This window comes from Amblyraja radiata, chromosome 19 (genome assembly GCF_010909765.2).
Source record: "Amblyraja radiata isolate CabotCenter1 chromosome 19, sAmbRad1.1.pri, whole genome shotgun sequence".
In the NCBI taxonomy this organism is placed as follows: domain Eukaryota; kingdom Metazoa; phylum Chordata; class Chondrichthyes; order Rajiformes; family Rajidae; genus Amblyraja; species Amblyraja radiata.
In genome coordinates, this window is record NC_045974.1 from 1,282,989 (window position 1) to 1,353,054 (window position 70,066).

The 70,066-nt window shown below is 44.9% G+C and overlaps 4 protein-coding genes across 6 annotated transcripts; 2 read left to right on the forward strand and 2 right to left on the reverse strand.

The window, feature by feature from the left end:
* The first annotated feature begins 848 nt into the window (after positions 1-848).
* Positions 849-3,580, forward strand: pthlh (parathyroid hormone like hormone). Of its 2 annotated transcripts, XM_033038349.1 has the most exons (3): positions 849-994; positions 1,756-1,874; positions 2,923-3,580. In XM_033038349.1, the coding sequence occupies exons 2-3, from the start codon at positions 1,771-1,773 to the stop codon at positions 3,362-3,364; spliced, it is 546 nt and encodes a 181-aa protein (XP_032894240.1). In that variant the 5' UTR covers positions 849-994; positions 1,756-1,770; the 3' UTR covers positions 3,365-3,580. The 2 variants fall into 2 exon arrangements, with proteins under 2 accessions (XP_032894240.1, XP_032894239.1); XM_033038348.1 differs by lacking the exon at positions 849-994 and having other exon boundaries at positions 1,722-1,874.
* Positions 3,581-19,338: 15,758 nt separating this feature from the next.
* On the reverse strand, positions 19,339-25,596 carry klhl42 (kelch like family member 42). Its single transcript, XM_033037414.1, has 3 exons — positions 24,733-25,596; positions 22,726-22,919; positions 19,339-19,914 (listed from the first exon to the last, which is right to left on the reverse strand). Exons 1-3 carry the CDS (start codon positions 25,491-25,493, stop codon positions 19,469-19,471), a joined length of 1,401 nt encoding a protein of 466 aa, XP_032893305.1. The 5' UTR covers positions 25,494-25,596; the 3' UTR covers positions 19,339-19,468.
* A 6,417-nt stretch (positions 25,597-32,013) lies between these two features.
* Positions 32,014-39,527, forward strand: mansc4 (MANSC domain containing 4). Of its 2 annotated transcripts, none has more exons than XM_033038351.1 (3): positions 32,014-32,158; positions 36,628-36,762; positions 38,915-39,527. In XM_033038351.1, exons 1-3 carry the CDS (start codon positions 32,068-32,070, stop codon positions 39,514-39,516), a joined length of 828 nt encoding a protein of 275 aa, XP_032894242.1. In that variant the 5' UTR covers positions 32,014-32,067; the 3' UTR covers positions 39,517-39,527. The 2 variants fall into 2 exon arrangements, with proteins under 2 accessions (XP_032894242.1, XP_032894241.1); XM_033038350.1 differs by lacking the exon at positions 32,014-32,158 and adding an exon at positions 32,913-33,158.
* A 9,432-nt stretch (positions 39,528-48,959) lies between these two features.
* mrps35 (mitochondrial ribosomal protein S35) lies at positions 48,960-63,785 on the reverse strand. Its single transcript, XM_033037415.1, has 8 exons — positions 63,547-63,785; positions 61,766-61,815; positions 60,498-60,665; positions 59,564-59,624; positions 56,354-56,493; positions 55,046-55,155; positions 54,216-54,285; positions 48,960-49,604 (listed from the first exon to the last, which is right to left on the reverse strand). Exons 1-8 carry the CDS (start codon positions 63,677-63,679, stop codon positions 49,326-49,328), a joined length of 1,011 nt encoding a protein of 336 aa, XP_032893306.1. The 5' UTR covers positions 63,680-63,785; the 3' UTR covers positions 48,960-49,325.
* Between the last annotated feature and the right edge of the window lie 6,281 nt (positions 63,786-70,066).

Below are 70,066 nucleotides of genomic sequence, written 5' to 3' on the forward strand. Positions count from 1 at the left end.
TCGAGCCAGCACCACCATTCAATATGATCATGGCTGATCATCCACAATCAGTACCCTGTTCCTGTTTCCCCCCCGTGTCCCCTGATTCCGTTAGCCCGAAGAGCTAAATCTAACTCTCTCTTGAATACAAAGTTCATATTTCTGCACTGTACCGGAAATGCATTGCTCCCGCACCGTTTAATACAGTACCCGTCTAAGTCAGATTGTAATGACCAACCAGGGGTAATAACCGAGGAATCGCGGCTGTTTATAAAGCCATATTTATGCAAGAATATATACTGTAGACACGCGCCTGAAGAAGGGTCTCGACCCGAAACGTCACCCATTCCTTCTCTCCACAGATGCTGCCTGTCCCGTTGAGTTACTCCAGCTTTTTGTGTCTATCTTCCTGAAACTTATACCAGCTATGAACTGATTCAGGAGTCACCGGTAAATCTATTTCCAGGTAAGGCCAGCAAATTCCGGGCAGGTGGGCGGATAGAGAGCCAATGCCTTCGGTCAACAGGTTTAGAGGGTGAGGGTGAGGGTGATCTCCGGTTTCCTGCGCCCTGTGTTTTGAGAGCCGGACACAGAGTGGTGCTGCCAATGTGATAACTACCTGCCCGCGGCTGCCTAAAGACTATAATGACGTTGGTTTTATTTTTAACCTTCCTGGGTTCATTGCCATTTCCCCCTCCTCCTTTAAGGATTGGCCAATTTGTTCCAACACAATGGTTTACAATATGTATGTCCAACCTCAGACGGGCAGTGACTGATCCAACGCAAATTAACGCGGTGTGATGTCAGAGGGAAGGTGTTTATCAGGCTGGGGTCTGTCGCTGGCTGGAGCAGTAGTGGCAAGTTCGGCGCCGGAGATCGCATAACCCAGGCTGGGACTCAACCTACGCCGCGCTTCTATTAACAACCAACTTGTTCGCCGAAGACCCCTCTCTCAGTTTCACAGACAGCCGTGAACTCAGTAATCCGCCGCGCTGCTGCCTCCAGCCCTGCTGTGGTAGGTTAAATGTCAATGCACTACTGTGGTGGGGTGATGCTGGTGATCAGGTTGGATGTCCCGGTGTCAAAACTTCCAGGAATTTGTGTAGCGCGTAAGATGCGCGAGTGGCGTAATTAGTGAACCATTGGCAGATATTCTCCTGGATGGAGTGAGTGTTAACTATGATATCAGAACTTGGTGTTCCTATAAACTTTCAGCGATCAGCTTGCCATGTCGAGTATCAGGAGGTTAGAGAATGGATACACTCGGGTTGTGCATTTGCGACAGAGATCGCACCTTTTAAAACAAGCTGGGATGTTTTTGTTTTATGAAAGATGAGCTATATATAAATATAAATATATAAAACTGACTTTCGCCGCGAGTGGTTTGGGTGCAACAGTGTGATTCGTGGATTTGAATTCTGGCCGCTGTTCCGCGCGTCTCTGGCATAAGAGAGGCTCGGCTAGATCCAGCCACACAGCGCGCAGCTGGCAGTGGGACTGGGAGCCAACTAGTAGCGCTGGCATGTTCTTTAAAATACTCTGGGAACTCGTTTACCTCCAGGCGGCTCGCGTTCAATAAAGCCTCAACGTTGAGTCCGACGCGGCGAGAGGCGGACCCCCCCCCCCCCCCTGAAGTAAGTGCGCGGAGCGGAGGCGCTTCACATGTGGGGAGTTTTACAAGCCGCGTACATCTCTTTGCGAGCAGGCTGTAGGAGTAGACGCCGGCGCGTCCCAGCCCCGCATTGAACGCTAACCGGACGGTTCATGTGTTCACAGGTTACAAGAGGTGACATGGAGAACAGCGGGAACATCTGTCAGCATCTGGCCATCGCTATATTCCTCTTCTGTTCTTATACCGCCACACACGGCAAACCAGTGGATGGAATTAACATCAAGTAAGTTTCTCCTGCTCCGGGCGGGATGTGGTCAGTCACTCCCTGTCAAATATAGAAGATAAGACGGCGTTCTCCGTCAGTTGATTTTTTTCCCATCGTTTGAGTATTGCACTTGATTTAAACACAGAATGCTGGAGTAACTCAGCGGGTCAGGCAGCATGTTCTGTGGACTTTAAACGGGTCATGACCCGAACTGTCTCCTGTCCATACCCTCCACAGACGCTGCCCGACCCGCTGAGTTCCTCCAGCACTTTGTGTGTTTTTTTTCTTCTCTCTCTCTGTTGTTATGTTTTAGACAATACTTGCAGGAGTAGGCCATTCGGCCCTTCGAGCCAGCACCACCATTTAATGTGATCATGGCTGATCATCCTCAATCAGTACCCCGTTCCTGCCTTCTCCCCATGTCCCCTGACTCCGCTATCTTTAAGAGCCCTATCTAGCTCTCTCTAGAAAGTATCCAGAGAACCTGCCTCCACCGCCCTCTGAGGCAGAGAATTCCACAGATTCACCACTCTCTGTGAGAAAAGTGTTTCCTCGTCTCCGTTCTAAATGGCTTACCCCTTATTCTTAAACTGTGCCCCTGGTTTTACTCTGGCAACTTGCTGGGCTGTTCTGGGCTAGTCTGGGCTAGTCTGGTCTGGGCGGGGCTGGGCTGTTCTGGGCTGGGCTAGTCTGGGCTGGGTTGTTCTGGTCTGTTCTGGGCTAGTCTGTTCTGGGCTGGGCTAGTCTGGGCTGGGCTAGTCTGGGCTGGGCTAGTCTGTTCTGGGCTAGTCTGGGCTGGGCTAGTCTGTTCTGGGCTAGTCTGTTCTGGGCGGGGCTGGGCTGTTCTGGGCTGGGCTGTTCTGGGCTGGGCTGTTCTGGGCTGGGCTAGTCTGGGCTGGGCTAGTCTGGGCTGGTCTGGGCCGGTCTGAGCTGCAGTTGACAGACGCGCTCGCTGTGGCTGCGCTCGGCTGGCGAGGTTCTGCCGCCGTTTCCAGGGGGTTGGAGCAAGTTGGAACTGAGCTTGAGCGTGATGTGAAACAAGACGTGTGGTGTCTGTGTTTTGTAGGAAGAGGTCAGTCACGGAGCACCAGTTCATGAACGACAAGGCCAGGTCAATCCACGACTTGCGGCGACGGATCTGGCTCAACAACGTAATGGGAGAGATACACACAGCTGTGAGCCGCGAGGTGGCCGAGCGGCCGCCGCCACGTTCCGCCAGAGTGCCCGTGCTTCTCATCAACGTGGGGCCCAAGAACAGCACCAACGCGGTCACCAGGACGGCGGGAAGAGAGGAGGACAAGCCGGGCGCAAACAGGCACCAGAACGCCAGGAAGAACGGGAGGAGGAAGAAACAGGGCAATAACAGCAGGCGCAAGGCGCAGAGAGGCCGGGAGGAGAACCGCAGGCGCGCCCGCTCCCCCGTGACCCAGCCCGGCACCGGAGTCGTCCCAAGCCTCTCCCCACCGGCCAACTCCCGCTCTATCGCCCCGGTAACTACCGCCGCTTGAATGATTGAAAGATACAGTATGGAAACAGGCCCTTCGACCCACCGAGTCCACGCCGACCCCCTTCACACTAGTTCTATGTTATCCCACTTTCTCATCAACCCACCCCTTGCCCGTTTCACAGCTAAATTAACCGACAAACTGCATGACTTTGGAGTGTGGGGGGGAGCCGGAGAAAACCCACGCGGTCACAGGGAGAACATGCAAACTCCACACACAGACAGCGCCCGAGGTCAGGATCGAACCCGGGTCTCTGGCGCTGTGGGGCAGCAGCTCTACCCGCTGCGCCACTGTCCTCTCCCTCTCACGGTTTTTGCTTTGAAGTTTATAGACTTTGCCCGAGATGGGTCTCGCATTCGCCGGTTAACAATCGCCCAGACACCAGGCGGAGGCGTGACATCCGCTCAGTCACCTCCAGACAATAGTCTGGCAGCAATGAAACTAATCCATTCACACCTGCACCTTGCATTAAAACGCCCTGTACAACACATGGCTTCAGAGAGCATCGTACAGAGCGTAGATAAACAAGGAACTGCAGGTGCTGGTTTACAAAATAAGACACAAAGTGCTGATGCTGCCTGACCCGCCGTTACTTCCGCACTATGTGTCTTATCGAGATGCTTTGTCCCGCCCCTACCACCCCCCCCCCCCCCCACACACAGTCAGTCTGAAGAAGGGCCTCGACCCGAAACGTCACCTATCCATGTTCTCCACAGATGCTGCCTGACCCTCTGAGTTACTCCAGCACTCTGTGAAACGTCACCTATCCATGTTCTCCACAGATGCTGCCTGACCCGCTGAGTTACTCCAGCATTTTGTGAAACGTCACCTATCCATGTTCTCCATAGATGCTGCCTGACCCGCTGAGTTACAACAGCACTTTGTGAAACGTCACCTATCCATGTTCTCCACAGATGCTGCCTGACCCGCAGTTCCACTGCACAGAACTGTAGTGTTTCATCAGCCTCTCCCGTTGATCCACGTCCAACCCTCCGCTCAGTGCACAAGTCCAACACGTACACAGTGCAGGTAGACAAAAGTGCTGGAGAAACTCAGAGCAGAAGATTCAAACAAGGGGACATGACTTGAGAATTAAGGGACTGAAGTTTAGGGGTAACATGAGGGGGAACTTCTTTACTCAGAGAGTGGTAGCTGTGTGGAATGAGCTTCCAGTGAAGGTGGTGGAGGCAGGTTCGTTTTTATCATTTAAAAATAAATTGGATAGTTATATGGATGGGAAAGGAATGGAGGGTTATGGTCTGAGCGCAGGTATATGGGACTAGGGGAGATTATGTGTTCGGCACGGACTAGAGGGGTCGAGATGGCCTGTTTCCGTGCTGTAATTGTTATATGGTTATATATTAGATATACCATATGGGCAGTAAACACTATCGTCAAACTCCAATCCAACAGTTGGAGCAAGGTGGAAGATACTGGATATAGTTCTCAGCATTGTAGCGCATCAGTTCCACAGACAAAGTCCAATGTCCGTAATGGGGTAGAGGTGAATCGGACAGTACCCTAGCTTATGGAAGGGCCGTTCAGAAGCCTGATAACAGAGAGGAAGAAGCTGTTCCTGAGTCTGGTGGTGCGAGCTTTCAAGCTTCTGTACCTTCTGCCGGACGGGAGCGGGGAGAAGAAGGAATGGCCGGTGTGGGACAGGGACAAGTCTTTGATTATGTTGGCTGCTTTTCCGAGGCAGCGGGAAGTGTAGATGGAGTCAATGGTGGGGAGTGTGGTGTGTGTGATGGACTGGGCTACATCTACAATGGTGGGGAGTGTGGTGTGTGTGATGGACTGGGCTACATCTCCAATGGTGGGGAGTGTGGTGTGTGTGATGGACTGGGCTACATCTACATCTACAACTCTGCAGTTTCTTGCAGAGATTCCTGGATGTTTGCTGAATCCAGTACAAGTTCATTTGGTCAGGGTCATTCTCCAAGAAACACCTCCAGTCTAACCACTGGCAGAGCGATCCTCACATATAATCACAGTGTGCGGGTTACTTTTCTGGGCAAGAGCATTTTTAATACCAGTGAGGTTTCTAACCACAAATCCACCAAGTCAGCCGATTTCATTCGCTGTAACATGACTTATCCCTGGCTCAGGCTCAGCCCATCAACCACACAAACCATCACTTCTGAACAAGTTACTTCCAGCCACGACTTTACAGTCATTTCTTCCAGCTCTCAACTTTCTAAGTTGGCAGCAATCCAAAACTGTGCTGCCAGGTTCTATCTTGCACCGAGTCTGTTCACCCATCACTCCCGTGCTAACCCACATCACCGAGTGGAATCCCGGTTAATCAACAGCTTGACTTCAAAGTTCTCATCGTTTTGTGCCGTTCCCTCCACGACATCTACCGCCCCTCCCTGGCTAAATATCTAACAATTAGCCAGCCCTACAACTGCCTTAGATATTTGCAGTCCCCCCCAATTCTGGCCCCCAGCACATGTCTAATCACACTGCCCCCCCCCCCCCCCAATCATAGTAAAACCACCCTTTCACCTTCCAAAGCCCAAAATAATTACATTCTGTTCCCACTCTAATGACTCTGGATTAAGTTGCATTGACAAGTATTTACATTGGCACACACGTATATCCAAGTGGAATCATTGTTGTTTTAATCTTTCAGTATAGTTATGTACAATGAGGCTGAGGGGAGATCTGGTCACAATATATAAAATCACCACAGGCATAGATAGGGTAGACAGTCGGAAGCTTTTTTCCGGGGTTTAAATGTCAGACAAGAGGACATAGCCCTGAGAACAAAACAGAGGGTGGGTGGGGGCCTGGAACACGCTGCCAGGGGTGGTGGTGAAGGCAGATTTGATAGTGGTGTTTAAGAGGCTTCAGGTTTAAGAGGCATGTGGATATGGAGGGATATGGATCATGTGCAGGCTGAGGAGCTTGGTTTAACTTGGCATCATGTTCAGCACTGACATTGTGGGCCGAAGGGCCTGTTCCTGTGCTGTTCTGTTTTACGAGATCATTCAGTGCATGTCCTTTCAAGTCCAACCTTTTCAATGGGTGAAATACCCATCATTATTGATCAACATATTTGTTAAAAATGGCCAGCCCACCAATCTAAACCCCTAGTCACAAAAAGCTGGAGTAACAGCGGGACAGGCAGCATCTCTGGAGAGAAGGAATGGGTGACGTTTCAGGTCGAGACCCTTCTTCTAAACTCATAATTAGCTTCAGGGAAAGAAGAAGCTGTTGCTGGATCCTTTCCCAAAGCATCTTCAGGACGTCCTGTGAAGCTCAGACGCTTCTAGTTTAGAATGTTACAACTTGCACCTACATTGTCTCTGAAACAACTCATTTTATAGAAAACGTGATTCATCGCTTGTTTTCTAGAGAGAGAAAAAGAAAATGTCCGGTTTAGAAAGTTTTCTTGAAGTTTCAGGTGTGCACTTGTTAATGATGCAATCCTCTGTGAAGATGCCAAATATATAATTCTGTAGACTAAAATTCAAAATGAAACTACAAAACATTCAACACATCTTGCAGTAATCACTAGTAATACAAAAATGCTAAAATGTTCCGTGTCTTTGGACTTCTGTTGCATTTTGCTTGATTTTAGAAATGTGCTTTCCATGGTGAGGGATGTAATGATGAAAGGTCTCCACCTGGCAACCTCGGCTTTATACCCTGGACTATTCCAACGTGAGGATGCATGTTTAAAGGGATTTCTCCATCTGAATCATTTCACTGGTAATTGTGTAATAAGTAGCCCACTCCACTCTCCCACTGATCCATCTATCAATTTATGGATCATTAGAACAAACAGCATTGAGAGGAAAGTCCTAGATACAAGTTCAGCTACTGTACCTGCTAGAGCAGTCATTAGATAGAGGATTCTACTTCCTTTGACCATATAGAGTGGGAACTATCAGCTCGAAGATGTTGATTCTCATCCAGTGAGTATGGGATCGCAAATATCTATGGCAGAATCCATATACATTACAAATAGACTGTTGAAAAATTGGTCCAAACCCGAAATGTCTCCTGTCCATTCCCTCCACAGACACTGCCTGCCCCACTGAGTCCTCCACCACTTTGTGTCCGCCATCCACAGCCTCTTGTCTCTCTATTAAAACCCAGTGAGTCGTTTTTGTTCCAAGATGCCCAATTAAGTTTCTACTATCGACAAAGTTATCAGTCACTGTTCATAGACTATATTTTTATGACGTTGCTTGTTTAAAATACCCAGCAACCATTGAGTACTTCTTTATTCCTGCAGGTCTGCTCTGTAGGTGAAGATAGAAAAATATATTTTGCAATATTCTGTCCCTGTGATCATAACTAAACTATTAAACATATTTATTGATTGTAAATATAAAACACACAAGAGAATAAAAACGTGAGTGTACACTATGGAACTATACGTTGGTCATTGTGAATATCTGACAATTTATGATTCATGTCACATACCGTAATTTATTTGTTAAATCATCTATTTATTTGAACTGTGTATCATGGTGCTGCTAACTTCTGATATATTGTAAAGATATGCACTTTAGAGTTCAAGTAATGTTGATACATGGCCAATAATAAAGTGATGTTGTGGTTTGTTGAATTGGAAATTGGAGTAATGGTCTTTATTGATATGATCAAACACCTGTGGTCACACAGTCACCCAACTTGCACCAATTCAGAAACGGGCGCTTCAGCCCAACTCGTCCACGATGAACAAGATTCATTCATTCATCATTGTTGACAACATTAGCGATAGAGTGGCGCTGGGCTCCAACGGGAACGGTGACGGACGCTCCACACATCTCTGTCCTCCAGTTCCTGCCGACTTCCACCGCTGGAAGTATAGGGTTTTGGTGTGTGTGTGTTTTATCATCGTTCCTTCCAATGCCGTGTTCGACAGTGATCGCAGCTTCTACTGAAGTGTGGATGGCCGTTGGCTCGCTAGGAGCTCATCCGCCCTTTGCCAGGTCTTGTTTTTGGTCCTGCTGGGGGTCCACAGCCCCCTCCTCACCTGGCAAACCAGGTGGGGGAGACGGTTTAGTCGCCGACTATCCGACCATGGAGCAGGTAGCTGTGCCCCCCCCGCCTGACCTGATCAAGATGCCACCTCTAAACTAGTTCCATTTGCCTGGCTGTGTTTGGCCAATAGCCCTCCAAACCTTTCCTTTCCATATGCCAGTCCAAATGTCTTCTAAATGCTGTTATAGTACCTGTCTCAACTACCTCCTCTGGAAGCTCGTTCTATATACCCACCACCCTCTGAATGACAAAGTTGCCCCTCAGGTTCTTATTAAATATTTCCTCTCAACCTACGTCTATGTTCAATGGTTCTTGATTCCCCTGGGTTAAAAAACCCGATCTATGATAAACCAATCTATGAAACCCCCCCTATCTCTCCCCTCGTGGTTTTATACACCCCTTTAAGATCACCCCCAACCTCCTGTGTTGCAAAAAAGAAAGTCCTAGTCTGCTCAACCTCTCCACAGACCAGGCCTTCAAGTCCTGGCAACATCCTAGTAAATCATCTCTGCCCTCTTTCCAGTTTAATGGAATCCTTCCTATAGCAGGGATGGCCAAAACGGAACAGAATACGCCAATTGCGGCCTCACCAAGGTCTTGTGCAACTTCAATGGGGGGTTTTTCGAAGTAATTTATATAGCAGAAACATAATTTTAAGTCTTCCTGCAGCCTTTACCCAAATGGTTCACAGAGACACGGGAGCCTGGATAATCGTTCAGAGATGCTGGCACATGTGTTGGGTTGAGAACCGCTGGCATATGTGTTGGGTTGAGGACGCCCAGTGTACTCGAGGATGTGCTTTCACCACGATGCCCAACACAGGCAGGCTAACCGCAGAAGCAGATCCACTCCGACAGCAACAATCCTTACATTAACTCCGTACACTGTGGACGGCTCGATTGTCATCATGTATTGTCTTTCCGCTGACTGGTTAGCATGCAACAAAAGCTTTTCACTGTCCCTCGGTACATGTGACAATAAACTAGACTAAACTGAACTAGATATCCCGCTGATGAAATGCTGACTATTGGACTTGTATTTTCGATTTGAAGGAAGAGGGAATTACTTTTGAATATGAATATGAATATTACTGAAGGAGAAACTTTTAAAGAAGATATGGGAGGCGAGTTGTTTTTACACAGAGAGTGGGTGGGTGGGTGGGTGCCGGGGGTGGTGGTGGAGGAGGCAGATACCACAGCGGTGGTTTAAGCGCCTTGATCGGCACATGGACACGCGCCCTCATGTAGCTTATTGCCGGCAGAAGAGATGTTCGGCACAGACATTGTGGGCCGAAGGGCCTGTTCCTGTGCTGTACTCTTCTATGTTCTATCTTTGCCCGGATTCATAAATCCTGTCCCAAAAATGGCGCTATTTTTAGAAAGGTAGACAAAAATGCTGGAGAAACTCAGCGGGTGCAGCAGCATCTATGGAGCGAAGGAAATAGGCAACGTTTCGGGTCGAGACCCTTCTTCAGTTTTTTTAGAAAACCGAGTAGAGTTGAATCCAGGACAAGGGGTCACAGTTTAAGGATAAAGGGGAAATCTTTTAGGACCGAGATGAGAAAAACATTTTTCACACAGAGAGTGGTGAATCTCTGGAATTATCTGCCACAGAAGGTAGTTGATGCCAGTTCATTGGCTATATTTAAGAGGGAGTTAGATGTGGCCCTTGTGGCTAAAGGGATCAGGGCGTATGGAGAGAAGGCAGGTACAGGATACTGAGTTGGATGATCAGCCATGATCATATTGAATGGCGGTGCAGGCTCGAAGGGCCGAATGGCCTACTCCTGCACCTATTTTCTATGTTTCTATGTAATCATTTTTTTTTCATTTCGGATTATTTTATGAAACTTTAACTTGCCGCCAGGCATTTTCCATGAGGATGAATCGCGCCAACTACAGTATTACTTTCATTCCCAGACAATAGACATCGCAGTTTGTGGATGGATACGAGGCGTTGGGATGGATACGAGGCTGCTGCAGAAACAGACATGAATTCATTTCCTCGGCAGCCGCTGGAGGGCACAACGCGCTGAAACTAAACGCGGCGGACACAACAAAGGCTCATTTCGTCCGGCAAAACTCACCACAAGCTTCGAGTTCTTCTGCATATTAAATCACCTCATATTACCCTTGGTCCAAAAATGCATCTAGCCAAAGAAAATAGCAAATCCACCGCTCACCGAATGCAATGTAGTTACCTGAAATTAGGTTTTTATATTTAATTATAATTAAGAAACCGTACTTCCTGACTTTCTTTCTGACAGAAAAAAGCAACGAAGTAGAGTTGAGAGTTGAGAATAATCCAGACAGGGTAAGCAACAAGGTGTGTGTGTGGGTGGATGGGTGGGGAATAGTCTGGCCCCTTGCAGGGGCAATACCCAATGGCCATGGGGTGAAGTTGTGTCTGCTGTACACTGGGTTCCCATCCCACAACATTGCCCAACCAGGCTGGCCACCCACTCTACATCACTGACCAACGCCACCACTCTGCTAGCTTGCAACACAATGGCACGAACATTGACCTTGCAATTCCAGGTGGACCACACGCCCGGGGCCTCCTCCCCCCCCCACCTGTCCACCTTTCATTGCTCACCTGTCCCATCCCGTCGCCCTCCCCCTCCCACCTGCCCCTCATCAACTCCCCAACTTTAGGAGGGGTTAAGAGGGAGAGATAGATCAGCTGTGATTGAATGGCGAGTAGACCTGATGGGCCAAATGGCCTAATTCCTATTCCCTATGACCTGTTTCTACCAATCAGCTAGCAGCCTCTATCCCCCCCCCTCCCCCCTGTACACTGGGATCTTCCCCCCTTCACCCGCGTGGAACAAGAGACAATATCTCTACTGTTGTCCCAAACATCAGCGTTTTGCCTCCACAGAGGCTGTTTTACACGCTGAGTTCTTCCAACTTTCTGATTTTATTGCAGGGTGCGGTCTCCTCCCTCACCTCCCCTTGACCGACCTATCACTTGCTCAGCTTTGTCGCATCCACCTCTCTTTTCCAGCTTTCTCCCCATTACTATCATCAGTCTGAAGAAGAGTCTTGCCCCAAGACGTCATCTGTCCATTCCCTCCTAAGATGCTGCCTGAGCCCTGACATCCTCCACTCTTTGTGTTTGACTCCATTATCTGCAGTCTCTTTTGGCTTCATTTCCCAAATAATTTGTTCTGAGCTACTTCCCAACTTATCCGTGTTGTCTCGCGAGATTATCTTCCGAGTTGAGCTTGTTCACAATCTTCATTCCTGACAACGAAGTCTTCTTCCACTCACTGTTCTCTAGTGGAATATCCCAGCCACAGGTATCTTCTCAGGGACACTCAAGTTCAAGTTCAAGTGAGTTTATTGTCATGTGTCCCTGTATAAGACAATGAAACTCTTGCTTTGCTTAAGCACACAGAAAATAGTAAGGCATTTACTACAAAACAGATAAATGTGTCCATATACCATGATATAAATATATACACACATGAATAAATAAACTGGTAAAGTGCAAATAACAGAAAGTGGTTATTAATAATCAGAGTTTTGTCTGAGCCAGGTTTAATAGCCTGATGGCTGTGGGGAAGTAACTATTCCTGAACCTGGTTGTTGCAGTCTTCAGGCTCCTGTACCTTCTACCTGAAGGTAGCAGGGAGATGAGTGTGTGGCCAGGATGGTGTGGGTCTTTGATGATACTGCCAGCCTTTTTGAGGCAGCGACTGCGATAAATCCCCTCGATGGAAGGAAGGTCAGAGCCGATGATGGGCTGGGCAGTGTTTACTACTTTTTGTAGTCTTTTCCTCTCCAGGGCGCTCAAATTGCCGAACCAAGCCACGATGCAACCGGTCAGTATGCTCTCGACTGTGCACCTGTAGAAGTTAGAGAGAGTCTTCCTTGACAATCCGACTCTCCGTAATCTTCTCAGGAAGTAGAGGCGCTGATGAGCTTTTTTGATAATTGCGTTAGTGTTCTCGGACCAGGAAAGATCTTCAGAGATGTGCACGCCCAGGAATTTGAAGCTCTTGACCCTTTCAACCATCGACCCGTTGATATAAATGGGGCTGTGGGTCCCCCTCCTACTCCTTCCAAAGTCCACAATCAGTTCCTTGATTTTGCTGGTGTTGAGGGCCAGGTTATTGCGCTGGCACCATATGGACAGTTGCTCGATCTCTCTTCTATATTCTGACTCATCCCCATCAGTGATACGCCCCCACAATAGTGGTGTCGTCAGCGAACTTGATGATGGAGTTCGCATTGTGGTTGGCTACGCAGTCATGGGTTTAGAGTGAGTACAGCAGGGGGCTGAGCACGCAGCCTTGAGGTGCTCCCGTGCTGATTGTTATCGAGGCTGACACATGTCCACCAATACGAACAGACTGTGGTCTGTGAATGAGGAAGTCGAGGATCCAGTTGCAGAGGGATGCGCAGAGACCCAGTTCTGCGAGTTTGGTAACCAGTTTGGAGGGGATGATTGTGTTAAATGCCGAGCTGTAATCAATGAATAACAGCCTGACATATGAGTTTCTCTCCTAATGACACTCTCCTAATGACCAAGGCATCAGCTAGGAGTCATCATAGTGAGAGGGTTGGTCTAGATCTTTGATCTTTCATTGAGTACACAACACTGTTGCCGTAACGAACGGTATTATTCAGGTACGTTTTTGTATCATACTTGACATTATCTAGACAGTCCAATGAGTGAATCACAAGATTTTATCCCCAAATTATTTTTCCCCGTTACCAAACATCCACTCCAAATCACTAAACATATTTTTAAATCTGAGGATGAAAGTTTCTCAGTTGTCCCTGACAAGGAAGCTCTGCTGGCATAAATATTTGTGTTTCTATCAACATTCCCTGTTGCAAATACTGCCACTGCAAGATACAAACTACACATGGAAACGAAGTGTTTACAGTGAGTTCTCTTCCAAATGTCATTTGTGTGTGTTTGTGTGTGTGTTTGTGTGTGTGTGTGTGTGTATGTGTGTGTGTGTGTGTGTGTGTGTGTGTGTGTGTGTGTATGTGTGTGTGTGTGTGTGTGTGTGTGTGTGTGTGTGTGTGTGTGTGTGTGTGTGTACGTGTGTGTGTGTGTGTGTGTGTATGTGTGTGTGTGTGTGTGTGTATGTGTGTGTGTGTGTGTGTGTATGTGTGTGTGTGTGTGTGTGTGTGTGTGTGTGTGTGTGTGTGTGTGTGTGTGTGTGTGTGTGTGTGTGTGTGTGTGTGTGCGTGTAAGTAAAGGGTTACAGGTAATTTGCGGCACAGAAATTATGTATTCCAATGTGATGTACATAGAAACATAGACAATAGGTGCAGGAGGAGGCCATTCAGCCCTTCGAGCCAGCACTGCCATTCAATGTGATCATGGCTACTCATCCAAAATCAGTACCCCGTTCCTGCCTTCTCCCCATATCCCCTGATTCCGTTATCCCTAAGAGATATATATTACTCTGTTTAAAACATCCAGTGAACTGGCCTCCACTGCCTTCTGTGGCAGAGAACTCCACAGATCCACAACTCTCTGGGTGAAAACGTTTCTCCTCATCTCAGTCCTGGATGGCCAACCCATTATTCTTAATGATGTAATGGTTTGTAAATGATAAGATAGTAAATTAGTGATGAAGAACAGCAGGTTCACACGGTGCTTCACACAGAGAGAGAGAGCGACATCCTCCACCTTACATTTCCATGGCAGGAGTTGTGCGTGCAATTGTGAACATGTGTGTGTGAGATTGAGGCAAGCTGAGGTCAATCAAACATTTGCAAATCTGCCATTAATTAACATTTTCACTTAAGTTTCCAAAATAACCATAAAACACGTAAAATAAATCATTTTCAGATGTTCTTTGCTTATTTGTTTTCTTCCAAGAGTTAACTACGCCCATTACCCCAGAGATAGTCCCACACGGATCAAAGAGTACATCTAACGCACGTGGTCTTTGCTCAATTAAATAAAAGGAAAAGATCAACAATAGAAATGTTAGCTCTTGTTCCTTCAACTCTCAACCTAATTCCTGCAGTCGCATAATTATATTGTGAAAGCCAGGCCTGGTGATGATCGTGTAAATTTACATCCATCATCGTAAATCAACACTTTAGAGTTGATATAAACCAATAAAACCTGCTTCTTGAATTACTCGAGGCACGTGTTCCATGTAGAATATCACAAGGAAAACATTCAAACATTCCACGTCTTTGCCCCTGGTAAGACTTCAAGCTGAAGATGGATGCTCCCTAATCTTAAAGGGAAAGTTCTGCGTAGTTGACAGCTCGTCCACATTGACAAGAGCAAGGCTGGAGCTGTGGGAGGGGCTGCAGGAGTTTGCACAGGTCAGGTGAATGAGATCACGCAGAGATTCTGAAATAATTCACTCGCCTGATTTTCCTCAAGGGTACCGCACAGAACGAGAGATTTGTGTTCATCTTCAGTGTAGTATTTGGTTTGTATTGCAGCTGTGCACTGAATGCAATAATAGACAATAGACAATAGGTGCAGGAGTAGGCCATTCGGCCCTTTGAGCCAGCACCGCCATTCAATGTGATCATGGCTGATCATCCCCAATCAGTACCCCGTTCCTGCCTTCTCCCCATATCCTCTGACTGCTATTTTTAAGAGCCCTATCTAGCTCTCTCTTGAAAACTCAACAATTAGGAGGGAGGGTTAGGAGGGGGAGATACTGTAGATCAACCATGATTGAATGGCGGAGTTGACTTGATGGGCCTAATTCTACTCCGATAACCTATGACCTTATGACTTTTGAACTGCTCCTGCTTGTTTATGAACAGAAATAACTCTTTTTTTTAAAAACATTTTTTATTTATTTATTTATTAGAAGTAGACATATTATAAAATGTAGTTACATATTATAGTAAAAAAACTTTTCATATACATCAGTCATACATTATTAAAATTTTCCATTATCAATTACTTCTGCTTCTAGTGTTTTTATTTTTTATAGAAAGAGGGAGAAAGAGAGGGTAGAAAGTTACAAATAAAAAAGAAAGAAAAAAAAACACAACAGAAAAACAAGGGAGGTGGAATGGGTTACCTGTAATACATCAATGGAGATAGGTTCGTAGGTTATAAAGTATAGCTTTTCATCTGGTCCTGAGTTCAAGTTTCAGTTGGGTCCTCGTGCTGTGCCAATCTATCCCTTCAGATAGTTAATGAATGGAGCCCAAATTTTATGGAAAATATCTTGTTTGTCCATTAAGACAAGTCTAATTCTTTCTAAGTATAGGGTCTCCGACATTTCCGTAATCCACATTTTAATTGTGGGGATTGTAGGGCCTTTCCAAAATTTTAATATTAATTTTTTCCCGGTTATTATACTGTAGTTGAGGAAATTTCTTTGGTTTGTTGTGAGTGTTAAGCTTTGTTCTGATATTCCAAGTATTATTAATTTTGTGTCTGGGTCCAGTTTTGTATTAATAACTTCTGAAGTTATTTCAAAAATATCAGTCCAGAAATGTTATGGTTTTATACAGTTTGCAAACGTATGTGTTAAATTAGCCTCTAGATGTAGACATTTATCACAAATAGGAGAGATTTGTGGGAAGATTCTATTTAGTTTTATTTTAGAGTAGTGTAGTCTATGTAAGACCTTGAATTGTATTAAAGTATGTCTGGCATTTAATGAACATTGATGTATTTGTTGTAAACTTTCGTCCCACATATCTTTCGTGATAGGGTGACCTATTTCATTTTCCCATTTGTATCTATATGGTTCGGTCGGTGGTACCTCGTTATTTAGTAGGGTGTTATAAATATAAGCTATTAGTTTTTCAGTATTAGGATGCTTGTTCAGACATTCATCAAGAATTTCTGATTCCCTATTCCTGTAAACTTGTGTATTAGATTTAACATAATCTCTAATTTGTAGATATCTGAAGAAATTATTTAAGTGCAGTCCATAATTCAGTTGTAACTCTTGAAATGAAAGAAAAGTACCTTTCCCATAAAGATGTCCTATATTTTTGATTCCATGATTTTTCCATTGTGTGAAACCTTTGTCCATAAAGGATGATTTGAATAAAGGATTATTTACAATGGGAAGGCAGAGTGGTATATTATTCAATTTTAAATCTTTTTTTATTTGTTTCCAAATTCGTATTCCACTATGTATTATGGGGTTTTCTTTATAGGTTATAGAAAGAACTCTGTCTATCAAAATTCAACTTTGAATTCCATCCCGGTCACAACCATATTTCATCCATTCAATACAAAACACCGTATCCAACTTGCATGTAAACCTATCCTTCCTGTGACTCTGTATCTACGTTATACAAGAGTATCTAATTGTTATATGTACCAACCATGGAACCATGAAATTCTTATTTGCTGAAGCTTAATAGGCCTGTGAACACAATAACACTGCACAGCACTAACCTTGCCCATGCATGTCTATGCACTTTCTTTGGTTGCACTAAAGACTTGGGGATTTTTTGTGGTTATTAATTTATTGAACATATAATCAAAAGTTTGATAGATTAATAACCACAAGACATCCCCAAGTCTTTAGTCCAACCAAAGACAGTCCGGAGACATTCATGGTCAAGGTTGTGCTGTGTTAGTGTTGTGCAGTGTTATAGACCAGGGGGTTCCCAACCTTGTTCGTCCCGTTTACCCCCAGCAACTTTAATAGCACATAACAATGTTATTTCACTTCTTTATGAACAACTAATGATGAACAGATATCGGTATACCAGAACCAAATACAGTCAGTCAATGAGAACAAATATGTACACATCCAGAATCAACAAACGTATCCCCTGGGTCAGTGAGATTTACCCCCTTGGGGTATATTTACCCCAGGTTGGGAACCCTTGTTCTAGAGCCTAATGGTTTGGGAAAAAGCTGGTGATCAGTTTCCTGACTTGCCTCTATCACTCACATCTCTAGATCGCAAAATAAACTGAGCAGAGAAAGAGACTTAGCTCAGAAATCCAGAGAAATCCTTTATCACAGGGTCCACCTTTTCTTAAGACAGTCCAAGGCTTCATTGTGACTTATCTCCTGGAGATCCAGTCCTTAGCTGCTCACTGTGCCAAACAGAACTTCCCGAACTTGGTCTGAAGAAGGGTCTCCAGCGCTGCTGCCTGTCCCGCTGAGTTACTCCACCTTTTTGTGTCTCTCTTCCCGAAATCAGTCCTCAATTGCTTCTTCAGTTGCGTGAACATTTAGCCCTTCATCGCGCTTGGTCTCAATGAGTTTGAAGGAGAGGAGAAAGGTCCAACATCAATAGTCTACACTGAAATAGTCTTATTTCCTGCCTCTCTCTTCCCAACCTCGACCCGAAACGTCACCTATTCCTTCGCTCCATAGATGCTGCCTCACCCGCTGAGTTTCTCCAGCATTTTTGTCTACCTTCCCAACAATATGTAATTTTGCTCAGCCCGCATCAACTGGTCTCCCTTTATACCAAAGGCAATGAGGACTGGTCAGGTGAGGAACTGGTGCAAGATATTTTCTTGAGACACTAGCCTCCAACTAGGAATTGTCCAACAGCTGGTGATCTCAGGGCGACACGTTCCCATGCATAAGTTCCACTGTCTGCGGGCATAAGCATTTACACAGAAATTGACCCAAGCTAAGTGACAAATACATAACAGCAGCAATGTTTTTTTTTAATATATTAGAGATTTATAACATTACAAATATTAAGTAACTTGTCCGGCAGAAACTCATTGTTAATTTAGCACCTTCATGCCATCAGAACCACTTGGTCACACTAATATTCAACATAATAAATTAAAAGTTACAAAGACAGAAGCAAATATTGAATTAAGACTTTACAATGGATTCAATTTAAATGTGAAGTTGATGGAGCTCACAAGTTTGCCTTGTTTTGATGTAAAACTGCATGTGGGAAAGCTGGTGAAATGCTGGCGAACTTGGTATAAATTAAACTGGAAACGACTGTGTTGTGGAGTGGCCACCCACGGTGCTTTTAAAGTGACTTGTAGTTACAATGGATACTGCATTAAAGGCACATGGTAGGTTCACGGGGATGGGGGTAGGGGGGGTGAGGTTGCAACCTCCGCCCTGTGTCGACGAATGCGATCAACCCGGCGTGCACAATCAAATAAGATCAAATAGAACAAGTTGTCCGACAGCTTTAGGCTGTGCACGCCATACGCAAGAAGAAGAAGAAGAAGAAGAGGTTTCACTCACGGGTTGAACATCATGCTTCACTGCAAGAGAGGTTTGCCATCAGTTTTCAAGGACGAGATTGCAGCCTTCTTGCCAATGGGTGTTGTCTAGCACTGCATTGTATCCATGCAGGTAAGTACCTGGTAGAATTTAAAGAAACCGAATTAACCTACAAACCGGCTGTTTAAGAAGGAACTGCAGATGCTGGAAAATCGAAGGTAGACAAAAGCGCTGGAGAAACTCAGCGGGTGCAACAGCATCTATGGAGCGAAGGAAATAGGCAACGTCTCGGGCCGAAACCCTTCCGGGTTTCGGCCTGAAACGTTGCCTAATTTCCTTCGCTCCATAGATGCTGCTGCACCCGCTGAGTTTCTCCAGCATTTTTGTCTACCTTCGATTTTCCAGCATCTGCAGTTCCTTCTTAAACAGGTAGGTACCTGACAGCTTGTGGTTTGTTTCACAATAAACATAATGCATTATGTATCTGTAATTCCAAAAACAATCGTTACTCTTTGCCTTTTATCAATGACGCTGACTTTGTCCCCCAGTGCAACATGACTAAGGTGCTAGTGTGTAGCAGCCAACTACTGTTTGTGCAACAATTACTTCTTTAATGCCCCTGTCCCACTTAGGAAGCCTGAACGGAAACCTCTGGAGACTTTGCGCCCCACCCAAGGTTTCCGTGCGGTTCCCGGAGGTTTTTGTCAGTCTCCCTACCTGCTTCCACTACCTGCAACCTCCGGCAACCACCTGCAACCTCCGGGAACCACACGGAAACCTTGGGTGGGGCGCAAAGTCTCCAGAGGTTTCCGTTCAGGTTTCCTATGTGGGACAGGGGCATTACACACTACCTGACAGTCTGAATCTCTTTTACACCTGCAATTTAGCATAAAAATAAAACAACCTCTAAATGTCCTGCCTTGTGTGGTCTGGCTGCAGCCATGTTAAGTGTATTTCACACCAAGCGATGCCTTATTACAGCATGTTAGTGTAATAGAGAGAGCAAAGTAATATGTTCTGGCCATATGGCGGAAAACCTCGAAATGCTTCCCACTTGTCTGAGAATATATTGTATTTGAGGAACACACGGTGCTCCTGGCTGGTTGACAGCGTGATATCTTTGCTCACGATGTAGATCCCATCATTGTGGAGTGTAGACGTTAGGTTTAGACCAGACTTTGATGTGTTTTCCTTCAGGCAAAGCCACTGTTTGGTGTCGACATTATAGGACTGCACAGTGAGCATGTCTTCAGTGTGACTGGCCTGTCTACCCGCACCTTTCTCATGGAGGCAGCCTCCCACCAGGTAAATAGTATCTTCCACAGAAACCATTTGCTGTTTGCGGATATGAACCTCGCAGGATTCTAACACAGTCCAGGCGTCGGATGCTGGGCAGTAGCACAATATGTCCAGGTTCCTATCTGGAATTACAAGTGATTTTAAGGATGAACAGAGTAACTGTGAACAAGCATGTCGTACTGTAACAATCTCAACGCGCCTTTATCGTCTAAACCCTTTCATTTCCCACCGATTATAACGGAAAACAACACATGGGGTGACACAAACCATTGGCAGCTTTGAGAACCGCATCTGAATGAGTTCAGGTCTTGTGGGGACTCTCATAACAAAGCATCCATCATTGAAACATATAAGATTGTTAAGGGCTTGGACACACTAGAGGCAGGAAACATGTTCCCGATGTTGGGGGAGTCCAGGACCAGGGGCCACAGTTTAAGAATAAGGGGTAAGCCATTTAGAACGGAGACAAGGAAACACTTTTTCTCACAGAGAGTGGTGAGTGTGGAATTCTCTGCCTCAGAGGGTGGTGGAGGCAGGTTCTCTGGATGCTTTCAAGAGAGAGCTAGATAGGGCTCTTAAAGATAGCAGAGTCAGGGGATATGGGGAGAAGGCAGGAACGGGGTACTGATTGTGGATAATCAGCCATGATCACATTGAATGGCGGTGCTGGCTCGAAGGGCCAAATGGCCTACTCCTCATAGAAACATACAAAATTCTTAAGGGGTTGGATAGATGCAGGAAGATTGTTCTCGATGTTGGGGAAGTCCAGAACAAGGGGTCACAGTTTAAGGATAAGGGGGAAATCGTTTAGGACCGAGAGGATAATTTTTTTTTTCACACAAAGGGTGGTGAATCTGTGGAATTCTCTGCCACAGAAAGTAGTTGAGGCCAGTTCATTGGCTATATTTAAGAGGGAGTTAGATGTGGCCCTTGTGGCTAAAGGTATCAGGGGGTATGGAGAGAAGGCAGGTATGGGATACTGAGTTGGATGATCAGCCATGATCATATTGAATGGCGGTGCAGGCTCGAAGGGCCGAATGGCCTACTCCTGCACCTATTTTCTATGTTTCTATAAATGTATTGATAATTCTGCTATAATAATCTGAGTTTACAAATCATTTCATTTTGGCTTTGTCGCATATTAAAATTAAAGTCATCGAGTCCCATGTACACTTGTCCCACCTGCCTGCATTGGGCCCACATCCCTCGAAACCTTTCCTACCCAAGTGCCTGACACAATATAGACAATTGTGGTCTCGAGAGTCAGATCCATACAGCGCGGAAACAGGCCCTTCGACCCAACTTGCCCACACCGACCAACGTGCCCCATCTACACTAGTCCCACATGTCCGCATTTGGCCGATATCCCTCTAAACCTGTCCTATCCATGTACCTATCTGCCCGACTCTCTTCCCCAGACCCTGTCTCTATCCCAGCTAAAGTTTTTGCAAAGGGATATAATTCTGTCCGTGGACTTAGAAAGAACTGAATGGAATCGGGTGAGTTACTCACCGACACACAGCGAATATTAACATAGAAACATAGAAAATAGGTGCAGGAGTAGGCCATTCGGCCCTTCGAGCCTGCACCGCCATTCAATATGATCATGGCTGATCATCCAAATCAGTATCCTGTACCTGCCTTCTCTCCATACCCCCGATCCCTTTAGCCACAAGGGCCACATCTAACTCCCTCTTAAATATAGCCAATGAACTGGCCTCAACTACCTTCTGCGGGAGAGAATTCCACAGATTTACCACTCTCTGTGTGAAAAAAGTTTTCCTCATCTCGGTCCTAAAAGATTTCCCCTTTATCCTTAAACTGTGACCCTTTGTTCTGGACTTCCCCAACATCGGGAACAATCCTACCTGCCTGCCCCTTGCCCGCTGAAACTTACACAACAGCTGCACGGCCTGGTGTCCAATATATCAACAACTTTCACTAGAATTTTCTATAACTATTAAACAAACATATGGACCTCTGACGGTGCAGTTTCAACCTCTCATTGCACAATGCCGGACCACCACAGGAGACCTAGAACCAGCGATTTACAGCATACACATAGCAGGAACCATGTCACTCTGAAACGTCACCTATCCATGTTCTCCACAGATGCTGCCTGACCCACTGAGTTACTCCAGCACTCTGTGAAACGTCACCTATCCATGTTCTCCACAGATGCTGCCTGACCCGCTGAGTTACTCCAGCACTCTGTGAAACGTCACCTATCCATGTTCTCTGCTTTAAAAATATCCATTGACTTGGCCTCCACAGCCTTCTGTGGCAAAGAATTCCACCTAGAGATGAACCTCTTGCAATTGGATGATGAATCTGTGGAATTCTTTGCCACAGAAGGCTGTGGAGGCCAAGTCAATGGATATTTTTAAAGCAGAGATAGATTCTTGATTAGTAAGGGTGTCAGAGGTTACGGGGAGAAGGCAGGAGAATGGGGTTAGGAGGCAATATAGATCATCCGTGATTGAATGTCGGAGTGGACATTATGGGCCAAATGGCCTAATTCTAGACAGGCTAGATGCAGGAAGATTGTTCCCGATGTTGGGGAAGTCCAGAACAAAGGGTCACAGTTTAAGGATAAGGGGGAAATCTTTTAGGATCGAGATGAGAAAAACATTTTTCACACAGAGAGTGGTGAATCTCTGGAATTCTCTGCCACAGAAGGTAGTTGAGCCCAGTTCATTGGCTATATTTAAGAGGGAGTTACATGTGGCCCTTGTGGCTAAGGGGATCAGGGGATATGGAGAGAAGGCAGGTACAGGATACTAAGTTGGATGATCAGCCATGATCATATTGAATGGCGACACAGGCTCGAAGGGCCGAATGGCCTACTCCTGCACCCATTTTCTATGTTTCTATGTAATTCTGCTCCCATCGCATGACCTTGAAAGCAATGCTGAGTACAGCTGAGGACTCACCGCGTGCCGTGTATCCACCTATGACGTAGATCATTCCTCTGCATTCACAAGCTGAGAACTCCACCAGAGGATGTGGCATTGAGGCTACAAAACTCCACCAATCCATCTCAGGATTGTAGCACTCGACATTGCAAAGGGACTGGCCACCCACGGCGTACAGCCTTCCACTGACGGCCACAAGCTTAAAATTTGATCTGAAAGAAACAGCAAAATGATATAAATGCTGAGCATTTCATTTTTTTCCGTGAACTCTGCTTCATCGAGAACATAGAACGCAGCAGTGAAATGTAACATGATGTGTGGTGTGGTCAAAAATGCAGGAGAAACTCAGCGGGTGAGGCAGCATCTATGGAGCGAAGGAAATAGGCGACGTTTCGGGTCTCACCCGCTGAGTTTCTCCAGCATTTTTGTCTACCTTCGATTGTTCCAGCATCTGCAGTTCCTTCTTAAACATGATGTGTGGTGTGGTGGGCATGTGTAGGACAAGAGAATATTTTTGCCCGCCCATAATTAGGATGGCACAGTGGCGCAGCAGCAGGTAGAGCTGCTGCTTTACAGAGCCAGAGAACCATGTCCAACCTCTCCATGTAGTTAATATCCCCCTAATCCAGGCATCATTCTGGTAACCCTCCGCTGCACCCTCTCTTGACCTCGGGTGCTGTCTGTGTGGAGTTTGTACGTTCACCATGTAACCACGTGGCTTTCCTCTGGATGCTCCAGCTTTCCTCCCACATTTGTGTTTTAGTTACTTTGTTTGTTTATCACGATCGTACCTGCCTCTACTACCCCCTGCTGCGCAATCCAGGCCCTGGGCAATCACCACCCTAATTTAGAACAGAGACGAGGAAACACTTTTTCTCACACAGAGCTGTGAGTCTGTGGAATTCTCTGCCTCAGAGGGCGGTGGAGGCCGGTTCTGTGGATGCTTTCAAGAGAGAGCTAGATAGGGCTCTTAAAAATAGCGGAGTCAGGGGATATGGGGAGAAGGCAGGAACGGGGTACTGATTGGGGATGATCAGCCATGATCACATTGAATGGCGGTGCTGGCTCGAAGGGCCAAATGGCCTACTCCTGCACCTATTGTCTGTTGGCTATTGTCACCCTCTGGGCATCAAACCCTGCCCCGCACATCTCCTTTAAGCTTTGCCCCTCTCACCTAATTGCTGTGCTCTCTAGAATTTGTGGGGAAAGGTTCTGACTGTCTACCCTATCTACGCCTCTCATTTCATACCCTTCTATCAGGTCTCCGGCATTCCAGAGAAAACAATCAAAGTCTGTCCAAAGCATCCGTGTGTTTCCTGTCATGGGACGATCAGAACTTCACACAATACTCCAAGTCCCATGGAGCTGCATCATCACTTCCTGACTCTTATACTCAGTGCCCTGACTGATGATGGCAAGGATACCATACACAATAGACAATAGGTGCAGGAGTAGGCCCTTCGGCCCTTCGAGCCAGCACCGCCATTCAATGTAATCATGGCTGATCATCCCCAATCAGTACCCCGTTCCTGCCTTCTCCCCATATCCGCTGACTCCGCTATCTTTAAGAACCCTATCTAGCTCTCTCTTGAAAGTATCCAGAGAACCGGCCACCACCGCCCTCTGAGGCAGAGATCTCCACAGACTCACAACTCTCTGTGAGAAAATGGATTACCTCTGTTCCAAATGGCTTACCCCTTATTGTGACCCTTAGTTCTGGACTCAACCAACATCGGGAACATGTTTCCTGCCTCTAGCGTGTCGAAACCCTTAATAATCTTATATGTTTCAATGAGATACCCTCTCATCCTTCTAATTCCAGAGTATACAAGCCCAGCCGCTCCATTCTCTCAGCATATGACAGTCCCGCCATCCCGGGAATTAAACTGGTGAACCTACACTGCACTCCCTCAATAGCAAGGATGTCCTTCCACAAATTTGGAGACTAAAACTGTACACAATACTCCAGGTGTGGTCTCACTAGGGCTCTGTACAACTGCAGAAGGACCTCGTTTAATCTGGTACCTTTTTTGATTCATTGATGAAATCTGATTCCATTGGTTGAGGCAGGGATTGTAGCAATGAGCCGCAGAGATCTCCTGGCAAGTCATCCTGTATCCACCCACGATGAAGAGATAATTGTTCAACACCGTGGAGCCATAGCCTCTGACGTTGACCATGTCGGGGGGGAGTCCACTGTCCAGGGGCACCCACCTCAGGGCCATCTCATCATACTTCAGCATGGACCAGGGCTCATCTGGAGTCAGGTTCAGGGAGGTACTGAAGAAATCTCCAAACACAACCAACACGGCGGTCCCTTGGAAACGCATGTCCATCACCTGCCGACGCAGGGCGTTGGGCAGATGCCTGAACTCTGGCCTCCTCACCATGGGATGGTAGTGGCAAGACATGAATCGGAGGGTGGCACTCATCAGATCATCAATGCCATAAGTGTCCGACAGTCTGTACAACTCCACACAATTGTCCACCTTAACCTCGGACAGAAGCAGCTTCAATATGGAAGTCACTTGGAGAAAAGATGCGGTCTCCACCAGATCTTCCAATGCATCGTTGTCAAAGTCCACTTTGGCCGTGTTGATGTATTCAATGACCAACTCCAGCCCTTGCACACTCAACCCGTGTAGATGGATGGAAGCCTCTTCGGATTCCTTCATCCCAGACTGATACAGGGCCCGGAAATAGTCGCTCTTCTCAATCAGCTTGATCTTGCTGACATTGTAAGTCTTGTCCTCTATGGAGATGGCGATGGTATCGTCGGAGGACATGATGGTCCCGCCGTGTATCAGGTCCCCGAAGTGGCCAGCGCTAGCGGGTGTGTGTGTGTGTGTGGGTCTATCCAGAGCGACGCATGTGTCCTCACCGCCCACACACACAGATCACACACATAGCCCACAGCGCACACACACACAGGCACAGACACACAGAGCCCACTGCAAGTCGTGACACCTTCGCCTCTGCCGCTTCCACATGCACTCACTGCATCCATCCACAAACTCACTGCATGAATCCAGCTTCCTTCTCAATGCAGGCTCGTCACTTCTCGTTCCGCCTCCAGCCACCAATCGCCACCGTAAAAGGCACCAACCAGCCCAGCCCAGCTCAGCCCGCCTCACCATCTAAAGACATCTGGACTGTCAGCATCGAACATGGACCTAAACGGGAAAGTCTGCGCCGAGCATCATGCTGCCGAGTTCAACTCATCTCCTTCCCCGCACATCACTGTTTTTATTGATGTATTGAATTGTGTTTATTGTGTTATTGTGTTTCTACACTTGTTATGCTGATTTGTGTAAGAATTGGCTCAGCGGTAGAGTTGCTGCCTTACAGTGAATGCAGCGCCAGAAAGACCCGGGTTCGATCCTGACTACGGGTGCTGTCTGTACGGAGTCTGTACGTTCTCCCCGTGACCTGCGTGGGTTTTCTCCGGGTGCTCGGGTTTCCTCCCACACTCCTGTTCCTGCCTTCTCCCAATATCCCCTGACTCCACTATTTTTAAAAGTTCTATCTAACTCTCTCTTGAAGATTGAGGGGGGATCTTATAGAAACTTACAAAATTCTTAAGGGGTTGGACAGGCTAGATGCAGGAAGATTGTTCCCGATGTTGGGGAAGTCCAGGACAAGGCGTCACAGTTTAAGGATAAGGGGGAAATCCTTTAGGACCGTGATGAGAAAAACATGTTTCATACAAAGAGTGGTGAATCTGTGGAATTCTCTGCCATAGAAGGTAGGTGAGGCCAGTTCATTGGCTATATTTAAGAGGGGGTTAGATGTGGCCCTTGTGGCTAAAGAGATCAGGGGGTATGGATAGAAGGCAGGTATAGGATACTGAGTTGGATGATCAGCCATGATCATATTGAATGGCGGTGCAGGCTCGAAGGGCCGAATGGCCTACTCCTGCACCTATTTTCTGTGTTTCTATGAAAGCATCCAGAGAATTGGCCTCCACTGCCCTCTGAGGCAGAAATTCCATAGATTCACAACTTCGTTCTAAATGGCCGACCCCTTATTCTTAAACTGTGGCCCCTGGTTCTGGACTCCTCCAACATCGGGAACATGTTTCCTGCCTCTAGCGTGTCCAAACCATTAATAATCTTATATGTTTCAATAAGATCCCCTCTCATCCTTCTTAACTCCAGAGTGTACAAGCCCAGCTGCTCCATTCTATCAACATATGACAGTCCCGCCATCCAGGGCATTAACCTGGTGAACCTACGCTGCACTCCCTCAATAGCAAGAATGTCGTTCCTCAAATTAGGGGACCAAAACTTCACACAACACTCCAGGTGTGGTCTCACTAGGGCCCTGTACAACTGCAGAAAGACCTCTTTGCTCCTATACTCAACTCCCCTTGTTATGATGGCCAATGTGCCATTAGCTTTCTTCACTGCTGGAGTAACTCAGCAGGCCAGGCAACATTGCTGGAGAACATGGGTAGACGAGGATTTGGGTTGGGACCCTTCCTCAGACTGAATTAATGTCCCGACCCGAATCGTTACCTATCAGTCTGAAGAAGTGTCTCGACCCGAAATGTCACCTATCCATGTTCTCCAGAGATGCTGCCTGACCTGCTGAGTTATTTGTGTGCTTTTTTTTGTAAACCAGCATCTGCAGTTCCTTGTCTATAGTTTATGCAGCATGTAGTTGAGGGTTCACCATTATAAATCCAATGGACTGCCATGTATACTAGATTCACCATTCACATGCTGTACATGTCTGAAGTGTGCAGAGATCAGGAGGTTACTGGTGAATCCAAGTCAAGATCATTAGTGTGGTACTGATGTACCTGTGAGGAGGCAGCGTTGTATGACTTGGGGAGTCAACCATGGGAGGGTATCACATTTAATGGCAATATGGGCAGAGAAACGGCAGGTGCAGATGAATCCAAACTAGGATTTATTTTATTGATTAGTACAGGTGTCAGAGGTTATGGGGAGAAAGCAGGAGAATTAGGTTAGGAGGGAGAGATAGATCAGCCATCATTGAATGGCAGAGTAGACTTGATGGGCCGAATGGCTTAATTCTGTTCCTATCACCTATGACCTTATGAATTGGTGTGAGGTGTTGCACTTTGGTAGTTTGATTGTAAGGGGAAAGTCTACCGTTTGTCAGGTCTCGCGTTTGATCTAGTTTCTGTTTCTTATTGGTTTTTAGTATTAGAGTTTGCATTCTTGTTTTATTTTGGTGTCTCACATCGCCTCTTGTTTCAGGTCCCATTTCCTGTCAGGTCGTTTACCCTCATGTGATTGTTGGCCACGCCCTGATGTGTTTCACCTGTGTCTCGTTATCCCCTGCTAGTCTGTATTTAAGCCTTTTGTGTTTTAGTTCCCATTGCCAGTTCGTGGTGTATGCTACTTGGTATCACCTTGTTCCAGCTCTCGAAATCTTGTGACCTTGTGATCTCGACCTTTGCCTGTATTTTCGACCACTGGTTCTTGCCTGCTCCTATATGGTACTGTTGCCTCTGTTTTGCCTACCTGTGTACTGACTTGGACCGATTAAACGCCGAAGACTGATCTGCCCTGTGTCTGAGCCTGCATTTGTGTCCTCCTCCTCGTTCAGTTCTGACACCGTTAAAGGAAGAATCTTAACTGCATTGGTATCCCTTGAGGGATGTTGGGACCAAGTCCATAACTGCCTGAGAGTTGCAACACAAGTAAACAGAGTGGTTAGGAAGCTGTATGGTTTGCTTGCCTTCATTAGTCAGATGATTGGTTCTGCCACAGTTGTAGCTTTGCGTGTAGTTCTGATTGCCACATTCCAGGAAGGATGCTGAGGCTTTGGTGTGGATTAGAGGTTATTGGCTCCAAGGTGAGTTTGGACAGACTTGCATTGTTCTTATGCTGGCACAGCCCCTACACAGGGTTGTGAAGTAGAGGTGGGAAGAAGCAGAAGATGAAAACAAGGAGGAACAGGAGAGCAGGTGTTGATATCAGCCCCTTTCTGCTGTGTCGTGACGGCCTAACATTGTCTTACAATTCCAATGAAGAGCTTGATATGAATGATAGAGCCAGCAGGGAAACTAAATGGTCCACAAGTCCTCTGCCATGGTGGATGAGCCTGAAGTTGGCCCTGAACATTTCTGGTTCTATGTGGCCCAGACGTGGACCTCTTGACCCTGTTGTGAGCAACAGCAGTATGTCGCAATATGAAAAGCAACATGCAAGCTTGAAGCAGGACATTCTCTGTGATAGTTTGTACAGAGCGGGATTCCAACCCGAAACGTCACCTATTCCTTTTCTCCAGAGATCCTGCCTGGCCTGCTGAGTTACTCCAGCACTTTGTGTCTGCCTTCAGTTTAAACCAGCATCTGCAGTTCCTCCCTACACATGGGAGGATATATTGGTTGGCAATGTGGGCTGAGAAATGGCAGATGAAGTTTAACCCGAGCAAGTGTGAGGTGTAGCAGTCAGGTTAATGCTGGTTGGCTATTGAAGCCTAGATAATGAAATGGAGTCATAAAACTTGTCATAAGGAATAGTAGCAGAATTAGGCCATTCGGCCCATCAAGTCTACTCCGCCATTCAACCACGGCTGATCTATCTCTGCCTCCTAACCCCATTCTCCTGCCTTCTCCCCATAACCCCTGACACCTGTATTAATCAAACATCTATCTCTCTCAGTCTGAAGAAGGGTTTTGGCCCGAAACGTCACCTATTTCCTTCGCTCCATAGATGCTGCTGCACCCGCTGAGTTTCTCCAGCATTTTTGTCTACCATCTATCTCTCTCTGCTTGTTTGTCCACCTCCAACCCGAAAAGATGCAGATTAATTTCACATCGGTGATCACTAAATGCATTTTCAGGAACTATCCAGTTTTTCCCACTGTGAGTTTAGAGAGAAGCTGAGATGCCTCTGGTGGTTCAACGGGTCACATGTTGAATTCTGGAAATATCAGTGCCTCAGTTCTGAAAACATGACAGTTCTGAAAAAATTCCCTCTACAGATGCTGCCTGGTCCACTGGGTTCCTCCAGCACTGAGTGTTTTGCTCAAGATTCCAGCATCTCATCGTATTTAGTCACAAATAAATTAATTAGAAGAGAGGTCAAGGCAAGAATCGGAATAGGTTCCAACAATATTTCTTGTTATGGAGTCACTGGCCTCTGGAGTGGACTGTGAGAATATTTGTTTTTAAATGTGGATTCATTCCTGATCAGCAAAAGGGAGTTAGATGAGTTTAAGTGAAGCATACTTGTGGCACAGCAGGTAGAGCTGCTGCATCACAGTGCCAGAGACCTGGGTTCAATCCAGACCTCTGGTGCTGTCTGTGTGGAGTTTGCATGATCTCCCTGTGGCCATGTGGGTTTCCTCCCACATCCCCAACACATGTGGATTTATTTGTAGGTTAATTGCCCCTCATGTGTCAGAAAGTGGGATAAGGTAGAACTAATGTGTGCGGGGATCGCTGGTCGGCATGGACTCGGTGGGCTGAAGGGCCTGTTTTCATGCTATATCTCTAAACTAAACTAAACAATCTCAAGTTATGAATAATAGCAAATTAAAATTCCCAATAAGATGTGGTTGGACCAGAAATCACACGAATTATCACTTTTTCTTGAGAATGTCCCTTGGAACCAGCTCTACTTACTGCCTTTTGGGGAGATTTTTTTAATATTACAATAGACAATAGGTGCAGGAGTAGAGGCCATTCGGCCCTTACAGCCAGCACCGCCATTCAATGTGATCATCCCCAATCAGTACCCCGTTCCTGCCGTCTCCCCATATCCCCTGGCTCCGCTATTACTTAGACCTGTGTAAGGATTTCCTCTTATTTTTATATACTAGGGAATTTGTTTCTTGGGAAGTAAGTAGATGGTACAAATAGGCTCCGCTATTGGTGAATGGGTCAGGCTGGGAGGAATAAGAAAAGTCTTTGTTTATCCCTCAAAAACAACGTGCTGGAGTAACTCAGCGGGTCAGGCAGCATCTGTGGAGAACATGGATAGGTGACGTTTCACAGAGTGCTGGAGTAACTCAGCGGGTCAGGCAGCATCTGTGGAGAACATGGATAGGTGACGTTTCACAGAGTGCTGGAGTAACTCAGCGGGTCAGGCAGCATCTGGGGAGAACATGGCATCTGTCTGAAGGGTCCCCAGCCAGAAACGTCTGTCCATTTCCCCCACAGTTTCGCTCAGGATTCCAGCATCTGCAGTTCCTTGTATCTCTCCTTCTTTGTCCCTGCTGCACCGTTAACATTTGCTGTGAAATAAAATGTCAGCACACGGGACTGTGTAAGCGTTAAAACTGTTCCCAACTTAACACAAGTTATCATTGCATTGAGAAAAACAGCACTGCTGGCCGGCCCGATGCCCCTCGAGGCCGTCTTGGTGAATCCGTCAGCTGCCCCAGATTTGGTTTAAATAAAGTAATGACATTTAATTCATACAAAGTGTTGAAATAAAGCGGCAGGTCCGGCAGCACAGACACAACATGCTGGAGGAACTCAGCCGGACAGGCAGCATCTCTGGGGAGAAGGAATGGGTGACGTTTCTTCAAGCGAGACCCTTCTTCAACGTTCGCAACAGGTCTGGTGAACATGGAGGGGTGATGTTTCGGGAATGGACCCTTCTTCAGAGTCTGAAACATCTTCACAGATGCTGCCTGACCCGCTGAGTAACTCCAGCATTTTGTCTTTTTATTTTGTAAATCAGAATCTGCAGTTCCTTGTGTCTACGTTTAATCTGCACCTGGTTTCTCTCTCACCTTGACTGAATATTCTTTAATGACCGTGGGAACCAAAGATTATAGGGATTTCGGAGGAGTGGTCTATCTTGCTCCTCCAGGATCTATGGTGGGAACTGGGTGTCAGGAAGTCATCTCCCCCCCCCCTTCCCTTGTGAAGCACAGTGCCAGAATGACACTACACCGGCATCAGCTGCAGCGATGAATTATTTGCTATTTCTGAATTATACCAGACGCTCTATTTCTATTGCATCCAAATGCAATTAATTCGTACATTCCACCTCCAGCCAGATCTAAATGTAACATAGTGAATAGACACTGCCTCAACTCCAACGCTGCAGATGGCTGCGACTTCTTAAAACACACACGAAAGGTGTTGATGTTACATCGAAGTCGCCAGAAATCAATTGTAAGGGGAATCTTTGTTACAATCCCCCGATACTGAACCCGCAGCAGAAACATATCCCTGGGGGTGATAAAAATCCTGTTCTAATTACAGATCGAATTTAGAATTTAGTGTTGGATGGTCCCGGAGTTTGTTTTGTGAAGTTAAGCCGCGGGAACTCTTTATACCCTGATTAGAATGGAAATACACCTGACACAGCTTGTGATTCTTCTGGGAAACAAGGCTTCCATTCAGCTGTGCCAAGCGTGTTGCGAATGGTGTATCTGATTAACAGGTGTAAGACAAGGCTCACTAGACGTGTCCTTCCTTCGCCGAGATCACAGGTGGTGCGGGAGGAGTCCATCGGTGAGCTGATGTTTGTCCATTTGTAACTTGTAGGCTGATCTGGCGTGCAGCATGCGGCACTAACTAATCTCTGTAATTTATGTATGAAGGCTTGTCCAGATTTGTGGATCAACGCTCACGTTCACTGCCGCCCAACTCTGTGGAGTAGAGAGCGTTTTAATGTCGGTGACATTATCACCAGCGTCGCTTTGTGTAAATAACCTTGAGGGGAATGTCGAGGCTGATGTGAAATAATTCATCGATTGATCAATACATTTCCTTCGCGTTTGGTTCTAATTGTAAAGTTGTGAAGTGTTACAAAAACAATCGACAGGCTTTAGATTCATTGTCAATGTAACCACGAGTTTTTATACATCCGATGTCCATTCGATTTTATAATCTCGATGTGACTTGTAACTAACTGACAGCGCAGGTTTCTGCTGGAATAGAACCAGAGCGACGGGGAACAGATTCACCTGGCACAACCCCTGAGTTAGTTCTTGCAACAGAACAAGTATTGGCAATCGCATCCACTCCCACTTTCTTTGTTGCAATTAAAATCTTGAAGCGGCGCCACGGGGAACATGCTGGTTTCTGGCGCTGAAGTGGCACTTCACCCGGACAGAGACTTGTCACAGGACGCGCTGACACTCAACACAGCCTGAAGAACGGTCACGACCCGAAACGTCACCTATCCATGTTCTCCACAGATGCTGCCTGGCCCGCTGAGTTACTCCAGCACTCTGTGTGTTTTTTTGTAAACCAGCGCCTGCCGTTCCCTGTCACTGGGCAGCGTTCGCCATGATTCCCACCTTGATGCTGTTGATGTTCTTCCCGGTCCTGCAGAGGTCGATGCCTCGCTGTTCGCCCGCCGTGTTGTACAGAGACTGTTGGCTGAGCCATTTACCTGGTGTTCTAGTTGACCTACCGCTGTCCAGGAGCAGGGGTGCTCAGTTGCTCAACGACTACCGCGCCCAGAGCGCCGGACACTGCACAAGGACCTGTTGCCGGCTTCCGAACGGTGAGTGTGTGACCGGTAGCTGGAGGAAAGCGCTCGACCCGCCTTCCACGTCCAAACCTCTGGGATCATCGCTGTAGAGAATTGCTGTCTCCCCCAAACCTCATTCCACAATCTGCCTGATTCACTCGCGTGTGTGTGTGTGTGTGTGGGCGCCACGTGGAGACTTTTCATAGAAACATAGAAAATAGGTGCAGGAGTAGGCCATTCGGCCCTTCGAGCCTGCACCGCAATTCAATATGATCATGGCTGATCATCCAACTCAGTATCCTGTACCTGCCTTCTCTCCATACCCCCTGATCCCTTTAGCCACAAGGGCCACATCTAACTCCCTCTTAAATATAGCCATTGAACTGGCCTCAACTACCTTCTGTGGCAGGGAGTTCCAGAGATTCACCACTCTCTGTGTAAAAAATGTTTTTCTCTTCTCGGTCCTAAAAGATTTCCCCTTATCCTTAAACTGTGACCCCTTTTTCTGGACTTCCCCAACATCGGGAACAATCTTCCTGCATCTAGCCTGTCCAACCCCATGAGAATTTTGTACGTTTCTATGAGATCCCCCCCTCAATCTTCTAAATTCTAGCGAGTACAAGGCGAGTATATCCAGTCCAGAATGATGTGTGATCATCGGGCGGCAATAGACAATAGACAACAGGTGCAGGAGTAGGCCATTCGGCCCTTCCAGCCAGCACCGCCATTCAATGTGATCATGGCTGATCATCCCCAAACGAGTTTTGACTCTCTGGTGAAACAGTGACAACTTTGGACAATTCGTTGCCCACCAGGTCTCATGTTTCCAAAACAATCCAAGTTTTGTTTAGTTGTAGTTTAGAGATCCAAGATGGGAACAGGCCCTTCGGCCCATCGAGCCCGTGCCGCCCATCGATCTCCCGTTCACACTAGTTCTATGTTATCCCACTTTCTCATCCACTCCCGACACACTGGGTGGGGGGGGGGGGGGGGGGGGGGGGCAAGAAACCGAATTAACCTACAAACCGGCTGTTTAAGAAGGAATTGCAGATGCTGGAAAATCGAAGGTAGACAAAAATGCTGGAGAAACTCAGCGGGTGCGGCAGCATCTATGGCGCGAAGGAAATAGGCAACTTTTCGGGCCGAAACCGGAAGGGTTTCGGCCCGAAAAGTTGCCTATTTCCTTCGCTCCATAGATGCTGCCGCACCCGCTGAGTTTCTCCAGCATTTTTGTCTACCTACAAACCCGCACGTCTTTGAGATGTGGGAGGAAACCGGAGCAAAAGCCACGCGGTCACAGAAGAACGAGCAAACTCCACACCGACAGCACCCGGGGTTGGTTAGGATCGAAGATAGATAGACACAAAATGCCGGAGTAACTCAGCGGGACGGGCAGCATCTCTGGAGAGAAGACATGGGTGACGTTTCGGGTCGAGACCCTTCTTCAGGATCGAACCCGTGTCTCTGGCGCAGCTCCACCTGTGCAGATTAAGGACGAGGCGTAAACAGGGGCTGGGTGTGTAAATCCAAGAAGCAGGGTTGACTCGAGGAAGAAGGAAAGTTGCTGATCGATGAAACGGACATTTTAGCTGAAGCTTAAGTTTCTTGAAACTGAATCCAGAGGCGCTGAGGACAATGAGTTTGTTGTGTTCGCCCGGCCCGGGAGGGGGAGGGGGGGTGTACGACCCACCCATCTCCTCACACTCCATACCTCATACATCGACAACAATCAGCGCAGCGCCTTTCATCCTTTCAACGGGACCCTGCTCCTGCTCGCCATCACGTACACTACTCCATTCATTCACACTCTCCAATTGAAACCACTCTCTTGCCCGTCTGATGTGCCGCTCGATAACTGAATGCTGGCGCGCTCTCCCTGAAGCAAAGAGTTGTCAGGAAACAACTCGCCGACCCATTGCACACGAGGTTGACCTGATTGTGTTTATGTCGAGTATAAGTGGTCACATTGGATAGCAGGGAAAACAAAGCTTTTCACTGTACCTCGCACACGTGACAATAATACATCTCTATTAACCTGTCTCCACGCATTGAATAAATATCCAGATTAATTTGTGACTAAATTATCACGTCTGATGTCTAATCTAAATTTGGGCGCATGAATAGATAATAGGTGCAGGAGTAGGCCATTTGGCCCTTCGAGCCAGCACCGCCATTCAATGTGATCATGGCTGATCATCCCCAATCAGTACCCCGTTCCTGCCTTCTCCCCATGTCCTCTGACTCCGCTATTTTTAAGAGCCCTATCTAGCTCTCTCTTGAAATTCTCTCTCTGTGGAATTCTCTGCCACAGAAGGTAGTTGAGGCCAGTTCATTGGCTATATTTAAGAGGGAGTTAGATGTGGCCCTTGTGGCTAAAGGGATCAGGGGGTATGGAGAGAAGGCAGGTACAGGATACTGAGTTGGATGATCAGCCATGATCATATTGAATGGCGGTGCTGGCTCGAAGGGCCGAATGGCCTACTCCTGCACCTATTTTCTATGTTTCTATGAAAGCATCCAGAGAACCTGCCTCCACCGCCCTCTGAGGCAGAGAATTCCACAGATTCAGATTCAGATTCAACTTTAATTGTCATTGTCCGTGTGCAGTACAGAGACAACGAAATGCAGACTCACCACTCTCTGTGAGAAAAAGTGTTTCCTCGTCTCCGTTCTAAATAACAAATGTAAAGCACTTTGGCCAACGAGAGTTGTTTTTTAAATGTGCTATATAAATAAATGTGACTTGACTTGACTAAATGGCTTACTCCTTATTCATAAACTGTGGCCCCTGGTTCTGGACTCCCCCAACATCGGGAACATGTTTCCTGCCTCTAGCGTGTCCAAGCCCTTAACAATCTTATATGTTTCAATGAGATACCCTGGAAAATGTTTCAATGAGATAACATGGAAAATGTAATTGTAAAATAAAAACTGTGAATTGTAACAGCATTTAAAAAAAAAAGGACACAATAGATGGTTAAATGCAGGTTTAAACCGAAGATAGACACAAAGTGCTGGAGTAACTCAGCGGGATAGGCAGCATCTCTGGTGAGAAGGAATGGGTGACGTTTCGGATCGAGATTGAATAGACAATGGGCGCAGGAGTAGGCCATTCGGCCCTCGAGCCATTCAGTGTGATCATCCACAAGTCAGAAGTCCCGAAACGTCACCCATTCCTTCTCTCCAGAAGTGCTGCCTGTCCGGCTGAATTACACCAGCTTTTTTTTTTATTGGTCTTACCCTTCGGTATAAACCAGCATTCCTTTCTACCAATGCAATTACTTCCTGCACAAAGGTAGACAAAAGTGCTGGAGAAACTCAGCGGGTGCAGCAGCATCTATGGAGCGAAGGAAATAGGCAACGTTTCGGGCCGAAACCCAGAAGGGTTTCGGCCCGAAACGTTGCCTATTTCCTTCAGTGTTTCGGCCCGAAACGTTGCCTATTTCCTTCGCTCCATTCTCCACTCAGTGAATAACTTGTGCTGATTTCTCGTTGTTTGCAGACACCTGTAACGTGGCTGTGTTCAGCTCAGTCCCCGCTCGGGGCGCCTCCAACTGCCTCCACCTCCACTGCCCAAGTCAGCAAAGCTGCATCATGAGGAGAACGCTTGACTTTACACTGTTTAACGTGACCAGAGGTAATGGCTAATGGTAATTGTATTCACTGGAGTTTACAAGGATGAATGGGGGGGTCTTATAGAAACATATAAAACTATAAAAGGATTGGACAAGCTAGATGCAGGAAAAATGTTCCCAATGTTGGGCGAGTCCAGAACCAGGGGCCAGTCTTAGAATAATGGGGAGGCCATTTAAGACTGAGGTGAGAAAACACGTTTTCACCCAGAGAGTTGTGTGAATCTGTGGCCATTTGGGACTGAGATGAGGAGAGACTTTTCCACCCAGAGAGTTGTGAATTTATGGAATTCCCTGCCACAGAGAGCAGTGGAGGCCAAGTCACAGGATGGATTTAAGAGAGAGTTAGATAGAGCTCTAGGGGCTAGTGGAGTCAAGGGATATGGGGAGAAGGCAGACACGGGTTATTGATAGGGGATGATCAGCCATGATCACAATGAATGGCGGTGCTGGCTCGAAGGGCCGAATGGCCTCCTCCTGCACCTAGTTTCTATGTTTCTATGTAATGGCACCGCTGTTTCCAACGTTCAAGTGAGCGAATACTAAATGTGGAAATAATGTATATTCAGGTTTCAATGTGAAAATAAACAGAGCAGCTGGTTAATTGAGTGTGGGTCGGCTGCACCTGATGTAGCGAGGGTCTGAAGAAGGGTCTCGACCCGAAACGTCACCTATTCCTTCTCTCCAGAGATGCTGCCTGTCCCGCTGAGTTACTCTAGCATTTTGTGTCTATCTTCGGTGTAAGCCAGCATCTGCAGTTCCTGCCTACACAGGACATACCGAGTAGGTCAGACAGCATCTGTGGAAAGAGGAACAACCAACGTGTCGGGCCAGTGACTGTGCGCGGAGTAAACGCTCCATTGTAAGCCGGTGCTGTCAATTCACTGGATGTTTCCTGGGGAGAGTTGGATTTCGCTCTTGGGGCTAAAGGAATCAAGGGATATGGAGAAAAAGTAGGAACGGGGCACTGATATTAGATGATCAGTCATTATCATATAGAGTGGCGATGCTGGCTCGAAGGGCCGAATGGCCTTCTCCTGCACCCATTTTTCAATTTTCCTACGTCTACAATGGTTCCCAACCTGGGGTGAACATGAGCCCCTCCAGATAGATGAGTCACAATGAAGCCTTGGACTGTCTTAAGAAAAGGTGGACCCTGTGATAAAGGATTCCTCTGGATTTCTGAGCTAAGTGTCCTTCCCTGATCTAGAGATGTGAGTGATAGAGGCAGTCTGGAAACGGATCACCAGCTTTTCCCCAAACCATTAGGCTCTAGAACAAAGGTTCCCAACCTGGGGCAAATAAACCCCCAGGGGTAAATTCCACCTATCCAGGGGGCACATTTGTTGATTCTGGCTTCAGGGGACGATCAGTCATGATCACAATGAATGGCGGTGCTGGCTCGAAGGGCCGAATGTCCTCCTCCTGCACCTATTTTCTATAGTTCTATGGATGTGTACATATTTGTTTTCATTGACTGACTGTGTTTGATATCTGTTCATCAGTAGTTGTTCATAAATAAGTGAAATAATATTGTTGCTATGTGCTATTAAAGTTGCCAGAGATAAACGGGACAAAAAGGTTGGGAACCCCTGGTCAACAATGTAAAGACACAAGTGCTGGAGTCCGTCTATTGGTGTAACTCAGCACCTGCGGTTCTTTGTTTCAACTCTTTGGTCAGGGTATGTAAGTAGGTTTATTGGCCAAGTATTCACATACAAGGAATTTGCCTTGGTGCTCCGCCCACAAGTAACAACATGACATACAGTGACAGTTACGAATGACTCAGAAAACACTACACATTAATAATAATAAAACATTAATGATAAAACACCATTGATCAAGCATGTGAACCAACAAAATACCAGATCAAAGGGAGGCTACAGATTTTTGGCTGTTGAGTAGAGCAACTACTCGTGGATAAAAACTGTTTTTATGTCTGGCTGTGGCAGCTTTGACAGTCCGGAGTCGCCTTCCAGAGGGAAGTGATTCAAAGAGTTTGTGGCCAGGGTGAGAGGGGTCAGAGATGATCTTACCCGCTCGCTTCCTGGCCCTTGCAGCGTACAGTTCATCGTTAGTTTGCTACTTCCGCATGGCAGAGAGAGACCGTCGATGGTTGAATCAGTTCCCATTATTTTCCCTGAACTTGGTTTGCAGGAGAGGACGCAGACTCGCTTGTGTTTGGAGGCCGGCCTGACAAAGCAGGAGGACCCGGGCCGAGACTCCCCGCCGGCGTGCCACACTCTGTGGACAAGCCGCGCTCCTACCACAGGTATGTTGTCCCACCTTCACCCCAATCAACTCTCTCCACCTCCAACTGGGTCAGGACCGGCTCGCTCGCACTCGCAGTGAGGACCCCGCTCCCATCTCCAGCCAAGCCGGCGCCCGTCACCGGCTCTGTGGACATTGGCAGAGGGGCAAGCAGTAGCTCAGGTCGACCAGCAAGTGAGCTGGACCCGGAGGTTGGGACAACCCGGGAAGATTCGGCTCATCTCAAGTCGACTGTCGCTACACTCGCTTTGGGAGAAGCCAGCAGCTCTGGAGGGGCCGCGGGCAGGAACCAGACCGCCATGGCATCGTGGCATGTGGACCTGAAGGTGCTTCTGGTGCCGCTACTCATGCTGAGTGTGATGGTCGTGGCTTCCGTGTGCGCTGTGGTTTGGGGGGTTACACGTTGCAAGAAAAAGCGAGGCTCTTATAAACCTCACCAGCTTCGCGCTGCTGGGAAATACAAACATAGAAACAGATATTTCAAATAGGGTGACTTGACAACAACAGGAACAGGCCCTTCGGCCCACAATGTCTGTGCCGTCACAATGCTAAAAAAACAAGCAATTCTCCACTGCCTGCAGGCGACCATGTCCCTCCAATCCCTGCATATCCATGTATCTAGCTAAAAGCCTCTTAAACACCACTATTGTATCTGCCGTGGCCATCATCCCTGGCAGCACGTTCCAGGCACCCACCACCCTGTGTAATAGAAACATAGCGAATAGGTACAGTAGGCCATTCAGCCCTTCGAGCCAGCACCGCTATTCAATATGATCATGGCTGATCATCCAAAATCATTGGTATCATTGCATAAATCTTTGAACCTTGTGCTAAATTCAAATTACAAATGAACCATTTCTCTGGGCTACACTAACTGACTTCGTGGAGTGTTAGTCTTTCCCTTTTGTGATAAGAACATAATTAATAATAAAGTAAGAATTGATTGATTGATGGGAAGCAGACCCTTCGGCCTGCTAAATTCATGCTGACCACTGATCACCCGCTCACAGTAGTTCTATGTTATCCCACTTTCTCATCCACTCCCTACACACCAGGGGAGGGGCCAATTACTCTCCAAACTCACATGTCTGGGATGTGGGAGAAAACCCACATGGTCACAGGGAGAACGTGCAAACTCCACACAGACAGCAGCCGAGGTCAGGATTGAACCCGGGCCTCTGGCGCTGTAAGGCAGCAGCTCTATCAGCTACAGCACTATGCTGCCGTTAATCCTCGAAAAATAAACAAAAAACAAACATTAAGTTATCTATTTTTTGCACATGGATGTCACAACCTTTATGGGACAATTCTGGACAGAGCAGCCCATGAAAAGTTACTAATTTATCCTTACAAGGATGTCTATCTACATGTAACCAACTATGGACATTTTGCTTGTGCTCTATATACAATGGGTTTATTTATACAATATTTCTTGGCTAAATATTTTAACGATGGGTTTAGTGAATTTCAGGAGAACTCTCAACGTTTCTCATTATTTTTGGTAACTGAATTAGATGCAGATTTTTGTTCTAATGTATGTATATTGCTTCTGTATATTTAGTTGTGATAAGAAAAAATGCTTTGAAAGGAACATTTATGAATTTTTGTCTGGACTTATATACACTATAATCCCAAACTGAAGTGAATTCTAGACTCGATTCCACAATTATCGATTTGGAAAAAGTGGGAAATGGTGGCACCAAGAAAATGTGCATATGTTGAGACCATAAATAAAAATAAGTTAGAAATAACAGGAACATTTTAAAGTGAATAATGCATTGCATGTGAGTGTTTAAAAATATTTCAGAAATTATTGATAGTGAAACTGGGGGAAGCTAGATTTTGCTTCCTTGTGTCTGATTTGTGGGAATAGATAATAGCCTTTGATTCGATCAATTAGATAATTGAATTTTAGAACACAAAATGTCCAAGTAACTCAGTGGGCCAGGCAGCATCTCTGGAGAACATGGATAGGTGATGTTTCGCATCAAGACCCTTCTGGCTCAAAGAAGTGTCCCAACCTAAAACGTCATCTATCCATGTTCTCCAGAGATGCTGCCTGACCCGCTGTTACTCCAGCGCTTTGTGTTTTATGCAAGATTCCAGCATATGCAGCCTTTTGTGTCTCCATTGAATGTTACATTATTTTCCATTATGACTTTGTGTGAAACTTAAATTGCATAGGATGCCGTTGTCAGTTACTTTATGGCAAAAATGTAGTGAAATGTAAACACTACAGCACTTTATCAGAAAATAAAGCTCAGAATATTGAATACTTTGTCAACATCCTTTGTACAACAAACAAAAATAACTGAATGACGGATTTAATTAAGGGTAGGGTTTTCTCAGATTTTTTTTTCCATAGGTCTAAAATCAGTTTGATAATAGAAATATTGAAATTTGTTACTTTTCCACTGTGGCCATTCAACTAAGTAGCATTTAGAAATGAATTACAAGCACCGGACCATAACAAGCGCACATACTCCCCCAGCTATCTCAATTATATTCCCCCATCTCCTTTAAGGACCCATTGCATTATCCAAGTTCCTTCATCTCCCTTGTATCTGTCCTCATGAAGACAAGAACCATGCAGGTGACTCTGAAATCTCTTTCCCTTTTTATTAACAACGGCTTTCCTCCACAATCATTGACAGAATTTCAACTCTATCACAGGGGGTGGTGCCAGAAAGATCTCAGTAAATGCATTTTGCAGATGACTCCATCCTCAGTCTGAAGAAGGGTCTCAACCAGAAACGTCACCCCTTCCTTCTCTCCAGAGATGCTGCCTGTCCCGCTGAGTTACTCCAGCGTTTTGTGTCTATCTTCCACCCACCATGTGTTGGCAACAGAGTGAATGAATGTTTACGATTGTAAAAGATGCACCAATCGAGCAGGCTGCTAAGTCCAGATGTTGCAGAATAAGGTTCATTTAGAACTCATGCAGACAAATGTGAAGTCATCAATTACACTTCTAATTTAATATTAAATGATGCACTCCATTCAAATCACAGTAGTGCAGCGGGTAGAGCTGCTGCCACACAACGCCAGAGACCTGGTCTCAGGCGCTGTCTGTGTGGAGTTTGCACATTCTCCCTGTGACCACGTAGGTGTGCTCCAGTTTCTTCTCACTTCCCAAAGATATGCGGGTTTGTAGATTAATGGGCCTTCTGTAAATTGCCCCTAGTGTGCAGGGAGTGGGTGTTCAATATAGAACTAGTGTGATGGGGCGATAGATGGTCGGAATGGACTCGGTGGGCCGAAAGGCCAGTCTCTGTGATTTAATGAGAAAATAATTACACATAAATTGGAGGAGTAGGGCGTGGGCTGCTGGAGAGAGAGAGATGGGACATACACAACTATTCTTGTAGGAACTGGCATGGACTCTATTGGAGAAAATGGCTTCAGTCAGTGCAATGTTATGTTTCCACTCAAACGATCGCACAATTGAGATCATTCTCAGCCTTTTCCTGGGAACAACTTTAATTTATTGTCACGTGTACCGAGGTACAGTGAAAAGCTTTTGTTGCATATTAACCAGTCAGTGGAAAGACAATACATGATGACAACTGAGCTATCCAGTGTACAGATACATGATAAAAGGAATAACGTTGTGTGCAAGATGTAGGAGCGGCACAGTGGCGCAGCGGTATAGTTGCTGCCTTACAACGCTTGCAGCACCAGAGACACTGGTTCGATCCTGACTACGGGTGCTGTCTGTACGGAGTTTGTACGTTCTCCCTGTGACTGCATGGGCTTTATCCCAAGATCTTCGGTTTACTCCCACACTCCAAAGACTTGTAGGTTTGGTATAAAAATGTACAATTGTCCCTAGTGTGTGTGTGTGTGTGTGTGTGTAGGGTAGTGTTAATGTGCAGGGATCGCTGGTCGGTACAGATTTGGTGGGCCGAAGGGCCTGTTTCCTTGCTGTGTCTCTAAACGAAACGAAACGAATATATAGTCCAGTAAACCCGGTTGTTGTGTTGATTGTTACATGTGCCATTACTGTGTAGTGCTTCATATGAACAAGACATTTCATTGCACCCTGGTGTATGTGACAATAAATTAATCTGAATGAGGCCTAGTGGTGAATGATTGGGCCAGAGGCTGAACTGTTCAATGTGAATAGATCGTTAGCATCTTGCTGATTTATGGACAGAATTTATACATTTACGGCACATACAAAAACAGGGGTGTAATGCTGAGGCTCTATAAGGCGCTGGTCAGGCCACATTTGGAATATTGTGAGCAATTTTGGGCACCATATCTGAGGAAGGATGTGCTGGCTCTGGGTCCAGAGCAGGTTTACAAGAATGATCTCATGAATGAGTAGGAAACACTGGGCCTATATTTGTTGGAGTTTAGAAGATTGAAACAAACAGAATAGTGAAAGGCTTCGATAGAGAGGATGTTTCCACTAGTGGGAGAGTCTAGGACTAGAGGTCATAAACTCAGAATTAAAGGACGTTCTTTTAGAAAGATGAGGAGGAATTTCTTTAGTCAGAGGGTGGTGAATCTGTGGAATTCTTTGCCACAGAAGGCTGTTGAGGCCAAGTCAGTGGGTATATTTAAAGCAGAGATAGATTCTTGATTAGTACAGGTGTCAGGGGTTATGGGGAGAAGGCAGGAGAATGGGGTTAGGAGGAAAAGATAGATCAGCCATGATTGAATGGTGGAGTAGACTTGATGGGCCGAATGGCCTAATTCTATTCTTATCACTTGTAATCTACCAGGGCTAATTTCCTTCCTGTCAGGCATTGAAGCGGTGCAGGAAAAAGTTGCCTACACACCAAGTTAGTTCTGGAGAACAGGTGTCAAGAATCAACAGTGTGTGATTATCATCAACAGTGTGTGATTGTACTGAGGAAAGCACAATGACATTTTTACTTGCAGGAGCATAACAGGTTTGTAAACAAAGTACTCATAGATCACACAGCCAACAAATGAAAGCTCAGTAAATTAAAAAAAATTATAGTGCAAACAAAAGCTGGAGGTCCTTAGCGCAACAAGAGAGGTCGTGGTTTAGCTGGTGTTTGCAGTATTCAAGAGGGGTGGGAGATTGCAACCTTCACGTGGTCCGCCCTGTTTTGACAAATGCAATCAATCCGACATGCACAATCAAATAAGATCAAATAGGACAAGTTGTCCTACAACTTTAGTCTGTGCACGCCATACGCAAGAAGTGTTCAATAGTTGTTGGGAAGAAGCTGCCCTGAACCTGGAGGTCAGTTTTCAAACTCCGATACGTAACTTCCTGATGGCAGGAGTGAACTGAGAGCATGGCCATGGTGGTTAGATCCTTGATGATGCTGGCTGCCTGCCTTTCTGAGGCAGCTCCACACAGCTACAATACCATTCAGCTTTGAAAAAGGAATCCAATCTGCTGAATACAGGCTGCAGTAACGGCCAGACTCAGGAAGAAGACCAAGATGGAAAATCCACTTAGCAATTCCGGTTTGATGACTACAAACCTGCAACCTTGCCTTATGTGCTGGTTAAATTGTCACTGAAGATGGTGATATTCACAGGCTTCCTCCTCCCATTCATGACTGGATATGGCGAGGACAGAAGAGGTTTTAATCTGCTGATTACACAATTGCTTGGTGTTTGTTTCTGGCACACAGTGCTGCATTGTAGCCTGATGATGATGCCATCTTAGTTTTGCTATATCTGTTGTTGCCCCTGACATACTTTGTGGTTGAGAACTTGAGGCCTCAGAGCACATTCTAGCTCTCTGAGAGATTTATACATTTGTGAGAGTAACAATTTCCTTAACTTTGAAAGGATGATTTCTGTGCCAAAAAGTAAATTATAGTTTAAGAAAAGCAGATGATAGATTTGATATTATTGGAAATGAATAAATCCTTTTTTCCACCTCATTGTTTGCGTAGCTGCTGTACAGGTACATTTTGCTACATCAAACTAAAAATTAAATAATCCTGTTTTGCTACCGAATACTTGCACTGTGATAACTTTGAAGTTAATAGCCTTGAAGCTGGGGAGATGCAGAAAGCCAAATCAACATAGCCCAAAGAATAACCAGAAAGTTATTATTCTCTTAACTTAATCAAAAAAACATTGATGTTTCTCCTGCTCTCTCTGGGATCAGAAGATTAAATCATGGTTAAAATATTACAACTTTGAAAACATGAAGCGATATTGTTATTTAAAATAAGTGTCACAGCACTTTGTGTTTCTAGTTCCCTACCATATTAGCATGTCTCCTTTCTTATTGTACAAGTCAAACAATAGGTTTCTAAAACATTTTCAATCTTTGAAACATTTGACCTACTTCAATTAGGTTGTAGAATGAATACTTTAGATGATATTCAAGGACCGACACAGTGCATTACTCTGCCAATAATATCTTCCTGTGCTGTACCGTTCAATGTTCTAACACTACAAACCTGGTTGGATATGGAATAAGCACTTTTCAAATATGTTAAACAATAATCCACACACATAGTAACATAGGTCATCTTCAACAATGATTGGAGAGTTTCTTATTTTAAGCCTCAGACATTGACTGGAGTGTTTTCTGGAGGTTTATTTTGAGAATAGAAACATAGAAACATAGAAAATAGGTGCAGGAGTAGAGGCCATTCTGCCCTTCGAGCCAGCACCGCCATTCAATATGATCATGGCTGATCATCCAACTCAGTATCCAACAGAATGGTGATATAATGTTCCACCAAAGGATTATTAGTTTAGTGAAGTTTAGTTTTATTTTAGCGATAGTGCATGGAAACAGGCCCTTCGGCTCAGTGAGTCCGCACCGACCATCGATCACCCGTTCACACCAGTTATATACTATTCCACTTTCACATCTACTCACTATACATTAGGGGCAAATTACACAGGCCAGATAACCCGCAGACCTCCACGTCTTTGGGATGTGGGAGCAAACCGGAGCACCCGGAGGAAACCCACGCGGTCACAGGGGGAATGTGCAAACTCCACACAGACAGCATGTGAGGTCAAGATTGAACCTGGGTCTCTGATGCTCAAGCTCTACCCGCTGCACCACTGTGCTGCCCTTTCAAGAAAAAATATAACTTTCGGAATGTTTTAAATGTATATGTAATGATAGAATTATTTAGACCAAAGTTAGAAGGAGAACATTATTCAGGTAGGAAAAATAAATGGCAGAATGGGACAGTGAAGTTACTGAGCATCCTGCAAGGCTAATTGACACCAGCAATATCAGAGGACTGAATCACTAACAACTGCTTGTTCACACACTTCTCTCCCAAGTACATTTAATGCTGTAAAATGTTTACCGTAACACCGATAACATTCACAAAACACATTCAAGATTTATTTGCAAGTCAGAATGCTCATGAGAAAAATGTTCCATACCTGTAAAAGTGCAGTAGAATGTCTAAATCCTTCCAGTAAGCAGATCACCTTGGGCAAGGCATGCAGACACATTCCACTAATAGAATGAGAAAAGTGCTCTTTGTACCACCACATTGCATAATCAAACAACACTGTCATTTAAACCACATTCCAATTATCTCACCTAAACTATTGAATAGCGATGATCGTTTTACTAAGTTATCACCATGACAACTCCAAAGATTTTTCCAAAGAACACATTTCGCAACTATACGTTTAATTAATTGTTAATGGGAAGTGGAATAAAGATTGGAGAATAAAAAAAACAGGGAGATTAATACGTTGGGCATTAAATCAGTTTGTTACTGCAGAAGGTTCTGAGGCGCTGACCTGTGACTGTGTTGGATTTCTGACAACATTCTTCAAAGAATTAAACCACTGTCACAAAGAAACAGTATTTTTCATTAACAGAATCCAAATTGAACAGGAAATTATCAACTTGGGTGGCATTTAGTGACAAATTGAAATGTGTTTGCAGCTTAGTTGATATACAATCCAAGTAAGTCATTACATGGGAAATATTTTATTTCTCTTATAATGTTTGTAAAGTTATCTTCTATAAAACATACATTTAATTTGCAATTAACTCGTCCATTTTCTTGGAGAGTTATAAGGCATCTATATTTCAAAACACTTTTCCTGCACACCTGATTTTGAGGCATCAATTTAATCCAAATAAACCAGGCTGTAATTTCAGAGTTTGAAGAAGTGCTCCAGACCCAAGACGTGGAGCCACATACAGCTCCAATAGTATCATTAACTTCACCAACTCTACCATTATTGTTGGACAAATAACAGGAAACAATGAGTCAGAGTAGCGGAGGGAAACTGACAAAGTGATTGAGGGTGCCAGAACAACAACCCGGCTCTCAACATTAGCAAGAGCGAGGAACTCATTATTGCCTTAAGGACGGGGAAAGGTGAAATACCAAGCACCCGTCTTCATTGGCGAGAGGGCAGTGCAAAGTCAATAGCTTCATTCTCCTGGGCATACACAACTGTGAGGACCTCTCCTGGGCCCAGCACATTGATGTAAGTACAGAAAGTCACCAACGCCTATACTTCCTCAGCAGTTTGAGAAGATTCAGCATGTTGCTTCTCCAGGTGCAGGGTGGAGAGAGAACACACTGACTGGATGATGCATCACGGCCCGGTTTGGACATTGGAATACTCGGGAACGAAGGAGGCTGCAGAAAATAGAGGACTCTGCCCAGTCCATCACAGGCACTGACCTGCCCATCGTCAATGGGATCTAACGGTAGTGTTGCCTCTAGGCAGCTAGTATCCCCCAAGCCCACACCACCCTGGCCACACACTCTTCTTGCTGCTACCATCAGGAAGGTGGTAAAGGAACACCTTTATTCTCAGCTTCAACACCAGTTTCCTCCCATCAACCACCAGGTTCTTGAACCACCCTGTACACCCCTAAACACAACCGCACCTCAGCACTGAACGACTACAGACTTTGCACACATATGATTGCTCTATGTTCTTTGTTTTTTTGCACTATAAAAGTCTAATTTAATTTGAATAACTAACAATTTATTGTATATCTACTTTAAAATGTTTTCTTTGCATTTACAGCTCTTGAGAGTTGTAATTTAGTTGGCGGCGCGACTCTGTGTTGCAGCGGCCCCTACAGCCTGTCTGTCTTTTTTTTATTTTTTTGTCTTGTTAAATGTAGTTGTTTGTGTTTTTTAATAGTGTTTTTAACTGTGTATATGTGAGGGGCGGGGGGGAAGGGGGAAACTTAAAAAAAATCTCTTCCCTGTACGTGAGACCCGACCTTTTTCCTGTCGGGTCTCCGTTGTCGTTGGGGCCTAGCACCGTGGAGCAGCCTCCAACCTGAACGACCTGGGGGCTCCAGTCAAGGAGCCTGCGGAGCTGCGGACTTACCATCGTGGGGCAAGCCGGCATCGGAGCGTGGGGAGCGGTGGTGACTCGCTGCTGTGGCCCGACCACGTAGCTCGGAAGCTCCAGCTGCAGCCGCAGGTCCGGTGGACTGGGACATCGGGAGCTCGCGGGCCCGCGTGGAGACCGCTTTCCGGAGCTCCCGCAACGTGACTTCTCCAGCCCGTGTCGCGGGGTTGGAACGACCCGGAGCGGGGCCGTACATCGCCCGGCGCGGCTTAATGGCCGTGGGACAGTCCAGTGCCCGCTGGGGCTCCAACTTTGTGACATTTAGACCGGGAGCCGTGGCCGTGGGACTTATCATCGCCTGCCTGGGGCTTCAACATCGGGAGAGAAATGGAGAACAGGGGAGAGAAAAGACTTTGCCTTCCATCACAGTGGGTTCATTGTGATGGATGTTTCTGTAAATTGAATTGTGTGTATGTCTGTAGGAAATTGTCTTTGTTTGTATGGCTGTGGAAACGGAATTTCGTTTGAGCCTCACTGAGGTTCAAATGACATGCAACAAATATTGTATTGTATTGTATTGTATTGTATTTAACATGCCTGCACACCAAGTAAGAATTTCATGGTTCTGGTTTGTATCAGGTGTATATGACAATTAAACACACTTGAAATATATTGCTTAGCATGCATCAGGGAGTTTGTTAACAGCAAGGATAACATGATGGGTTTTGAAGAGAATTTAAAAGACTGAGAGAAAATAAAGTCCGAAAATCTAGGGCAGAAGCCTTGCATGCAGCCACGCACATGGATTGTACAGTAATGGAAAATGAATGGCAACATTTTATCCACAGATTTGTAATATTCTCAACACAATCACATTTGTAAAGAAAAAATACATTAGTTTACAGAAGTTAGCATTTAACACTTTTTCCCCCAGATATGACTCTTTATATGACATTACTTCATCAAGATTGATGACATCGTCTATATCGGTAATATTCTAAATGAATATAAACTGATCATGTCATCTGTAACATGTTATTTGTTATGTTGCGGTCTGCAGTTTTAGCAGCTTTTTTACAGATTCTTTGTACTGTAAAATGCTATCTTCTGTTTCTCCGTCATTTTTAATATTCACCACTGACTCCTTGTAGCTTTTGACTTCCGGTGAGTTAACGAGTTCTTCCTTTTGGATTGATGGGAGGTTTTCTGCTTCTTTCATCCTGCAGACTGTGTCCAAGACATTTTTCTCAGACCGACTATTCTCCCAAATAAATTCATCCACGTCAGCTTCAGTCTTGTCAGATTCCCACGTCTCTATTTTCTGCAGAGGAAAAGAAAAAGCAACACATGACAACAGTTCGCATCGCATTTTGCACGTGCGGGATGACTGAAGATTTCTTCATCTGCAAAAACACACACAAATGCTGGAGTAACTCAGCAGAACAGACAGCATCTGTGGAGAACATGGATAGATGATGTTTTGGTCTGCCATATTCTCCAGAGATGCTGCCTGTCCCACTGAGATCCTGCAGTTTTATTGTAAAGCAGCATTGGCAGTTCCTCGCTTTCCTCTTGCTTCAATGCAGTTCAGCGCATCTCTCTGGGCATTGAAATTCAAAACCATAGACATAGTTTGAAGAGCATGACATTTCTCATAATCAAAATCAACCGATGTTCATTTCCATGGCCTGTCTTATACCGTTGGGAGTCAAACTGTACGGAAACAGGACCTTCCGCCCAGCTCCTCCATGCTGACCAAGATGTCCCAGCCCCACTTGCCTGCGTTTGAACCCTATCCCTCTAAACCTTTCCTATCCATGAACTTGTCCTAAAAGATCTACCTAGTCGATTGATAATCTGAACCATCACCCTGAAAATCTGGTTGCCACCTTGAAACAGACACAGGAAGCCAAGGCAGGGTGTGGACTGCAACGAGGTTTGCCTGGGTAGGCAATTCATTATAATTTAAGAACAGTGAATAATCCCCCAATTCTTCCGTCAGGCATGGAGAGAATATTTAAGACAGGAAGTTACCGTTAGACGGTGCTGCTCCCAGACACTGCCTCACACGGGTCTGCAGCTGAACCAACTGCAATTGCACAGCTCCTCGTGCACTGCCCGAGCTGCAGCCCATCCATGAGGTAGGTGCATGGCTGTGGGATCAGAGAACCTACCCATGGACCTCTGATAGATCACCAGGGTGTAGACGCACAAATCCACTATGTACTGCAGTCAGCTGTTCCCACATGCATCATGTCCACAAGTACAGCTGCCTGGCATCACCATCAACACTGTCACCACTAATGTTGAAAAGGGAAAGTGATGGGGAAACAAACTCACTGAGCCACCTGAGGGCAGTATAGATGCGATTAGGAAATACCAAGCGGTAGTTCACAACACAATAACACTGTCATTAGTATCTTGTGAATATATTCACGGCTCTATTGAAGTACTTTTCCCTTTAAAAACATATAATCTCATCGTAAAAAAATATTTTCATAACGTTACGCCAGACAAAAATGTTGACATTGTTTTAAGGTTAGTTTAGAGATACAGCATGGAAACAGGCCCTTCGGCCCATTGAGTCCATGATGAACATCAATCACCTGTTCACACTAGTTCTATGTTATCCTACTTTGGCATCAAGTCCCTCCACATTAGGAGCATCAGAGAGCAATTACACGACAAATCCACCCGTCTTTGCCATGTGTGAGGAAACCAGAGCAACTGAAGGTGACTCACGCAGTCACAGGGAGAACATGCAAACTCCACACAGACAATACCCCAGGTCAAGATCGAACCCGGGTCTTTGGTGCCGTGTGTTTGTAGGTTAACTGCCCTGGTGTGTAGGGTGTGGATGAAAAAGTGGGCTAACACTGAGCTACAGTGAATGGATAATCAATTCAGACAGCTGAAGGGACTGTTTCCACACTGTATCTCTAAACTAAACAATATGAACTCTATTAAGCAGATGCGTTTGTAATGTTTGAACAAGCGTTCAGCGTTCACTCATGTAGCTGTGGAATTTCCCATTTATATTGAAATGGCAATTTGAACACAGAGTCCGCTGATCCTGGATTTTTTTCTGACTGCTTTCTGCCAAGTTGGAGTCAAGTTGAGAAAAGGGGAAGTACAATGGGATCTGGGGGTCCTTGTTCATCAGTCAATGTAAGTAAGCATGCAGGTACAGCAGTCAGTGAAGAAAGCAAATGGCATGTTGGCCTTCATAAGAGAAATTGAGTATATGAGCAAAGAGGTCCTTCTGCAGTTGTACAGGGCCCTAGTGAGACCACAACTGGAGTATTGTGTGCAGTTTTGGTCTCCCAATTTGTGGAAGGACATTCTTGCTATTGAGAGAGTGCAGCGTAGGTTCACCAGGTTAATTCCCGGGATGGCGGGACTGTCATATGTTGATGGAATGGAGCGGCTGGGCTTGTATACTCTGGAATTTAGAAGGATGAGAGGATATCTTATTGAAACATATAAGATTATTAAGGGTTTGGACATGCTAGACGCAGGAAACATGTTCCCAATGTTGGGGGAGTGCAGACCCAGGGGTCACAGTTTAAGAATAACAGGTAAGCTATTTAGAACGGAGATGAGGAAAAACCTTTTCACCCAGAGAGTTGTGAGTCTGTGGAATTCTCTGCCTCAGAGGGTGGTGGAGGCTGGTTCTCTGGATGCTTTTAAGAGAGAGCTAGACAGGGCTCTTAAAGATAGCGGAGTCAAGGGATATGGGGAGCAGGCAGGAATGGGGTACTGATTGTGAATTATCAGCCATGATCACATTGAATGGCGGTGCTGGCTCCAAGGGCCGAATGGCCTACTCCTGCACCTATTGTCTAACACAATTTAATAAAATTTGTTTTTATTTAAAACAAATCCTCTGATATAAAACCGTCAACGTTTGGTCAAGATTAAATGAAGCCTTTAAATTGGAATCTTAAGCTGTAGTTCAAGGCACAGAATGTTATATAAATATGGACAGTGCTTTCAGCATGTTAATAGGGACGCTTTACCTCACAGAGAAAACGGGCAAGCATGTAATGCAGTAATTCATGCTATTAATCTGATCTGTTTCCCAAACCTCAACTCATTCTCAAGGGACTACTTAGGGATCCACCTTGCATAAGAATCTGGTGTAACTCAGCAGGTCAGGTAGCATCTCTGGAGGCAAAAAAAGACACAAAAAGTGCTGGAGTAACTCAGCGGGTCAGGCAGCATCTGTGGAGAACATAGAAAGGTGACGTTTCGGGTCAGGAGTCTTTTTGATGAAGTGTCCCGCACAAATCGCCGTCGAACCATGTCCTCCAGAGATGCTGCCTGACCCACTGAGTTCTTCCAGCACTTGGTGCTTTGCTCAAGATGCCAGCAGCTGCACTTCCTTGTGTCCCCGCCTGTTCGAATGTTTTCCGCTGTGCAGAGAACGTGGTGTTCCAGAAGTGACAACTTAGCTCTTTAATCATTGTTGTACAATATGCCCCTGCCCTTACATATTCCCAACTTCTCAAATAAACAGAAATATAACATGCTAGCAGACATTAACTTCAATTTAAACAAAATATTATTTCAGGAAAGGTAAGCATAAGTAACTTTTCACCATTCTGTTCCAAGACAAGCAAAATTGCAAAGTCTTAGCAGAAATAAAACCTGGACAGACACTGAGTTTGAGCCTGCAGAGTATCTTTTCAATAATTTCCCATGGAGTTCCTATTGCCTTTGGCACAATATTGGAAACTGTAGCTTAATTATATGCTTATACTTTATTGAATATCCAACTGGGGCCATGATGGTCTTTTTACATTCAGTGACAATTGTCACTAGCTTGCTGTCTTTAACCAGATTTAGTTACATTTAACACTACTGAGCACATTTAGCTTGGGATATTATCATACATTTGGAATTTACTTCTCTAGATTTCCACCATAAATGACAGAATGAGTCTGAGTATTTGTTTTATATTGATCCTGTGTCTGGAATATCACCAAAATAGTCAGTCTCCAATGGAATGATATGTGGGCCATCTCTCGTGTTTCATTCCCCCCTTACATAGTAAAGTGACACTCACCATAGCGTGTTGGTAGTTTGTTAACTAGGCAATTAATTCATGGATTATGACTGTACCAATTCTTACTGCACAGCTTACTACAATAACTAATGTCTAAATAGTGCAATTATTTAACAGTACTCATGCTCATAGAAGTGTATTAGACAGGTGTAACTGCTGAAACAATGAGCTTCACCATTCCCAAGCTGCCTGGAAAGAGTTTGTATTGGCCATGGAAAATCAAATATGTCACAGTGCTTGTTAATATTTCACTAAAATCAAATACAATTGGAAGTGATTGACATGTCTATTAACTATTGATGTTGGTTCTGAAAGGTAATAGAAAGGCAGACATTTAAGTAAAGACTTTCCTCTGTATTCTGGATATAAAATACACAACACAAAAATATCAGGTAACTTGGCCTCCCCACCTCAGTAACATTATACTCACAGGAGTGCGGCTTTACCCACCATTAATAAACAAGTCACCTCCTAATCTTTCACCATTTGTACTCTGCTGGCATTGGAAGTTTCCACCTGCCATCAGGTCAATAGCCTTCCTTATCAGTAATAAAAGATTAGCGTTTAAGCATAGGTAGTAGCAATGGAGCTTGAAAGTAGAAAGTAATGAATTTAAAGTGTATTATAAGGAGGGAAGAAAAGGGCTTCTGGCATAGATTGGGGATTGTGACCATGTAAATGCTGCTACATGTTTCAAGTTATTCGGCTTGAATGGATGTAGAATAACTCTTTTAGCCACGTTAGGACTCCAAAAATAATCTTAGATGAAAAACTAGCTTTAAAATAAAACACAGAAAAGATGATTTGAAAGTTATGATTACTACCATATATCAAATATTGCAGTTCTTAAAAAGATTCACTCACCCATGATTCGTGGTACAAAACAGTGAGCAAATAGAGGGCAAAGTCACAATTCTGCTGCCGCGATGGGCATCTGCAAAAGAAGCATTCACTTAGCACAATCCAGTTAGAAAAGATGCTTTAGATATTCTTGCCAAGCACAAGTTTGTCATTATCCAGAGAGACTGAACTAAACTGAAATATCTCAGCGTGCAGTTTCTCAACTAAATGTTCACTTGTCAAGTCAAGTCAAACTCAGCAGATTGTTCAGTCCTTGTAGCTGCTGCTGATGTCCAGTACACAGTGATGTCCAGGAAATGTTGGACAGTGTGGATAATATTGGAAAGAGGGCTTGGTTTTCTACATTCCAAGTTTGGGGAAGGGCAAAAGATCAGTAGGTGAGGATGAAGTTTTGAAAGTCAATGCTTTTGGAGACTGGAATAAATGGGAAAGATTAAGAATGAATGGGGAAGTGGTGCTTACTACAGGAGAACAACCAGATTTTGCAAATGCATTTTAGGATGATAGATTGACTGATCGATATAGTTTACCTTTCCACAGATGGCATCTGAATATTTTTAACTTTGCATTTTGCTTTAATGGATTTGATCTTTCCCAATCAATTACACGGAGTCTCATCACGGCAGCTAAAGTGATGATTGCTTCAAAGCAACAAAAACTGTGATGTTTTGACTACGTAATATCGAACAATTATACTTCATGGGGGAAAAAGACACAGGATTCGGTAACTTCACCATTGTGCACTGGTTTATTGTTTCCGACTGAAGACAGTGATTAAGTGCTGGGTGACCTTAATTCTTCTTGTAAGTGACATCTGTTTCATGTTACTGTACCTGTCTGTTGTAATGGTAAGTAGATCTGTACTTTTGTTGTATCGATTTCCAACAAGTTTAATGAGCTTCTTCTTGGCATGCTCGTCCAAGTTGAGATTCAAAAGTCTGATCTGTAAAATATGAAAAGATAATTACAATTTCCACAGATAATATATAATCAGAATTATATAGATGTATCATTATTAAATGAAAGGAGATAATCCAAAACACTCTCCCTTTCTCCCCACCCCCATCCCCAAACAGACCGATGCAACCCTCCCTATCCATGGCCCAACAATGTTTCAGCCACATTTAAAAACCGTACGTTATACTAATACAATCATTATACATGGAACAATACATGGAATGTGCCCTGCAGTCCACAAGGCCCGTGCTGCACCTGATGCCAAGACCGACTTTTATCTGCCCCCACATGAACCATATCGTCCCCACATTCCCTGCACCTCCACGTATCTACCCAAAACGCTCTTAACACTACTAACGTATCTGCCCCACACAAAGGGTGGCGGTGTATGGAACAAGCTACCAGAGGAGGTAGTTGAGGCAGGGACTATCCCAACATTTAGATAGGTACATGGATAGGACAGGTTTGGAGGGATATGGACCAGGTGGGACTAGCGTAGCTGGGATATGTTGGCCGATATGGGTAAGTTGGGCTGAAGGGCCCGTTTCCACGGTATCACTCTATGCCTACCCTTTCTAAGTCAACAAAGTTATCAATCCTCAAGTTAATCTTTGTAATGCATTTAGGATAAACAATGTGGCATATATATATATATATCATATAATCATACATATCCCTGCCATGGATGCCCTCCACCGAAAACGGTGTCTGAGACGGGCTGGGAAGATCATCAAAGACCCCTCCCACCCCAACCATGGACTGTTTGCCCTCCTCCCATCAGGGAGGCGGTACAGGAGCCTGAGGTCTCGTACTAGTAGGATGAGGAACAGCTTCTACAACAACACTATCACATTGCTGAACTCGGAGTCCCGCCGATAGATTTCTCCAGTCTCTCCGTCCACATTGTTTGCTTATTCTGTATTTTTATTTCTATATTGCACTAGTACTATGGACTGACGCTAAACTGCATTTCGTTGTACCCATACTTGTATCTGTGCAATGACAATAAAGTTGAATTGAATTGAATTGAATCATCCTCACAGAATTTAACTCTGCTCTATTCTACATTCAGCACACAAGGTCTCACCAATAAGGAGTTTTTATGAATATCATTGTGTGGAGGAACTGACACAACCTTAGATGATATTCTATCGTTCTTTTCCCATGGGCAATTCATTACTTACTGTCAAGGTGACCACTCTGGCATTCGGATTTCGGGCAGAAGGTCCTGCTGCAACATAATCCGTCGTCTTAATTTCAATTGGAAAATGCTCTTCACATTTGTCATCATTATCAAGAGCTACTGGCCATTCTGTGCAGAAATCTGACGTCACGGAAATAAGTAAGAAGCTAAATACTTTGTGCATTTAACACCAAGGAATCAATATTGCTAATTTTATTGCAATATCTACAATTTGCCATTGTTTCTGCTTCATTACTACAAATAATAATCTTGCCATTATAGATGTATACATCTGCCTTAATACAAAAAGAAAATCATTATCTAGTCTGCATTGATTTTCTCGCAGCAGCAGAGGTACAAAGATGCAAGACTTCTTTAAAACTATTTATTTCAGTACTACATCGAACAGGCAGTAGAAACAATTTAGCAGCGGGCAAGATGGAATTTGGAGATATAAGGAACTGCAGATGTTGGTTCACAAAAAAAGACAAAATGCTGGAGTAATTCGGCGGGTCAGTCAGCATTTCTGGAGAACATGTATAAGTGACATTTGGGGGTCGGGAGCCTTCTTCAGACCATTTCTGGTGTGTAGCAGAGGTGCATGGGGGAGTGGGCTTACTCTCGTGGAAGCCCTGAATTGAACCGGGATATTGTTTACTATTTTTATTATCAATATTATTATTTATTTATTATATTGTTGTTGTTATTTATTATTTATTATTGCCACATTTATTGAGAAGCAGCGAAAAGATTTTGTTTGCATGCTATCCCATCAAATTATCCTGTACATGAGTACACTCAAGCCACTGACAAGTACAACATCGTATAGAATGTAGCTTAACAGCATCAAAGCATGACAGACAAAGTCAATGCCACAATGAGACAGGTTGGAAGATTGGGACCACACCCCATCTTATGGAAGGACTGTTCAGTCGTCTGATAACAGCAGGGAAGAAGCTGTTCCTGAGTCTTGTGGTACATGCTTTCATATCTTCTGTATAAGCTTATAAAATGTTAACTGTGCCTATACATTTTTACATCATTATGTAGAAGGAGCCAAGACTGGCACAATATATTGTATTTAAGAAGAAACTGCAGATGCTGGAAAATCGAAGGTTGACAAAAGTGCTGGAGAAACTCAGCGGGTGCAGCAGCATCTATGGAGCGAAGGAAATAGGCAACGTTTCGACCCGAAACATTGCCTATTTCCTTCAGTATTTCGGCCTGAAACGTTGCCTATTTCCCTCGCTCCATAGATGCTGCTGCACCCGCTGAGTTTCTCCAGCACTTTTGTCTACAATATATTTTATTACTTTTCCATTCTCTGATAGTCAATACAAATGTGGCCATTCTTCAAGCTTGTCCACTTTCCCCTGATCCTCATATGTCAAAATTCCCCATGAGACCAAAAATCAGATCTCAGCCTCAGATTACCTGCACATCTCCATGATACCCAGCACATAAAATGATGGGATTTCACACCTAGGTAATAAATGACTGACCATTTATTGGGAGACTAATATCTCATGGTTTCAGACAGCCAGGCCTAATAAGAGCATCTACACTATCAATCTCCCACGCAATTTTGTTGATGCAGTGAGATCACCTTACGCATCTAAACACATGTTGATGAGGGTCAATGTTACTCAATGTCTTCTCAAAGAACAACCCCTCGGCTCACGAATCAATCTAATTAATGTATGACCTTCAAGGCAAATGTATCCTTCCTTGGGGTTGGAGACAAAGCCTCGGAACATTACTGCATGGCTCGGCACCATTCCAGAAAGACTGACTCACTCTTGCAGGTTATTTACAATGGGAGACAAAGATATGGTTTGCCTTTGCAATTTCTTGCTAATTATATATATATGTAGATTGTTTTAAATTCATCATGTTATTTTATTCCCCATATTATTGTTAGATTTAACAGGTATATGTAAAGAATTTAACAGGTAAATGTAAAGAAGTATATGTATATGTATATATAATATATATATATATATATATAATATATGTATATACTTCTTTACATATACCTGTTAAATCTAACACAATAATGTGGGGATTAAAATAACCTGATGAATTTAAAACAATCTACATTGGTGGTCAATCCAGAATGCTGCCTGGATTAGCGGGTGTTTCCTGCAGAACGCCAGAGGTTTGGGGAAGATTTGATAGAAGTATATAAAATTATGACAGGCATAGATAGGGTAGACAGTCGGAACCATTTTCCCCAGGGTGGAACTACCAAAGACTAGGAGGCACAGCTTTAAGTTGAGAGGGGCAAAGTTTAAAAGAGATGTGCGGGGCAAGTATTTTTTTTTTTTTTTTAATATAGAGAGGGTGGTGAGTGCCTGGAACACATTGTGAGGTTGATGGAGACAGATACAATAGTGGTAATTAAGAGGCTTTTAGACAGGTTCATGGATATGCAGGGATATGGATCACCTGCAGGCAGATGAGATTAGTCTGAAGAAGGGTCTCATCCCGAAACGTCGCCCATTCCTTCTCTCCAGTGATGCTGCCTGTTCCGCAGAGTTACTCCAGCTTTTTGTGTCTATCTTTGGTTAAAACCAGCATCTGCAGTTGCTTCCTACACGAGATTAGTTTATCTCGGCATTATGTTTGGCACAGACATTGTGGGCCGAAATGCCTGTTCCCGTGCTGTACTTTCCATTGCGACATGATTACAAAATTCACTGTAAAGAACATGAAGCACTAACAGCAATGGAAATTCATAGACAAACATTATAGTTTGATCGCAGCAGTATATTAATAAATTGACAGTCTCTGCTAACTCAATACATTCATGTAATCCAACAGACATAAACAAAGTATTTAAAATCTAAGCAACAGAACAAAGCAAATCATTAATTAGGCACCAGAGAATTATGACATATTAAAAATTACCTTTGTGACTTTATAATATTGAGGTGTAGAACTGATATGTAAATGTGGCAGTCACTATCATTGTGCAGCAACAGCAGTTCCAAATTAATTAACCTATATCTAGAGTAACTCAAATTGAAGAAGGGTCCCGACTTTAAAGGTCACCTATCCTTGCCCACCAGAGATGCTGCCTGACCCGCTAAGTTACTCCAGCGCACTGTGTCTTCTTTGGTAAACCAGCATTTGCAGTTCCTTGCGTTGACCGTATACCTAAATTAGATATTTAATTAAACACGAGATCTAAACACAATATAACACCTACCTTTTAAAGCTGTGCAGTGCATTTTTATTGCAGGGGGGGTAAGATGTAAAAAATTTGGAATCTGCAAGAAATTTAGAAACAGAAAAAACCCTTCTCTTTATTATACTTTTTAAAACTGTATATTGATATAATTTTGTGAGAAGCAAAGGTGTCTCCGCAGAAACATCAATGTCATAATGCAGTTTGGTAATCAATACACAATCATAAATATTGCTTCAACACGGCAAATTAAATTCTTGAAGCGCTATGATAAAAATAAATCAACACTATGAAAGAAGCTTTAAATTTAGTATAGGGGTCCAAATATTCTAGGAATATTTATCATCAGATTGAAATACTTTTCCCTAAGGACATCTCCAGGCAAATATAAAACATTTTGCCATTTGCTTCTTGCAATGATTTACAATGTTAACCCAGAGTGACATTCATGACTTCTATTCTGTGTTGATACCAAGAAATTTGGATTCAATTTATCACCATTTTTAGAAAATCACTTAACCTGGAAATGACTAAACAATTTGAGTCAATTTAAATCGGTTTTGAAATTTCAAAAGTTGATTTTGGAGGCTATAACTCACAATTATAGAATTTGAAACTATTAATCTGTAAAGTCTCTTGATCTTCCCAATTATCAAGGTAAATTTTATACCTTACACAACGTGAAATTACATCAAAAATACAAATATAGTTGAGTCTAATTATTTGAAAATAACTTCCACTTTCTCATTCAGTTCTGATGATGATTAAAAAGGAAATGCGTGCAACATACCAGTGTAGTTATCTACTCTGCAAACTATCGGATTAAAATTCTGAGCAATTGCATGTTTTTTTAAAATTCTTGTTAACTGGGGATAATTATTAGATGCTTCACGGCTGATTGCGGAGGAGAATTAGATGAGTTGTACGTAATTTAATTAGAGCAGGCTACACATACTTTTATAAGCTCCAGGTTCCCGGTTTTGTTTGGTGGTACACCTCTCTTTATTGGATAGCCCATGCGGACAGGAAGAGGCACGACTGAAGGTTTAAACGCTGCAGCGATTGGGTACACATTGCACCAGTCCTGGTTCACTTCCATCTTTTCAGTCCTTGGAAACGTAGGCTACAATGTAAAATATATTGTTTTAATAGCATTGTACAGTTGACTGTTCACATTCTGACAGAATAATCAAAATGCTGCATTTTTATGTTGACTAGGTGCAGTAATCATAGGACCCTTGCTTCATTCACAGTATGTGGATTTCAGTTGCCCATTCCTATAATGGAGAGGACTTGGCGCTGAGCTGTCCTGTTGAACTGCGAGAGCAAGTGTGGAAATATGCTTCCACGTTACCATGGTCAGGGCTGGATTTCCAGGACTTTGATCCAGACTATGTGAACAGCTGTGCAGACCAAAGACAGGAAGCTGAATGACTTGGAGAGGAGTTTATTCTGAATGATGGAAAAACCCAACATGGAAACAGGCTCTACAGCTCACTGAGCCCATGCCGACCATCGATCACCCGCACACATTAATTCTATGTTACCCCACTTTCTCATCCACTCCCTGCACATTAGGGGCAATTTAAAGAGGTCAATTAACTTACAAACCCGCCTGCTTTTGAGTTGTGGGAGGAAAACAGAGCACCCGGAAGAAACCCACGTGATTACAGGGAGAATGTGAAAACTCCACACAGAGAGCACCCAATATCAGGATTGAACCCAGGTCTCTGGCATTGTATGATCTTTGCCACTGTGCCACCATTTAGAAGTGTTCACAACAACCAAATTCCTACCCTGTCTGCACCTTCAGATGATAAAGCACAGCTTGAGCAGTGATACTAAAAAACTCTTGGTGAATCCCTGCAACTGAACCTGTGGACTCACACCTTGTTGCAGCCCTTGTGCTTTATTTATCTGCACTATCTCTGTAGCTGCAACTCTATATTCCGTGCTCTGTTTCCTTTCTCTTGCACTATCTGTTGTACTCATGTATGGTTTGATTTGTATTCAATTTGACGTAGGATGATTTCCCCGAATAACACGCAACACAATGTTTTGCACGGTATCTCACGACAATAATAATAAACCAATACCAGCTGGAAATGTTTTGAAAATGAAAAATAAAGATTATGAGGAAAGTACAAGTGGTTTATTTCTGTATTCTAAATCCTATGTGTTAAAAAAATAACTTAAAACTTTGTAGAACAGTGCAATGATTACCTCTCTCCTTTGTCTTTCTTTTGGTGGTGGTCTATGGTTTCTGACTGCAGCTGAAGAGATTTAATAAAATTAGAATAATATATAAAATAACTAGATCTTTCATAAGATACATTTTAACCAAATTGACATTGTCCGTATTTCCACTAGATAATGACTGTAGAAGGAGAAAAATAATGGAAGCACGAATCAATAACCAGCCATATTTTTTGGTGATGGATATTGTGATTTAATTTTTGCCAAAGAAATTCATCTCTTGCACAGAGAGTTATTTTTATAGAGATACACAAATAACCAAATCATAAAATATAGAATGTTTTCAACCCTGAGACCTGTTGTTAATCCAATTTTCTTCTGGATTCCACGTGGTTTACTTTTTTGACTCATCTCTCACATTGAATTTTGTTTAAAAAAATATTTTTCACTGTTTACTGTGCTGCGGTTGCAAATATATTTCTCATTAACATTTTACTGTATTCACATAATTCAACCAATTAACACTATTTTGCACTATACAAAGATTAATTCAGCACAGGTAATAAGAATATAGTCACATAACATCCTTGGCTTGCCAACACCAAGATTCTGTAACAATTGGCTATAGTACTGATCTGGCAGTTTCATCTTGCTAATTTTTTTCTGCATAAATTTTTTTTTTAAATAGGATAATGTCGTTCCAAATAATATTGCAAATGTGTCTTTATTTTTAACTATACAGGGAGCTCTGCCGCTGTACAGGCAGTTAACTGAGGGGGTGTAAACCACATGAAGCAAATCCTAACCAAATGGATAGGGTGAGACCGCAGAGGATATAGTTTTAAGGTTAGAGAAAGATTTAATAGGAAATTGAGGGGCAACTTCTTCACGCGGAAGTTGATAGGTATATGAAACGAGTTATCAAGTATACAGAAGTGGTTCAGGCATGTACAATAACAAAGATAGACACAAAATACTGGAGTAACTCAGCGGGTCAGGCAGCATCTCTGGAGAAAAGGAATTGGTGACGTTTCGCGTCGAGACCCTCCTTCAGTCTGAACACCCCAAAGAAGAGTCTCAACCCAAAAAGTCACCCATTCCTTTTCTCCAGAGATGCTGTCTGACCCGCTGAGTTACTCCAGCATTTTGTATCTATCTTCGGTGTAAACCAGCATCTGCAGTTTCTTCCTATATGTGTACAATAACAATATTTAAAACACATTTGGACATGTGTATTGATAAGAAACGTGTAGAGCGATATGGGCCAAACATGGGCAAATGGGGACCAGCTGAGATGGGAATGGGCAAGTTGGGCCGAAGGGCCTGTTTACCTGTTGTCTGACTCTTAAGGTCACGGTGAATAACTGATAATGAACCATAACATCAACACAATACACGGCAGAGGCTGAATTATTTACGCACGTTATTGAAAATACCAAGTTGTTAAGTTGCAAAATAAAGTTTATTGATGGAATCAATGCTGGAGTGGAGTAGCCCAGCTCAGCCCCAGCCCAGCTCAGCCCAGTCCAGCCCCAGCCCCGCCCAGCCCCAGCTCAGTCCAGCCCCAGCCCAGCTCAGCCCAGTGCCAGTCCAGCCCAGCCCAGCCCCAGCTCAGCTCAGCCCCAGCTCCGCCCAGTCCCAGCTCAGCCCCAGCCCAGCCCAGCTCAGCTCAGCTCAGCCCCATCTCAGTCCCAGTCCAGTCCAGCCCAGCCCAGCCCCAGCCCCAGCCCCAGCTCCGCCCAGTCCAGCCCAGTCCAGCCCAGCAGCCCCACACCGGGTGGCTACAACCTACTCTCCCCGCCCTTTACCTGCGGCCGGAGGCGGCGAGGAGATAGACAGCGCCGTGGAATATGAAGCGGCGCGTGTGAGACGCGGGCCTGCCCGGCACAGGGCCGCTAATGATCCCAGACGGTGCCGTGTGGCCGGGACAGCCGCCATCATCGCCGGTCCTCCAGCGTCTGGTCCTCCCACGGCTCGGTCCTCCAGCGCCTGGTCCTCCCACGGCTCGGTCCTCCCAGCGCCTGGTCCTCCCACGGCCCGGTCCTCCCGCGGCGTTCAGATCTTCAGCAATTAGTCCTCCAGCGTCCCGGGGTGCAGGTCCTCCAGGGGCCCAGACTGCAGCGGGCGATGGCGGTCTCGCCGCGGGGAAGGAGAAGCCATTTTAGGAATCAGGTGGCGGTGAGGAGACTGATACTGTGGGGGGTGGAAGGGAGCTGAGGCTGAGCTTAGAGCTGGAAGGGGGTCAGTGACTCGCTGAAAAGGCAGGAACCCTCATCACATTGACAAACTAGTACTGAACCAACATAGAACTAGTACAGCACAGGAACAGGCCCTTCGGCCCACAATGTGTGCTGAACATAATGCCAAATTAAATACATCTCATCTACCTGCACAAAATCCATTTCCCTCCATTCCCTGCATATCCATGTGCCTATCTGAAAGTCTGTCAAACACCACAATCGTATCTGCCTCCACCATCACCCCTGGTGGCATGTTCCAGGCACCCACCCACCCTCTGTGTTAAAAAAGTTGCCCTGCACATCTCCTTTAAACTTTGTCCCACTTACCTTAAAGCTATTGCCTCTAGTATTTGATTTTTCCATCCTGAGAAAAAAAAACTTCTGACTGTCTACCCTCTCTATGCCTCTCATAATTTTATGTACTTCTAATAGGTCTCGCAATATCTGCCATTCTGGATAAAACAATCCGAGTCTGTCCAACCTGTAGCTAATAGCCCCTAATCCAGACATCATTCCGCTCAACATCCTCTGCATCTTTTCCAAAACCTCTAGATCCTTTGTGTAATAAGGTGACCAAATCTGCACACAATACTCCAAATGTGGCCTGACCAAAGTCTTGCAATATCAAGTCAAGTCAAGTCGTCAAGTTTATTCGTCACATACACAAACGAGATGTGTAGTGAAATGAAAATTGGCAATGCTCGCGGATTGTACAAAAAAGCTACAAAACAGAATGGAACAGAATCACATATTCACATATTACATATTTGTGGGAGGAAAAAAACAGCAATTTTAAAAAGACACCACACACCAGTAGAGTGGTCCAGTAAAGTTAGTCCCTGGTGAGATTGGAGTTTACCGTCCTAATGGCCTCTGGGAAGAAACTTCTCATCCTTCTCATCCTCTCCGTTTTCACAGCATGGCAACGGAGGCGTTTGCCTGACCGTAGCAGCTGGAACAGTCCGTTGCTGGGGTGGAAGGGGTCTCCCATGATCTTGTTGGCTCTGGAGTTGCACCTCCTGATGTATAGTTCCTGCAGGGGGGGCGAGTGTAGTTCCCATAATGCGTTCGGCCGAACGCACTACTCTCTGCAGAGCCTTCTTGTCCTGGGCAGAACAGTTCCCAAACCAAATTGAGATGTTTCCGGACAAGATGCTTTCCACAGCCGCTGAGTAGAAGCACTGGAGGATCCTCAGAAACACTCTGAATTTCCTCAATTGCCTGAGGTGGTAAAGGCGCTGCCTTGCCTTACTCACCAGTGCTGCAGCATGTGATGTCCTTGTCAGATCCTCTGAGATGTAAGCTCCTAGGTATTTAAAGCAGCTCACCCTATCCACAGTATCCCAATTTATCTTCAATGGTGTGTACGTCCTCGGATGTTGTGCCCTCCTAAAGTCCACGATCAGCTCCTTAGTTTTTTTGACATTCAAGAGGAGGCTGTTGTCCTGACACCAGAGTGCCAGATCAGCCACCTCCTCCCGGTAGGTCTTCTCATCGTTAAAGGAGACCAGGCCCACCACCACAGATTCATCAGCAAACTTGATTATTGAGTTGGAGCTGAAACTAGCCACATGGTCATGTGTGTACAGGGAGTACAGTAGGGGGCTGAGGATGCAACCCTGGGGGGATCCTGTGCTCAGGGTGAGGGACTTTGACGTATTTCCTCCCATCTTGACTACCTGGGGCCTGGCGGTGAGAAAGTATAGGGCCCAGGCACACAGGGGGGTGTTGAGCCCCAATTCCAGTAGCTTCTCAGCAAGTCTGGTGGGGACTATCGTGTTGAAGGCTGAACTGAAGTCTATGAACAGCATCCTCACATAGCCCCCCCTTCTGGCTGTCAAGGTGAGAGAGAGCGGCGTGCAGAACCTGGGAGACCGCATCCGTGGATCTGTTCGGACGGTATGCGAACTGTAGCAGGTCCATGGTGCGAGGGAGGAAGGTGCAGATGTGTTTCTTGACCAGCCTCTCAAAGCATTTCATGACTACCGACATATGACATCCTTACTCTTATATACAATGACCAGACCATTGAATATCATACCATATGCCTTCTTTATCACCCCATCTACTGGTGTTATCACTTTCAGCGAACGTTGGGCTTGGGCCCCTTCAATGCTGTGAAGGGTCTTACCATTAACTATTCTTTCCCCATTCATTCGACCTGTCAATGGTTGTACCATAGCTTTAGATGGTTTGATAGTGTCACAACTCATGGTCCACTGAGTATTTCCAGCATTTGGTGTTTTTATTTTAATGTGCAGAATGCAGGTTGATACGTTTAACGGTGAAATGAGGCAGCAAGGGGTTGGTTGAATGGTTTCCCTTTAAGGAGTTTCTGCTTTTGCAGGTCTTGATTTCATTCAGGTAATTTGAGAATTTGGCAAGAGTCTTTGGGTTACTAGATAATGCAGAAAGTACATTGATCCAGCGACCCCTTGCTTCTGGGTGACACTGCTCAAGGGGAGAACGGAGAGAGAGAAGGAGAAAAAGTCAGGGATAAAACCTTATGCGAGTACACCAGCTGTAACCATGACTAGAGAGAAGTACAGAGCACTTTCAGCACCGTGGTATCTTCAACAATCTGGTAAGATCAGAATCAGGAGAGAACAATACTCTAGCAAGTAAATCAAAAGATAAAAACATTGTTAAAATCTAGATTAAGAAATAATTTGGAATCATGGGCACCCACTTAATTGATTCACTTAAACTAAAATAGTAGCAAATCTAGCAAATAAAAATGTGGGAACAGTCAGATACAAACTGCGGCGGTAAAACGCTAGAAGCTAACACAAAGCGAATGTTTCAGGTTGATGACATTCCATTTGAACTGGGAGGTTTGATATCTGAAACTGTTGAATTCAGTGTTGTTCTGAAGGATGTACTGTACCAAATCAGAAAGTGTTGCTGTTCCTTCACCTTACACTCGACTTTGGTAGAGAAGTCAGAGCAAGGCTTGACTGTACTCATGTATAGTATGATGTGATTTAATTGGATAGCATGCAAATAAAAGCCTTTCACTCTACACATGACAATAATGAACAAACACCAAAGTAGGTGGCTCAGCACTTCAACTCCCCCTCCCATACCCAATCCGACCTCTCTGTCCTGGGTCTCCTCCATTGCCAGAGTGAGCAACACCGGAAATTGGAGGAACAGCACCTCATATTCCGCTTGGGGAGCCTGCATCCGGCGGGCATGAACATTGAATTCTCCCAATTTTGTTAGCCCTTGCTGTCTCCTCCCCTTCCTTAGCCCTCGAGCTGTCTCCTCCCATCCCCCAGCCCCCGGGCTCCTCCTCCTCCTTTTCCCTTCCTTCTCCCCGCCACCCCCTATCAGTCTGAAGAAGGGTTTCGGCCCGAAACGTTACCTATTTCCTTCGCTCCATAGATGCTGTTGCACCCGCTGAGTTTCTCCAGCATTTTTGTCTACCTTAAACACCAAAGTAGAGTCGGGTGGCACTGTGGTGCAGCGGGTAGATCTGCTGCTGCCAGAGACCCCGTTCAATCCTGACCTCGGATGCTGTCTGTGTGGAGTCTGCACATTCTCCCTGTGATTGTATGGGTTTCTTCTGGTGCTCCGGTCTACTCCCACATCCCAAAGACGTGTGGGTTTCTAGCTTAATTGGCCTCTGTAAATTGCCCCTAGTGTGTAGGGATGAGAAAGTAAGTGAATTGTATGTGAATACTTGGCCAATAAACTTACTTACTTAATTATTTAAATCCACGATCGGGGAAACATGAAGATATCCGAGATTAACCTGTGTGGAAGATGCCATCGTCAAAATTCAGAAACTGGAAGAACGGTGTCCTCTTCAGAGATGCTACCTGACGCGCTGAGTTACTCCAGCACTTTGTGTCTCTCTTCGGTATAAACCAAAGATCCGCTCTATGATCTTTGGTATAAACCACCATCTGTAGTTCCTTGTTATAACTGTGAATGTATAGACGGAACGACACTACGAATGTAAAAAGAGCCACACACCGTACTGATTGTAATTGTATTTATGGAAAAATATTACTTTTGAAATAAAATAATCCCTTTCTTCCTCCCTCTGTAATTTGTAACTCCCTCCATGACTCCCTCCCCTTACACTCCCTCCTGTTGTATCAAACATCTTGTGCCAAGTTGCAGCCCATTCCAGCTACCACTTGCCCCCTCTACCAGCTAGGCCACTGAGCTGCCATAGAATGATACAATGTGGAAACAGGCCCTTCTGCCCGACTTGCCCAAACTGGCCATCAATGACCCAGCGACACTAGTCCCACCTGCCTGCACTTGGTCTATATCCTTCCAAACCTGTCCTATCCATGTACCTGTCTAACTGTTTCTTAAACGATGGGATAGTCCCAGCCTAAGTAAGATCAAATAGAACAAGTTGTCCTACAACTTTAGGCTGTGCACGCCATACACAAGAAGAAGAAGGATAGTTCCAGCCTCAACCACCTCCTTTGGCAGCTTGTTCTATACACCCACCAACCTTTGTGTGATAAGGTACCTCTTGGATTCCTATAAAATCTTTTCCCCTTCACCTTGAACTTATGTCCTCTGGTCATCGATTCCCCAACTTTGGGCAAGAAACGCATTTACCCGATCTATTCCTCTCATGGTTTTGTACACCTCTATAAAATCACCCCTCATCCACCTGCGCTCCACGGAATAGAGACCCAGTCTTCTCAACCTCTCCCTATAGCTCACACCCTCTAGACCTGGCAGCATTCTTGTAAATCTTTTCTGAACCCTTTCAAGCTTGACACCATCTTTCCTGTAACATGGTTCCCAGAACTGAACACAATATTCTAAATGCGGTCCCACCAACATCTTATACAACTGCAACATGACCTCCCAACCTCTATACTCAATACTCTGACTGATAAAGGCCCTGTTAACCTTGGAGGTTAAGTTTAGAGAGAGCTAATATTCAAATTCCTTTTGATTACGGTATAATTGATTCTTCTTAATCTTTGTGAGTAAATAATTTAACAGCAGGTTAATTTGTTTTGAATATTGAGTAGAAAAATAGCTCACCTGTTTGACATAGACAACATCACTTATACAAATTATATTCTTCTATCTAAGGAGTTTATTTTACATCTCTAATTAGAACGGAGTGACAGGTGCAAACCATAGCGTGCAGTTTATCCCAGGTGGGGACATACAGGGCAGTTCATGTCACTGAGGCCTATGTGTGCAAGAATTACCTGCAGCAGCTTGAACCTGTGCTCTTTTCTACGCTTCAGAGGCTTTTGGATTCTCTGTCGGGCTTACAGAATCGTGGTATGCAGGAAGTAGACGATGGTCTTCCCACAATGAGATAGACTTCCCACAATAAAAGGTGGATGGCCGCCCAGAAGGTTCAAAAAAGGAACATCTAGACACTCTCATACCAACATTCATCACGAAGTACAGGTGTCTGATACAAGTGCCGTGACATGGAGGGCAAAAGAGGAGTTGCAGTAAAACACAGCTGGAACTGAGGTTTAATTTCGTGGAGGTCATTGAACTGTGGTTCCTCAAGAATGCAGCCAGCATCATCAGAGACCCAAGCCACCTTAGCCACAGCCATCAGGTTTTTTAACACGACAACCTCCAATAAGCTCTGAACTACATAGAACTGGGGTCATTGATTTTGTCTTTCTGGACTATTGTTTTTTTATGTGTGACAGGTGTGTGTGTGTGACAGGTGTGTGTGTGTGTGTCAGGTGTGTGTGTGTGTGTGTGTGTGACAGGTGTGTGTGTGTGTGTGTGTGTGTGTGTGTGTGTGTGTGTGTGTGTGTGACAGGTGTGTGTGTGTGTGTGTGTGTGTGTGTGACAGGTGTGTGTGTGTGTGTGTGTGTGTGTGTGTGTGACAGGTGTGTGTGTGTGACAGGTGTGTGTGTGTGTGTGTGTGTGTGTGGGTTTGTGTGGTGTGTGTGTGGTGACAGGTGTGTGTGTGCTGTTGTGTGTGTGACAGGTGTGTGTGCTGGCTGTGTGTGTGGTGTGTGTGTGTGTGTGTGTTGTGTGATTGGTATGTGTGTGTGTCGACAGGTTGTGTGTGTGTGTGTGTGTGCTGGGTGACATGTGTTGGTGTTGTGTGTGTTGTGTGTGTGTG

Bases quoted from the DNA above. Each gene is read 5' to 3' on its own strand.
- mansc4 (XM_033038350.1), top strand. From the start codon at position 32,939: ATGATTCCCACCTTGATGCTGTTGATGTTCTTCCCGGTCCTGCAGAGG. The intron at 33,159-36,627 runs GTGAGTGTGTGA...CGTTGTTTGCAG, and splicing joins CTGTTGCCGGCTTCCGAACG to ACACCTGTAACGTGGCTGTG. The intron at 36,763-38,914 runs GTAATGGCTAAT...CTTGGTTTGCAG, and splicing joins ACTGTTTAACGTGACCAGAG to GAGAGGACGCAGACTCGCTT.
- mrps35 (XM_033037415.1), bottom strand. From the start codon at position 63,679: ATGATGGCGGCTGTCCCGGCCACACGGCACCGTCTGGGATCATTAGCG. The intron at 59,625-60,497 runs GTATGTGTAGCC...AATTTCTTGCAG, and splicing joins GGAACCTGGAGCTTATAAAA to ATTCCAAATTTTTTACATCT. The intron at 55,156-56,353 runs GTAAGTAATGAA...CATATTTTACAG, and splicing joins CCAGAGTGGTCACCTTGACA to ATCAGACTTTTGAATCTCAA.
- pthlh (XM_033038348.1), top strand. From the start codon at position 1,744: ATGTGTTCACAGGTTACAAGAGGTGACATGGAGAACAGCGGGAACATC. The intron at 1,875-2,922 runs GTAAGTTTCTCC...TGTGTTTTGTAG, and splicing joins GTGGATGGAATTAACATCAA to GAAGAGGTCAGTCACGGAGC.
- klhl42 (XM_033037414.1), bottom strand. From the start codon at position 25,493: ATGTCCTCCGACGATACCATCGCCATCTCCATAGAGGACAAGACTTAC. The intron at 22,920-24,732 runs GTACCAGATTAA...TGTTTCTTTCAG, and splicing joins TCATCAATGAATCAAAAAAG to ATCAAATTTTAAGCTTGTGG. The intron at 19,915-22,725 runs GTGAGTCCTCAG...TTGTAATTCCAG, and splicing joins AGGTGGATACACGGCACGCG to ATAGGAACCTGGACATATTG.